Genomic DNA, 60,948 nt, shown 5'->3' with positions numbered 1-60,948 from the left:
TTAAGGAAAATGCCAGTTCTGCACATGCTTACACCTAACCCATTGGATAATCGTTTCCCTGTCTTTGCCAAATGCTTTTTCTGACACAACCACAAAGCTGTCTTGGTTAGTAAAATCAGGCACCTAAAACACTAATGCAATGTGACAAATTTTAAATAATAAAGCAACAGCACCTTTACTTTTGCAAACATTTTAATGATTATTTTTGGAGCATACACATTTGAAAATATTTTGTTTTACTTCAAACTGCAACTTGAGTTAAATAAATGTTTATAATATACAAAGAAAATACAAGGAAAAGCTTAGCTTGCTTTGTGTGCCTTGCACCTAGAACCAGTGTTTTTTTCTATAGTTTTTATTGTAAAATTACACAAATGCACTCAGGGACTTTATCTTCATAGCAGGGCATTAAAGAATCAAAACAAACTCACACTGTAACAAACAAAGGATAAAGAAAGCATGTGCATGATTGTATACCAGTAAGATGAGCAGAAAAACAAAACCTAAAACTCAAAACAGTGCAGGCACTAGTAAAAGTAAAATCCCCTTCAAGAAATGCTCTTACACTCTACAGTTACAAATCTACAGAAGCAGGCTTTAAGCCATTTTGGCTAAGGCTAGTAAAATGGGGGGTTGAATAACGATGGCAAGTGTAGTGAACCATGGTACCTAACCGTGCACAGAACTACATGGAACTTTACACAAATGCAGAGTCAGAAATGAAACCGTAAAACACTGAAAACATGAACAAACTGCCCTGGGTTCCAGTCTCACAAGCCCTTGAAGCAGCACACAGTGCTCTGTGCCATTATTTGCTGGCCGTGTGGGGTACAGGAATTTTCCCTGTATTTTTCAGCAGCAGTTAATAGAGTTAATATGTTACTTTTTTCCTAAAGCTCTGGGAAAAAAAAAAAAAAAAAAGAAAAAAGTTTTCAGAGCACAGCTTGGATTTTTTTTTTCTGCACACAAACACAACAGGCTTTTCTAGTATCAAGTTCAGTCAGCCATCCATCATCACAACAGTCTGCTCAATTAAGATGAAAGCCTTTCTCCATGGTTGCAGCAAGCAAGCGGTCTCTCATGATCTCCTCAGATGAATACTCAGGCAACTTAAGGTAGTGAACACATGTGTTTACTGATGGATAGCTTGCATCTGCTGCATCAACCTAGAAAAAAAATAAATAAATACTATTAGTACCATGAAAATTATGTATGCTGAAATGGATTTCCCCACTGCTGGGCCCCTACTCCGGCTTGATCATTTCAATTTCATATTTCAAAATTGGTTCCATGTTATAATATACCCTACTCTAGTTTCCTTCCACTCTTCTACAGTTCACCATTAAATATGTTGAATATGCTAACAGATAACTATACTATAACAAGAGTCTATGGTATACACGTATATATTATCATGTACCTTGCGCACTATGGTCAGCCGTGGGTGAAGGTTAGCCAGACCACCAGGTGGAAGGGTAGAACATCCAGTTGTGAACTGCAGGAATGCTTTCCTTTCATCTGAAGACATGCTGCAGAGCACCCTGACAAATCTCATGAATCCAGGGCTGTGAAGGCAAATTGAAAATACACACTGCAATTCCAGAATCCATAATGTGGTCAACAGAGTTAAGATGTTTGAAATTCTCCATCAGGTTCATATTAGTCATCATCCTAAACAATGGTACTTATAGGTTGTAAAATGTAACTTTCTCTAGGTACATCATCATTAATACTTCATCATGGTTAAAACATCACAATATGTGTATCTCCCCCACAATCTATCCAGAATAAACACCAATTTTAGAATCTTCATGGCCTTTATTAATTAAATCTGCAGCAAAATGTTATAGCCCCACCTAGTGTACTGCCAACAAATAATATGACAGCATCATATTTATTTTACTGTCACTCACTCATGGTAAGGAAATGCTGAATGAGAATAGTTGTATTTTAAATCCTGTACCTCTCACGGTTGTAACCCAGTTTGGGTTCAGTATAATTAATGATGTCCTCAGCTGTCCATGATGGTGACTGATTTCCACACAGAATCATCTGAACCTCCTCATGGCTGAAAGAACTCAGCTTTTCCATTGGGAAAACTCTGTTAAAGCCATCTTAGAAATAATACACAAAGTATATTTTAAATAAAACAAATTTTATAACAGACTCATTGCATACATCACAATATCAGACTTCTTACTAAAAGCAATTCTTGGGTCTACTCCAAACAAAGTAAATGTATTTTAGTGGTTAGTTTGGTAGGCTGCAAGTTTGACTCCAGTCACCTTTCTCCTCTTAAGTAACATCCAACATAATAAATAGTTAGAGTGTTCATTGCTATTTAACTTTTCTGTATAATCTTTTATTATTTTCAATAGTTTAATCTGAATAGCATACTTTCCAGCTCAAAGCTATCATTTCATATTCCGTTTTCATTACCCAAACACATCTACTGGAAATTCCCTTACCTCTAAATGATTCCATCTGTTTCTGAATAGCTGTGTGCATACAGAAGTCAAACATTAGATCAACATATTCTTCAGCATTATCGATTGTCACCATCTAAAAAGACAAGATATGAAATAAGTTAACAGTTAATGGGAATACATCTGGCATCTCGTAAATCATGGGTTACTCTATGGAAAACACATACCTCATCCTCCCCATTGGGTTTCAGATCCACTGCTGCAAATCCATGTACTTTGGATGAAGGGCAAAACTGAAAATTCAATCTAGGATTCAAAAATAAGATGTCAAATGAATCACGACTGCTTAAGATGAGTCTTGCATAAACAGTTAAGTACCACACAAATATACACTGGCTAGTTACGAGTCTTTTTGACATCACCTCTAGCAATGTAACGCCAAGTTGTTTACTATTTTTTTTATATATAAATCATTTTGAACTAATGGCAAAAAGTAAGTTGGAATTTGGTTTACTAATTCTTCTTTAAGTAGTAGGGCTTGACAACCATTTGTGCTATAGTTCAAGCTGCTGACAGTCCAGAAACTGTTTGCTTGCAGTTTGCCAACTGACATGTCGTGTTGACTGAGAACCTGTAGTAACGGTCTGAATCAGTCACTAGGTCTCACTTAGACTCTCAGGTTATTACTTAAACCTTTTGTTTAGACTATCCCCTTCAGTCTGTTTTGGGGTTTTTTTTGTACCCATGAGTGACAAGACCACATTTGTGGCCCCAGGGACTTAAAGGGATATGTAAACTTGCACTAATTACTGAGTACTACTATCAGTAATTTTTACTTCTCAAAAGTGTCTGACATTAATCCAACCCAATAGAACTCAATAAAAAAGGTTAGACAAAATCCCAATTTTCAACAGCTTGTTCTGTTTTATTCTCAAAACATAACTGCAAGTTCCATACCCTAAATCTTCAATGCTAAGTGGTGGTCCTGAACCAGATGGATTCTTTAACATGAGGTCCTGCAGTCTCGTATTCTTTTCATCCTCTGACAAGGCCTTATTACTCAGTATGAGACGCCGCTTTACTGCAAGTTCTTTAACTTTCTTCAGGAACTTGGCCCTGTGGGGGTTTACCAATTCAAAGTCTTCCCAGGTCAAGATACCATGGTACCAAGCTGGTGGCTTGGGTTTAGGTGGGTCAAGGATAAACTCAGATTTAGAGTCTTCATCAAAACTTCCAACCGAATAGGTATCGTGCCCTTCTTCAGTTGATGCCTCGGACTGGATTTCAGAAAAATGCAAATCTCCATCCCCCCTTGACTCATAAAGCAATTTGCTCATATTGCTTTTGATGTCTCCCATACACATTAACTTAAAGAAAGGTCTACTAATGGGCAAGTCCACCAATCGGTTGTCTTGTATACATTTTGCCAGGAAAACACCCAGGAAGAGGAAGAGTTTGCTAATTCTGTCCAGTTCATCGCTATCCTGTGGGAAGGGAGCAGGGAAAAGTCCACAGGATCGTTGGACATAATATCCAGGCGGTTTAAGTCCACCTCCCAGGTCAACCTGCAATGTAAGCAAAAGTAAATGAGACTGAAAACTAGCCAACCAACAAACTAAAGTAATACGTTTTGGTAAAGTTATGATTAAACAGTAAAGCACCAACATAAAAGCAGTAAACTAGAAATCTTTCAAAAAACAAAAGCATGCCAGGGACATAAAGGAGAATGGCATATCTGAATAAATGGTTTATAAAAAACTCAAAAAAAGTGAGGTCTGGAACATTGATATGACCAATGCTTTATAAAATGTGGTAGTGAATTTCTGCAAAACCTAGAATAAAGTATACAGAAGCCAAAATCTCAAAACTAAAAAAAAAAAAGTCACATAACCCCAATAGACAGTCATCTTGGGTCACAAGTCAAAGTGAAAGGTAAGAGTAAGATGAAGTAGTGGCAGCAGGTTAACAAGAACATAGAAAAAACTACTTTCAAAGGGATGCTTAAATTAACAAATACGTTTTAGTCTGATTTTAAAAATACTGTTTCCTGAATTAATGGAAAACTGAATGCCACTGAGTGTAATTGAGGGTCATGGCAAAGTGTATACTACAATGTCACTTTGCTTGCACAAGATCCCCAGGATGTCAATTTGTTTTATTGTATCGGGGAAAAATACCTGTCGAGATTCATCGTCTGGAAAATCATCATCACAAAGCCAAATTCCCAGCGATTTCCTTTGGAACTCTGCTGCTACCAATGCATAGAACTCCAATGTGGGTCCCAAACCTGTACCTTCTTCACCCAAAAACTCCACCTGTAAAGGTACAACATAAACTCACAATTTTGTAAACCAATGACATTAAAATAGTGTTTTTAAAACTAGCAAAGCAGACTAACAGCTTTACTGTTCCAAAATGGTATGATATTGGTGTGAACACTAATGTAGGGCCTTATCCACAAAGATTGAGTTATTTAAAGAATGTTATGAAAAAGAAAGTGATATTTGTGAAACTTTGGTTTACCAATCTTTATTTTTGACACACTCATGAACTGAAGCTTTGTGAATAGGGCCCAAAGAGTGATAAATCACAATATTGCAAACAGGCTTTGAAGTCCAGTTCCTAACAAATTGTCACTTTGAACCCTGCTGTCTGCATGCATAAGAAGTACACCAATATGAAACACCCCAAAAGGGGAAAAAAAACGAAAAAAAAAAAAAACTGAAGTGATTGTTTGTGTATACACACACACACACACACACACACACACACACACACCTCTAAAACAGATTTTCTGTCTGCATGAATCTGCATCACATTTTCTGCCCACTCCATCAGACTGTCTCCTCTTGGAACCTTCACTCTCTCGTGTTTCAGTCGCCCCACTCGGAACTCCCCAGGATCATCTCGCCTCACTGTGGTAGTGGGCCTTGTGCGTTCCATTGTTGCCTCACGACGATTCTGGAGCCACACTATTGCTCTGAGTAAACAAAAAGTTGTAAATGATCATTTTACCACCTATTTTCTCCCAAATGTAAAATGTCCAATTACATTCCATCACCGTAACAATTCCCCACAACAGAGAAATGAAGGTCAGAGGACACCCTCTGATCCCACAACCAAGCCAACTGAGTCTTTACACCCAGTAACTGTGGAGATGTCAGCGAGCTACCAGCCTTTGGAAAACAAAAAGGCCCATGTCTTCCTAACCTGCATAAGCACCAAAGCCAATGCAATACTCCCTCTGCAAAAAGACTGGAGACTTACCACAGCCAGGACTCGAACATGCACCCCCAACTGTATGACTCACCCATACAGCACACAAATCTATTTCAATAAAAAACTTTTGGAACCAAAGAATATCCACAGGGCAAATTATTTTTTAAAAACATGGTGACCACCAGCCCCCATACATAATGACTTTTCACATTAAGTAGCACTGAAGGAAGGCATTTATAATTCAGTTAGCAGACTTTTCGGTGAGCGTAATGATCTTGCTGAAACCTTGGTCAACTTGTCGAATAGATATTCATAATTACATATAGATGCTTACCTTGATGCCCCAAAAGCTGTGCAAGTAAAATAAAGCTGTCTTGTTTCAAAAGGTATCAAGAAAGGGCACTTGCTGGTTAACTGCTCACACCAGTCAGGCAATGCACCACTAGCTAATGCCAAAGGTTCCTGCATTCAAAAAACAAACATAATTTACATGAGATCAAATATTGTAACAGTTGTTTGGCTAAAAAAATAATAATAATAACTTAAATGTACAAACCTACAATTAAGAATGCGGAAAGAAACGTAATAAATTAAATAAATGTACCTTTTTTTCCCCACCAATTTAGCACTATTAAGTGTTTAACATTTATGGATGAAAATTGAAATTACCTCAATCTGTTGCAGGATTTTGGTTGTAACCTTTTTGCTAGCGAATTCCTCTGGTGAAACGTTGAATTGAAGCTGTTCATCTAGTTCTTTAATGAAATAGAAATATGTTATTTAGGTATGACTTATTTCATGTAAAAGATCCCACCTATAGGTTAATACACAGCTGACAAATAAGGTCCCCCAATTGTTTTTGTTTTTTTTTGTTTTAGTTTTCTACTGAGGCTACATAAGCCAGTCTATAAAAAACACCTATACAGTTTAACACAGATAGTACGTTCCCATTCTCTGGCCACTAAGCTCCACGGTACACAACAATAAAAACAAACAAAAACAAGCCTGCAAAACTAATTTGTTAAATAATAAAAAAAAAAAAAAATTTGAAAATTTCCTGCAAATACCAATTTCATATACAAAAAAAATTAACAATAATAATAATAATAATAATAATAATAATAATAATAATAATAATAATAATAATAATAATAATAATCTAGTAGGTATACCTTCCTGTGGTGTATTTGTTGAGTACGGATCACTGCCAATAATGAAAAGTATACGAAGCAACTGCAAAACATCCTCCACACCACAAGCATTCTGACCACTGCCTGCTTTGGCCTGAGCCTGCTCTCTTGTAGAACTAAGAATATCACAGATTTGAAGGGAAGAAAGGGATCCATGGCTTAGTCCAGAAGACTTTGATCCATGTTCGCAGAAATCCTGCAAAAAAAAAAAAAGTTTAAACAATTGCTATATTTGTTGTGACAGAACTGACACAGAAATAAAATCATATTGTTTTGTACTTAAATCTCTCTCATACTTCACTTACTGAGTTAATATTTGAAACAATATTCAGGAACAATCTATATGGAAACATGTTAATAGGAAAACTAATTTAAATGTCAACAAGAAGAGCTTTATTAAAATTGACAATACAAGCTAATTTAGGTTTTTTTTTTGTTTTGTTTTATACAAAATGGAATAAGCCACCCTCTAGTGGATGAACTAGTCAAGTACATGTTAGACTGTTTTTTTGCCTTAAATTTTAAATTCATACATTGCTAAAAGCTTAACTTTACTCCAACGTTTAGACATTTGGCAGCATAATTTCAAATATCAAAGCTCAGAAAATAATTAAACATGAACACTCTGTCTCTAAAAGTGCATAGCTTTAAATTAAGGAAAAAAAATATCTGATGCCGTTCTATACCTTGTATGCAGCTATGAGCTGAGAACAATTTCTGTTTTTCCTAATACTTTTATTAGTGCCGGTTAATTTCCAGCGGCGAAGGAAAGCTGAGTCTGCATTCTTCTGCAGGTAGGTTATCAAGTCATTCTTTGGTAATTCATCAGTGCCAAGGTACTGTTCCACATGCTCTACAGACCAGCAACCCTACAACAGGAAGAACCAAATGTTGGTCTTTCCTGATTGTAAAGTCTTATGGAATACACATGCATTACAACAGAATTACCACTATAGCAACATGCAGTTTTAAAAAGATACACATTTACAATGCCATAATGAAAATGTTAGTGTTTTTTCTCTACAATTTCTAACTAAAGAGCATCAACACACCTCATTTAAACAGCCAAAAATACTTAATAGTGAATGATTAGTAAGCAAAGAGTAAAGGATTACCATCTTTCCACTTTCCTTTTCTTTGTCAGAATCCTTCATTTCTCTGTACATTATCCTACAAACACATAATATTACAGATAATTGAAATTGTACCTTTGCTTTTATGTGAGTGCTTTTACAATCCTACTGGAACATTTCAAAATAGTTAGATTTATCCACAAAAAAAAAAAAAAAAAAAAAAAAACACCACTTACGTATATGTGGGCTCCCAAATCCGTCTAAGTTTATCGGATTTCACGCTGCCATTACAGGAAAGCTGCAGCAATTTTTGTACATAGTAGAAAATGGTTGATTTGTAATTTGAAAGAGGTAGTTCCACTTCTCTGGTAGTTCCAAGCCCTGCTACCTTTAGGATAAGGGACAAATGTGGAGATGGTGCACACTCCACTTCCTCAAGTACCTCTGAACGAGGAGTTCCTGTTGAAAAATAAATTGCTGGATATCAATCTCATTCAGAATATGACAAGAAGTAATAAGTAAACAAGTGTGTTCATTCTCAGTTCCCAGTTACCACAAAAACTATAACTTATTTTGTACAAAATAAATTAAATCAAGGTCTATGATACGTAAGTTCTGAGTACCTGGCGGTGGAATTTCCAGGTCCGTTGTTTGCTGAACATTTGTACGACCTGGTCGTGGGTCAAAAGCGGGAACTAAAGCCGAGAATTGACGTTTAAGAACAAAGTCATCATCCCAGGTTCTACGGCGACCACCTTTGGTTTCATATTCTTCCTCCTCCTTACAAACAAAAGGTTAAAAAAAATTTGACTTACACCTCTCTATTCATAATTACTTGCAACAATGACATTTAAATTTGCTATAAAAAGGCAGAACTCCTTTAAAAGAGGTTCATCGTGTAGTGTGGATGAAACATAATTTAGAAACCGGACACTTAGTCTTTTTCTCTAAATAATAATACAATTTTTTTTTTTTTTTTCAAAAAATAGATTGGCTACTAATACAATTTTACTTAAATCATTTTGAAACGTGTACGTTTAGGATTTCAGCATTGTATTTATTATGACTGTTGTATTATATTGCTATCTTCAGTTAAATGAACTTACAGGGGGATTTACCTTTCATAGTACTTTTTTTTTTTTTTTTTATACAAAACATTTTAAACAGATAAAAATCAATAAGGTTTTACCCTATTTATATTAATGTGGAAACCAAGGTTTACCCTGCATCGTACCAGAACTTCCTCATACTCCTGGTCCTCTTGATTGTCATCTTCATTCTCATCATCATCTTCATCTGGTTCAGGCAGATCCTCTTCATCATCAAGCTCTGCCAATAACGTATTAGCACGGCAGCTGTCCAGGAAATCTGTTGTGGTTAAAGCAACAGGAACAACATTATCAATATGAAAATTAGTAAAACAGATTAAAAACAGTACATTAAAATGAAAAGTTGAGTAGATAAAATAGAGTAAAAAGAGCACCTACAAAATAAATAGACAAGAATGGGTATGACCAGGGTGTCATTTAATTTGGTTGAAAATAAGTCAGATGAATCAAAAGATTACGGAGAAAGAAAGAAAACAGGAATTAATGTTTTTAATCCTAAATATAGCCTACCATATAAAGAAAATTCAGCTTCCTGACCTGTGTCGCTCTCACTAGAAGTTGAGGTCAAGCTGGTCGTTAGAGTATTACTGAGCGACTGGCCGACTGACAAACCTGTGGTTGCCGTGGCTACATTATTGCTGCTGGTTACTATGGAGGTTGACATTGTAACAGTAGAGGTGGTACCAGTGGTTGTGAGGTTAGGAAAACTCTGGGCACCCATGAGCGAAGAAGCTGCAAATCGAAAGCGAGAACGGACATTAGTTTACAAAAAATATTTTAAAAGCAGTTACTTGCAGCATCTAGAGTTTAAGAAAGATAATAAAAATAAAAAAGGCAGATATTTTATAACCATAGTTAGCTTAAAACATGCTTTGCAAAAACATAACATTCAATAACAAAGATGCAAGATCAAAATATGCCACACTGGTGCTGCCATTCTTACAATTGTTTTAAAAAACATGCATGGTAATTTATAATGTGTTTATAAAATTAATTGGATATCAGAACTAAATGATGATTCTCTAGAATCTGTATTTAAAAAAAAACAAAAACAAACAATACAAAAAATAAAAAGATCTCCACCTGACAACTTATTTCAAGGTAAAACTAAAAACCAAAGTCAAATACATTTCACGATCATCTCTAAGGAAAATAGTAATGAACAGAGGACCGGTATAACCTGAAGGTTACATCAGTCCTCTGCTGATTTGAAGAGATAATCACTTTACTAATAATCCACCCCACCCAATTGTCTCTCCTTCCTGTTTTCTTTTCTTTCTTTGGTATAAATTCCCTCATTTTCCACACCTGTACACAATAACACCCCCATCATTATCATACTGTATCATAATGATGAGTTCTGTTCATACCTATTCTCATAGGGAGGGGTCAGCTCTTTGAAGCTGATATGAAAACCACCAATTATCTCTGGCTGAGGGCAAGAACACTAACTAAAAAAATTCCCAAAACTGAAGAAACAAAATGCTGGCAGATTCATGTTTTCATATTCAAATTTTAAATGCACACAATATTTTATTGTTAAAATGTTGTAAATGCCTATTAAAACTGACTGTAATACTACAGTAGAACAATACTCACTGGCTGTACTCATGACATTCCTTCCTAAAGTGTTAGTGTTGTTGTCACTGCTACTGCGGCTCAGGTTCATGTTATTAGTGGCATTTGTACGTGACATGTTTGGAGCTCTCCGAACAAACGACTCCATTAGGCTGGCTTCGCGAGATGATAAGTTGGGTACACTTGCACTGGAGCTCATTGGTGCCCCAGCAGCCAGCAAGGAGCTCACAGACAGTCTTGTATTAGCTGCTGAGCACAATGGGCGCTGTGAAGTAGCTTCTTTGCTGGAGGATTCAGACACCGAACTGACATCTGGTGAGCTCACACTAACTATTCCCATAGATATTGCTCCAGATTCAGTGGTGGGGCGGTTTGCTGCATTTTCACTTCCTGTGTCTGCTGTTAAAGTGCTGGTGCTGGCACTTGAAGCTGACCCCACTTCAGCATGCGGCAGGCTGTCAGCAGTTGACAGAACAACAATGGGTTCGTGGCTTTCCATGTTTATAGCTGTACCATGTTCCATCAAACTTTCAGATCGGCGTTCGAATTTCGCCGAACTCAGACTGATATCGCTGCTACTGGCCACACTACACACAGAGCTGCTGCTTCCCTTCCTGCTGGAGGAGCTCGCCCCAGCCGTAGAAGACTTGTCCGGACAGTTATTTTTCACCAAGCTGTTCCACGTCTGCGCTGTGCCTGAAACAGTGGATGAAACAGGTTTGGGTGACGGCGCTGACTCAGGGTCGTACCCTGGCGCAAGCTTGAGGTCATATTTTCCTTCAGCACCCATACGATAAGAGTTTGAGCCACCAGCATCCCAGGTGACATCAATCCAGCCTGGAAAGGGACATGAGTTTGTGAGACCCAGAAGAGAGCAGACAGCAGCAAGTCAAGACAGCAGCTCCACTTAAAAATGGACCAGACTATTACACCTTAAACAACTCCTGCATTATTAGGTGGGAGTTACTCAACACCTAGTCTCAGGATTTGGTGTTGAACATTTAACAATGCAACAATGGATATTTGTCCTTTCAATTAATATAGTATATATTAGGGAAGCCTTTGTATTTTGCATATATGGCCACTGTGCACTTTGATGAAATTTGAGTTTTGTCCTTTATTGTAATTCAACAATTTTTAGACATTTTAGTTACCAAATGCAAGGTTCAGAAATATTTTAAAATTTAGATATTATAAAAATTACTTTTGGCTCCAATGTCTTCTCCAAAAAGGACACTTATGAAAGATGGCATCACACCAAAATCTTAAGGAATGACTACAAGCCAAAACAGCTCAGGATTACTGAAAAATCCTAATCATATAGTCTGGTCCAAGTGAAGCAATGAGACAGAAACACGAGTTACAGAAGATGAAAGCCAAGTAGAATATTGCAAACGCCAAGCTTAAAGCCACTCAAAGGAATGAGATTGAAGAATACTTCATGAAAAATATCATACTGTGATGGAAATTTATATTTCCTGTGCACAAATTATAGGACATTCACATGCATTGAGACAAAAATGAAAATAAACTGAAAATTGGAAAAACATAAAAAATGTGACTGCCAAAAAGATCTAACTGCAATGAAGAGAGTGCTTAAGTATGAAAATGTTACCTGTTTGTATTGTTAAAAAAAAAAAATCAATGTAATATTTAAAAAAATATAAAAATAAATCCATTACCATATCATAAATTAACAATTTTATATAAAGCAGCTTAAAACAATGAATAAAGAGGTCAGAGGTAAAAGTCTACGTATAAAATGTTTTTGTTTGTAAACAACTTTGTGGTGCATGTTTCACTTAGGTTACAGAGATGTACAAATGAGGTTTACGGTTTTGTATTGGTCTTTGCCATTGTACATGTTCAGGTCAACAAATATTATACTTTCATGTCCATCAGCTTTTCATTTTAATACTCATGGTTTGTAAATGTAATCTGAATACTAGTTTAATTTATTTGTGTTCGATGTATAAACTTTAATCTGTTCATATATGCTTCTTATGTGGCATGATTTATTGTTTTTAACTATGTTACTCTCCCCACCCACTGTAACAGGTACATACGGTCACTATTTTTTTAATTTTTTATATCGCTTCTTGATTTATTATAATAACCTTCCGAGTCGATGCTGGGATTTTCATTTATGATCATACAGTATTTTTATTTTTTGTTTAGGCTGGGAACTAGTAGAACGCATGATGATCTTGCATATGCATTTAAGGTCCCAGCACCAAAATTTCACACACACACACACACACCATGGCATTTGAAAACGTGCAACAATATAATACGAATATGAAATCCAAGTTGTACTTGAATATGAAAATGGTCACGTGTCGATCATGTATCTCAATACATGCTAAGCTGGTGTATAATAAACCTCCATAGTGCTGTTTAGTATTCCTTCGCAACTTCTTACAACAGCCACTATCAAAACAAGGCAGGTTTTCACATCACAGGTCAATTCAATACGAAATAGCAGGGTTATAATTTTGTCCCCAAATGAAAACGACAGCCTTAATGCATACAATCCAAAGTGTTTTATGTCAGTAAAAATCAACATTTAAAACAGAGATGAAAAAATGGAGGGGGAAACATAACAAGATAATATAAAATGTATAACTGTACAGCCCAGCCAGATGGTGAATGTCACTGGTAGGGAATCCAAAATGAGCAGTTTAATATTTCTTGTTGAAACAGAAATGTGAAAATAAGAACTGCCAACCTGGTACAATAAAGGAAATTAAAGAAAAATCTTAAGACACATTCACTGGTCATGCATTGTGAAATAAATTCAGTTTATAAATACATTTCATTTGTAGCATGTTATACACAGCAGAACTTCAACAGTTTGGTATTTTTCAATATGATACATATGTTAAATAGCAACAATAACATATTACTTCTTTAACAATCTCCATTTAAATGCAGGAAAAAAACAAGCTCCTCACCATTGTGCGCTTCTCCTGTAACAGTTCCCTCTCCTAGTGGATTCCCGTCCTGGTCCCTCCATTTCCAGTCAATACCCCTAACAACACGAGCTCCAGGCACAATGTACTTCATGACCTGAGAGCGAAACAAACGCCTCTGTCGTCGAAGATTAGCTTCTGCTTCTTTAACTGCTTTTCCTGTGTGAACATTAATGTAAATAAATAGCCTGTGTAACAAATTCTTTTTTTTTGTACCATAAAGGATACTGTATCCAACACAAAGACCATTATATATATATATATATATATATATATATATATATAATATATTATATATAATATATATAACGTGGCAAGTCATGTATGTACACCGTTCAGTACATACATGTAATTGTTTTTTTCTTAGAATCCTGCCCTTAACAAATGGCAAAATGTAGTAAATTATGTATTTTACAGTTTTAGACTTAGACCTTAGAAAAGTGTGATGCTTTACTTCTATTTTCTCCATGAGAAAAAACAGCAGACAGTTTACAGTAACAGTACCCTGGCCTGTTAAATTCTATAAAATTAACACTTAACACATATAAAAAGACTCTCCTTACCTAACTGGTCTTCACATACTCCATTAACAGTTCCATAGAGTTCAAACCCTGACAGAGAGAGATAGTGTGTCTGGCCACTAGCATTCTTTCCCATTTGCTTAATTCTAATGTGTCTCCATCCTTGCTTTTCATCCTTAGATGGATCCAAGGGCCAAGTCGCTGTAGACCTAAAAAAATAGGATTTGCAATATTTTGTTAAAAAAAAAAAACAAAAAAAAAAAACAAACACGCATTACACAAAAAACAAAACGTTTATTTTCCGTTGGTGGAATTAGGTTTTGAAATATCCATAAAGAGATGCAGAATAATATTTTCTGCAGAAGTGTTCTCCAAAAGCCATATACAGTTGTACATCTGAAGTGGATAGCAACCAGGATCTAGCGCTCAAGTCTGGATCTTACTTTTATAAAGGTTAATTTGGATGTCACATCTGGGTATACAAATTTATTAAAAAAAAAAAAAGGAATTTCCAAACTACCATTATAATTTAAAATCAATGGCCCTCCCTGCTGTATACTGTGGATGCACACAGATAAATTAAACCAAAACACTGTTGGTTTACAATTGGTGTACTGTCTACAAATGTCATTTAAAAAGTAAGTACACACATGTTGCTACAACTGTAAATAATTTACTCTAAGTTTTATTTTCATTGTTAACATCCTGACAACTTTTTACACTTATAACTTTAAAGTCTGTTTCAAAGCTATTTTCAAAACAGACACTAGTGCACAGATAGTGTGAGGATTATTGCCCACATTGTCAAACAGGTAACACAGCAATAATGATCCAGGAGATGGTAGAGAACAGAAAAACCAGAGCAATTGTATTTATTTATTATTATTATTATTATTTTTTTAAATCACTCTACCTGCAGTGATTTAAAGGACAGGTCTCAAACCCCAGTGCACTAGAGCAGGCATTTTGAAAAGAGCTTTGAAACAGAATTTAAAATTAGAAGCGTAAAAAGTTGTCAGGATGTTAACAATGAAATGACTGGTATATTAAACAGTTGTAGCAACACGTGGGGATGTGTAATACTATATTACTGTAAGGGTCAGTTTGAGAAAAAATTTACATAACACAGGAATGTGTTACATTTTATTAAATGGCTCTTTTCAAAATGTCTACTCTTAACACATGCAGTTCACTATACATTTTTGAAGGCTGATTAAGTTAAGGGCATACCCTGGCTCATTGAGACTACAGTCATCCACATGGGTATACATTGTTGTCCAGTTCTGTCCATCCTTGGAAACCTGGAAAACCCAGTTTCTCAGGGCAGACCTTCCATATCCTCTCGCGTGTCGCAAACTATAGGCAGAAGGAATCACCCAGAGTCCCAGATCTATTGCAAACCACGCATTCTTGTCATCATTGGTGTGGCAATTCAATGCTGAGCTGTCTCGACTCAAAATGTCCTCCAAACGCCCATATGGCAAATTTCTCCCCTCTGATGAAGTTACCACCACCAGGCCATAGGCTGCAGGATTGACCCATTCATATGCAGTCCTAAACAACATAGAAGAACAGTATTCAAAAATAAAAGCAAGTCAGTAAAAGTACAGATCAGTTTGGAAACCAAAGGAAACTAGAAATGGAAGCTTGTGAAACAAAACAAAGCATCCCCAAGGGCATAATCTAATGGGGAATATCAGATCAAATGGTGTGTAAAACTGAATGTGTGAAAAAGATTTGGATCACTGATGTGTCAAGAGGTTAGAAGATGAATATGGCAATGGTAATAGTTAATTTCTACTGGGCACCACTAGTGACAATTTTATTGAGAAAACATTAATTCTGAAACTTACTTTGCATTTGTCCCAATCCAATACACAATCCCATTTTCATCAAAGTCATGCTGGTGTCTGAATGTAAATGTCTGTCCTTCACGCAGTTTTTTGACAAAAACAAATGACGATCTATCAAAGTCATACCACTGTTTTGCCACCTGAAAATAAATTTAATTAAATGTAACTAACAAAAATTTCCAACTTCTATAGAGTAAAAAAATAAACCAAACCAAAACACCTCAACCTACCATTTTCAGGAGGTACTGCTCCAAAGACTCCACAGTCGCTAATGGTTCCATTTTCAGCATTCGTCCCGTCCGGTCTATTAAAGCCGTTTCTCCTGGAGCACGCTCCAATCGAAATCTCAGTCTTCTTGTGAGAATCTACAACCACCATAGAAACACACTTAAAAAAATAAATAACCTACACATGTACACAGTATTAATCTTACTTTTGCATTGATACGGTCCAAAAATCCAGGAGAACCAATCTGTCATCCACACAGGGTAAAAGTGTACATGCTATACATAAGTACCTAGGTAAGACTGTTATACACTGAATGAATATATTTAATGTAATCTATGATAATGCACTAAAAGAAAAAAAGTGAGAAATGTGAAAATCCTGGGTTATTTGGAGGGTCACCCAGTAGCTATATACTTATTTTTCTTTGTCATGCACTACACTTTCTTCACTAGTAATGAATAAAAATATTGCTAAGTGCTGAACTACAAATTTTGTAGCTGGAGAAGGAAACATAGCTTAATTACACATGTACTTTACCTGCAGGTTATACGATGATCCAGGGGTATCATATAAGTGAAGAGGTAGCCTTTCAATGGACTCCAACACTGCTATCAGCTTTCTAATTAAGGCAACTGCAGGTTGACTGAAAAAAATTTATTACACAGATCACAGAAAATGAGTACAAATATATATGGGGGAAATAAGTATGTGCAAAAAGCCTCTTACCTTTCATCATCTTCATTTTCACAAAATGCTGTTTTAAAGACATTGACTCTTTCCATTAGTGGCCTACAATCATTTTTCACATCTAAGTCCACACTCTGTAAAATTAAAAATATATATTTTTACAAAAACCACAAGTATTAGAAGCAAGATCAATGTGTTTGAGAATAAAAAAAAACAGTTAGGATAATCTTAAGACATATAATACTTACATTGTTGAGAACTGTAAAAAGTGCTTGCACTAGGCCACTGCTACACATTTCATAAGGCGAGATTGTGGTTTCATCCTTCAAAACCACAATCAGGTTCTCCAAAGCAGTCTTCATTAAATCCCTCCACATGTTTTCTCCCTCAATACACTAAAACCCAAAACAAGACATTTTTAATGTCTGTATATCATTTGTAAGAAATACGTGCATTATGTATATAACATTTACCTCACTCAAGTTTACTGAACAAATTAAAAATATTAAACTCAAGACAAAAAACCGCACATTAACTATTACTCGGAACACAATTTTACAAATTTAGTGCCCACATGTGGACACAATAAAATAACCACTTATACAGTCTCGGAGATCAAAAAGCTATACATATCCAACATCATTTACTTGCCTGTCTGTTTGTATGTAGCTCCCATGCAGACTCCAGTTGGGTTGCAATGTTCCTTAATGTAACAACTACTCCTCGAGGCATACTCTCCACAGCTTTGAAGTGATCACCATACAAATCTCTGGCCATGGTTCTCACCTTAAATAGAAAATAACAAAAAACAGACCAATAAAAGACTGTTTTCCAACACAATCTAATAAAACATTTTACTGCAACATATAAAACTACAACATTTTTTGTTAATGAATCCCCAGAGGCACAGAATACAGGGAAGGGCATCTCTTAATTTGTAAACAAAATGAATAGGCTAAAATAAGGTTAATCATTTGTCATCCACACTCATAATGGAATGTGACAAAACAATCATAGAATAAATCAATGTACCAAAAATGTATAAACCACAATCACATTTAGCATGCAAAAACACTGTAAAAACAAAGTCACTACCTCAAAAACCTAATTTTATCATCTCTTCTTTCCAACCTACCTTTTGTTTAGTTTTCTCTAACTTGGACTTCAGTTTTCTTCCTCTTTTGCCAGTCCAACCAGTTACAAACTCTGACCCTATAAAAAATGACATAATAAATACCAAGAAATGAGAAATAACTAAAAGGTTTAGAAAATAAAAATGAATTCAAAACTTTACTCGACAGCACGTTAGGTTGAGTTGTCAGGGAAGGAGTTAATCTCTCCCTGACAACTACACGTAAGAATGTGGCTGGAGTGAATACCAGAATAACTGATAATTAATTAGGTTCTAGCCAAAGGTGTATAAAAAGTCAGCTAGGATCCTTTGTGGGGAGAGGGAGATTTGGTGAGTTAACTGTGATGTATTGGGGATACGCTGTGTATTGGTCAGTGAAGACAAATGACAAGCCTGACAAGTGTTTGTTTAAACCTTTTGTTTTGGCCCTTGTGCTTTTTTCTGTTTGTTGGTAAATAAAACTGTGCAACAGACAAACTACAGCTTCTGTCTCTGGGTCTGCTTCCTGACATTCCCCAGCCTTGGCTGTGATGCTAACCTTTCACACTAAGTGTCCTCTAAATAGTATTTATACACTTACCTACAAACTTACCAAGGGATGTTTCTGCAGTGAAAGAATGCTTGGTCCCTCTGTTAGACTCGAAGACAAAGCCTGGCAGATCTTCCTTTAATATAGTTGCCTGCTGACCATCTGAGTTGTGGATAGCGATTTCCCCTTCCTTCAGGCAGGTGAGAGACCAGTTTCCCACAGTTAGTTTAGTAGGCCCAGGAGCTGACAGTATAGGCTGGCTTGCAGTGGCTGGTTTCACTTGACTGCGAGCTCTTTGTAACTTCTCCAAAAATTCACTTCTGCTTTCTGTTTGAATGAAGAATTAACATTATCATCAAATGCAAAATATTTAATGAGTGGCAATTCTTGTGATATTTTCTCAAAAAGTTACTTATTGAAGAACCTGCACACTAACGAATTTAAACTTTTTCATGACATTCAGAATTTAAAATACTGACTCAAATTCATAAGATTGTTTCAACTGTCTAAATTCCCCTCCTCTCTAAGACGGACTCCAACTATGTCCAGGTGACTTCTACATAGCAGAATCTTGTAATTCATAAAATAAAAAAGGTAAACCAAAAAATACTGTACATATCAGTTAAGTTCAATACTGAATGTTTCTTCTCACACTGAAAAAAACAAAAAAAACACTGTACCTGAACTGTCAGATCCCCCTTCAGGACTGCCACTTGAGTACATGGTAGCCAATTTGCCATCTAAAATAAATCTAAACCAGCCATTGCTGCCATTTGACAATTCCAGTGCAGCTGCATCACTCCAGATGTACAAACAGTCTCTTCCCCTGATTATGGACCAGTCTCTCCAGTGGTAAGGTTTACCCTGCTGAATCTCTTTAGCATCTTCCTGAGGTTCATCCTCCTGGAGGAACGGTAACAGCTGCTTTAATGTAATGAACAAATATGTGTGGGACAAATGGCAGCTCAACTTATACACAAGAACTTAAACCAAAACATCTCACCTTATGTGGCATCTAAGTAGTAACTTTTTTTTTCAACATCTGCTCCAAATAGTCATTTCCAAAACAGTAAATTAAGAGATACATTTTAGATTTCCTGTAAGCCAATTGTTTATCATGCATTGTACATTTTCTACATTTAATGAAATCGCTGAATTCCCTTCATTTTCTACTTACACAATTTTCACAAGATTCACATTTATAGTAAGATACAAATAACTTAAAAAGGATTGATTTGCCCAAATTGAAGTAAAACACACTGGTAGAAGTGCAGGCTGAGGAAATACAAGTTCCATTATAGCAGAGACAGGACTTCAGCCACATTTTAAACTTCTACATTAAGTTTCAACATAGTAAATTCAATGGCATTCCAAAGCACAGAGCAAAAACAACAAAACCTTCATGTATAGTAAGTAAATCTAAAACTGAAAATCACTGATCCATAAGCTTAAATTTAAGTTTTTTCAGAATCATCAATTAATTTTACCTTCTCTGGCTTGGACTCTTCTTCATTTTCATCATCTGAAGTTGGCCCTGCTAGAGTTGAAACTTTGTTAATGACCCCAAGTCTGGCTAGCTGATCAAGGAACACATCCCCTCCTTTATCCACCAAGTCTCTTATGATCTGCAAGGCCAATAAGTGTCCATCATCATCATCCTGTAAAAGAGAGAGACATTACACTTATTTCCACACAGTAACTTCCGCTGCTATCCAGGTATGGAGGACAGACTGCTTTTACTCTTTCATTAGTATCCAGCTGAGTGCATATAAAAAAGGCAGAACTCCCTCCAAGGGCCTTTTCTATTTAAATTAAAATTCTAAAGTAAAATATTAAGGAAGAAAATAATACAACAATACCATTCATTCATTAACAAAAAACTTTTGGAGTACACCAAAAACATTAAAATTGACTTACCTCCTGATCAAGAACAGTGGCTGTAATCTCAACTAATACTGTGGGCAAATTGTGACCTGCATCAGAATCACAGACCTCTTTAAGAAGAGCTTCAGAGCAGTAGTGGATCATCTTCCTGATTAAAGCTAGGCTTGCTTTTCTGTTTAAAATAAAAGACCAACATTTAAAAAAAAATTAAATTAGTCCAAGTCATTACTATATTGTACAAGCACTCCTGATGAGGGGGCAATTTAGAAACCTAACAAGACCTTAAACAGTTATACTTCAGAGTACATACCGTATTGAAGGCAGCATAGTTTGTTGGAAAGTCTGTGCAAATACTGGGAGCAATCTCTTCAAATAGATGGGTGCCATTTCAGGATCTCCTTTCGGTTCATTAGTCTCTTCCTCTTCTTTATTAACATCTTTTTTCTTTTTGTCATCTCCTTTCACTGGGCACATCCAGTCCCCTACAGGTTGGTGAATGATATACAAATCCTCAAGGAGACATTTACATAGTTGTGGGTCTCCATACAGGTGGTAGGGCAACTTTAAATGAACAATTCTCCAAAGAAATGACACATTATTAAACTATTTCAATACTACAGTAAATTAGTGAATTCATCTAATAAATTAATACATATAATCATCTTTCAGTGCATGTTTCTGTAAAGTTGCTTAGTGCTGAAAGAGTTAAACTCTTCATGTATCAAACTTAAGTCCCAGTCAGAAGGTCCTTGCTGCTGTCAGAACCTTGTCACTTGCCATTCAAACAAACTCAATTTAGCTTTTATATCGTGGTTACCCTCTCAACAACAAACATCTACTTCAGGTCAAAAGTGATAATCGCTAGTAAAGAAAAAAAGGGGAAAATACCTTAAAATGAATAAGAACTATGTTGTAAATTGTTGTTTTATGCACTTCTCTCCAAATCATTTACCAGCCCCACATAAATTTTACGCACCTGGAGACTGCAGAATTGCAACCACCTCACTGTGCCCTCTTTCTCTGGCTTTGTCTAAAGGAGTTTTGCCATCTTCGTCTCTTAAATCAGGGTTGGCTCCGTGCCGTAGCAAAGTCTGCACACACAAGGTTTATATAAACAGCTGTTCAGAGAGCAATCTTGGTGCAAATTATCAAACACATTTGAGAAACCAGTAGACCAACATTTATACCATACCTTTGCAACTTGAGGCCTCCCAAAGCAAGCTGCATAATGCAACGAAGAAGACCTCTGACCCCTATTGACATCAGCTCCTCTTTCACATAAAAATTCCACCTATAAGAAATAGTATTTTAGACTCTTTCAATTAAGACACGAATTGAAAAATAGATATCATTTGGTTGATATAGAAATACACCTCAGCAAGGTAATCAATTATTTTTCTACAATACTTAAATATGACCTCTGGTTTCTCTTCAAATGTGGATCAATGCTAATTAAACACTGCAAAGTCATAACACCAATGAAGGCATAAAGCAAAGCTGATGGTAAACAGTTGAACACAACGCTTTGTACCCTTTAGAGTTTGAGCTATTTTCACTTTTTTTTTTTACTGTTACATTTGTGGCTATAACTAACTATAAAGGTTACAGGTACGTGTCATACATGAAATTAATGTGCACACGTTAGGCTTCCATAAAAACAAATTAAATAGTCTGAAACTCACTCTGTTCAATACAGAACAAAAACTACAGAAAGAGAGAGACACTTTTTAGAAAAAAAACCATTTCGTTTGTAAAAAATATTTTAGCATGGCCAGCTCACAATGCAACGTCAACAACATGTAGGGAACATGGAATATTTTTTTGAAGAAATTGGATAAAAAAAATAAAGGATTACTGTATGGCCACATATACAAAAGGGACCAAAAGCAAAAAAATATATATATATATATATATATATATATATATATATATATATATATATATATATATAATTGAAAATGTACAAAAGAATAACAAAATACAAAAACAAAAAACAGAACAAAATTTAAATTATGTGGCACAAGATGGGGCTGTTCACTGCGTCCTGAATAGCCAGCAAGGTGGCGACTCGGGCAACATAACCCTAAACAGCTCTGGCCTCATGCAAATGATCCACAAAAGCGAAAAAAAATATATATTTATCGGAAAATGGGTCCTTGTGCCTTCAATGTTGCCATTTGTTTTATTTTGTAAAGATTGTGTGAAAATGTTTCTTTACTGTACCAAGGTAGGTCTGTCTTCAGCTCAGCAGCAACATTCCAAAACACTTGCATTTAAGGTCTAATATGGTCATCAACCAGAAATACACAAGTAGGAAGCTCCTCTTTCCAATGACATATGAAGAAGGGCTGTCTCTCACAGTGCCCGAGTAAAAACAGTTAAAGGGCCAGGTCACCGGCAGGACATTTAACATCGGGCGGACCCAAAAAGTAAAGTCACAAAAGACAACGTAGGTATGCTTACCATTTCTTGTGTACCAAATGCTGAGGCCCAGTTCAAGAGGGTTTGTCCTACATCATCCATGAAATTGACTTCAAAGGCTAAAATTTTGAAATTAAAAATAAAGTTAAATAAGTTAAAAATGAATACAACTGCATTGGAAAAGGACATTATTCAAAAAGATAGATTTTACATACATATCCCCTACCACAGCTATGAAGAACTAGATGCGTAAAAACACATGTGACATATACACCTTTAATATATCACCAGACACATTCCTCACTTGGGAAAACAAACGTATACTCCGTGTACATCCTGAACACTATGACACTAGTTGAAGGTAAAAAACACACACATCAAAAAATTACTACTAATAAATAACTTACCTCCGGTATCAATAGCATCTATTAACGCATCTGTGTCTTTACTGCGAATGCAGTCTATCAGCTGTCGATGGGAGCGTTCCCCTGAACTGTCCAGCCTTCTCAAGCCAGGGATTCTACCAGTGGATCCAACATTTGACTTTGGCAGAGCTTTCCTCCCTTCAAAAAGCAGCACCAGGAGGAGATCAACCAGTCGCATGGTGTCCAGCACACACCTTTCATCACCCTGCAGTGCGCTCTCTATTGAGTCAGGGAGTTCAGATCTCAGAAGATCCTAAGAGAAACAGAAAGAAATAGAAAGTTTAAAAACACAAGCTTTTTTTTTTTTTACATATATATATATATATATATATATAAAAAGGGGAGACTAAAATGTTAACATCTGCAAAGTAAATATACAGTAATCCCCATATGCAATGTCATTTCAAAAAGGCAATTGTCTGACTAAATACATATAATTTCTTTTGGAAGTTAATGTCAAAATCAACATAAAAATTCTTACATGTGTTACAAGAGGGGAACCCCTGCAGAGTGTTGAAAGCAGGCTGACAATAGTGGACACTTGATTGCTGAGTTTGGAATCTGCTGCTGTTGCGGTTGCTCCAGGGGCACTCCGCCCTGGTTTGCATGTTGAAGACGGCCCAGACACAGCACCTCCAGCTGCTGCCATCCGGGACAGCAGCTCCTCTGTCAATCCATGTTTAGCTAGAGGGGCTGGGTCAACCCCACGGCGGGTAAATCTGTCAGCCAACGAGGCAAAACACCGCAGAGCCCCATCGGAAACCTAAACAAATAAAATATATGAAAATAAGCAAGACTGCCATTTGCTGCACCGAAACAGTGGACAGACCAGATTTTTTGTTGTTGTTGTTATGAAACAGCTGATCAAGTTTTCTTGTTACCTGATGATCTTCATGTTTAAGCAGACTCGATAAAGACTCCACACAGGTTTCCAGTGATGAATCCTGGGGTTCCATTTTTCCACATAGCCTGGACACCACAGCCATTGCAGAATGTAAGGTGTCTTTATGAACGAGATGACCACTGTCCCGAATAAAGCTCAGAACACAGTTCAGTCCACCAGCCTCAAATACAGGACCAGATTCTCGAGTGCATATCAGTTCAAGTACCTAGAAAATTTATTTATGAACATTGCCATGAATAAGCAATCTGCAAATCCCAGTCTAACATTTAGGATGGGATCTAAAGCCACAATCTATCAAAAAAAAGGTATACATTCATTATCATTGCTTCTACTGAGGATACTAGTTTAGCAAAAATGTGTCCAAATACAAGTTCAAAATGTGTAGCTACATTTTTTAATGAAAAGGCAAATCAAATAACATTTTTTTACCTTCACACATTGTTCAGCTAGATCCCTACTGGTGCGGTTATTGAGTTCTACAACAACCAAGCGGTTACAAAGAGCTTTAATAGCTCCATCCACACCCACAATCCTCCTAGTACATTCAGCAGACACATCCAGGTAATAGGTTATGGCACGTGCTGTCACCTCCAGCACATTGTCCGGAGCACTTTCATCCAGAAAAATCTTACATAGTGCTGGTAGAAAAGTTCGTGGGGGACACCTGCATATTTTTGGGGATTAAAAAAAAAAAAAAAAAAAAAAAAAAAAAAAAGTTTAAAAGAGTTAATACCACTGCTTATCTTCACAGGACATAAAAACAGTGTGACAAATCATATGATTATTTGTCTGCAAATATGTTTGAATCAGAAGGGAAAAAGGATGAGTAATTAGGCACAAAGTAAAATTCATACCAAAAATAAAAACGTAATGTATAAAACATGGGAGAGTCAGTGTTTTGGAGCTGAAGCAAAAAGTAAAAAATGCAGATGCCAACTTATGAAAGGAGAAAACAGTAGTATAATTTTTGGTAAATTTAAACACACCGCATTCTGAAATTTAAAAACCTCAATAAAAATACTTCAACACTGATTTAAATTCTGGATTTAAATATTAGTAATGAAGACTGTTTTATGAACCTGGACTGAAAAATTCAATCTCAAAACATTATAAAAATAAATCAAAATAACACCACCAAGAAAGATTCAACATGTTTTTTATTTAAATTTATACTAGTCTGCAACTATCAAAACACAAAATGCTGTATAGTATCCAATAATTATTTAAAAGCAAGTTAAACCTCAAAACCCATTTGTACAAACGTACAGTAATGGGGGGGAGGGGGTATCAGATTTTGAATATTACTGGTGTTTCTTCATACATATGTGAGTGACGCAGTCATGATGTCCACCATGTACACACGTTTTACAGAGAAGCAGTATTCACAGTAGACCTGTGATTCAGACATTCGACTTCTTTTAATGAATGACCAGTCTGTGGTAAATTCCTCTCTATTTCTGACAAGACAACCTCGATCTTTTATACAGAGAGTGAATTTTTATTTTTTTGAACTGCGATTCCTATTTTAATAACTGAAAAGCAACCACGCAAAACGCGATTGATAATGACAGCAAGGCTATTTGTTTTTTGGGGGTTTTTTTGTTTTTTTTTACCTTTTGACCACTTTTTTTAAACTTTTAAATTGCATTCCCTGCCTCGAGATGGTTTCATATGTACCTACATGGACCTCTCAGAACTACATTTCCCATCATTCTCCTGCTCACATAAGACAGATACCAGTGAGCAGGAATCTGATGGGAAATGTAGTTCTGAGAGGTCCATGTGAAGCCATCTTAAGGCAGGGAATGCAATTTTTAAGTTTAAAAAAGTGGTCAAAAGTTTAAAAAAAAAAAAAAAAAAAAAAAAAGTAAAACAATTCATACACCTTACATAAACAGTTGTACAACACATGGGAACATGCAACACAATAAAATAAAAAGGTCCTTATGTACCCTTTAAAAACAATTAATTCATTAACAAAATTAAACAGAAACACCCACACGGTATTGAAATAATATTTCCACACATTCAGGAAGTATCCATCAGTTATTTATTTAATAAAAATTGTAGTATTATATCTGACTATATAATACCAAGGTATTATAGATGACTAAATAATTGATTTAACCATTTTTGATCTAGTTATACCTGCAGGATCTAGTTATACAACTACAGAAGGTGTTAGAGTCCTGCATTGGGTTGGGTGCCCACAGGTGACCCGCAAAAGCAGGTCGGGTCTGGGTCGGACTGTGAACTTTTTAGCGGTTCGGGTGCAGGTCAGAATATACATTTTTTGGGTTAGCCTCGGGTCTGAATTCGAATCACCAAAAACGTTTTCTGTTCTTTAAGCGTACTCGTCTGTAGCCCTTTCCCAAATAACGTATTAAATGGTCAACACACCGGTATTTCCTGCACTAAAGAAGGAGGCGATTAGGGAGGAGTCAGCTGACTAAGCAGCGTTCTCGGTTTGTATTGTCGCTTGTTTGATATGTCGCAAGATCAATTTATCTCGTTTGCTTGGTGGTGTAGCTATTGTATAAACTCAATCTGTGGAGAATGGTAGAAATAGCTGTGTGCGAATGTGAGAGCATGACAGAGGCAGTCAGTGCAGGCAACAGGTACAGGACAAACAGGTACGGGTCGAGCTGCAGGTGTTATTAAAATGGGTCAGGTCGCGGGTAACAAGACAAGACTGCAGCGGGTTGCGGGTCCGGGTCATAAAAACTTGACCCGCGCAGGACTCTTAAGGGTGTTGAGTAGATCTTTCATGGAAAACATTATCTTTTTTTTCCCCACCACAGTTCTAACTTTTTTTTTTTTATTGTATGAAAGAAAAATATCCCTTTGGTAGGTTCACTTTTATGAAAGATTCAGGAAGAACTGCAAAAAGGTGTAGTTTAAACCCAGCCCAGGATATACAGTAAACCTCCAGGGACACAAACCTGAGTTCTATCTAGTTACTTGTGACATAGAACATGACCCTTTTGTTGACATCAAAGTTTTTAATCTACCATGGATAACCTAATCATGTGATCCTCAGTCTAAACAGTTTGCTATCCAGTACACAGGCTATCTGTGTTCAAGAAGAATTCTGTCCTGAATGAATATGCCTGACCCAAATTCAGCTTACTGATTAACCTACACCATTTTGATTGTTCCACTAATCTTCAGTATGACAAATAATATGAAGGAAAGCCTCCCACAAAGTGGTGAGCCAATTAAGAAATTAAGACTGAGGTGTGTTTAAAACTTTTACTATTTTGTAGCACAGCCAGTCAATGTTGCCTGTCAAATCACATCCCCTTTCAACAACTCTAGTTTCTGACCCCAGGAATGCTGACCAGTACAGATCCATTATTTTTAACACTGTAACAATTTCACCATATGCATGTTCAGGCTGTTACATTCCTTGTTTTAGCATAGTTCTGAAATAGGAGAAAAGCAAGATGGTCCCAATTTCCTTAGACTGGTCATCAAAAAAATAAATAAAGAAAGAAAATCAATTGTTTTATTTTAGGATCTTTTGGTTCTACTGCATCAGTATTGAATCCCATTCTGTGTTGTAAATTGTCTCACCACGTAAAATTGACTAAAAATCAGATATGTTACTCCTATAATACTGACAATTATGTCACCCTTATCTGGCCCTGGAGATATTTGGTAAGTCACCAACAAACAATTAACATTGTGCATATTGAAATATGTTGTGGGACAAATTTCAACTTGCCAAGCAGGCTGAAGATTGTGGTTTTGTCTTGCCCTGTTCCAGCCCCAATGATGAACAGAAGGATGTACAAGGGCAATGATCCACCAAACCACCATCTGGTTGAAAACATTTCCCTTTTCAAACCTATTAAAGGGCTGCTGCTTGATTTTAAACAAAGTACAATATGCTACATGTGAATGCCAGCATAGCTTGTTGATATTGATAGAGGTTAAAACTATGCGACAGTTAATGTTTACTGTACACTACCTGCAACAGAACTTTTCCATAAACAATTCAAAGAGGTGGTATTCACACCTCAATTCATGTTTGTTGGCCTAGAGCCCTCAGATGTTTGCAAGACTGTAACCCAACTTCGCAGCTCAGCTCACTATATTGGGAAGGTGAGGTTCTACTACAACAGGGGGGTCATTTAATCTGTGTCATATGGGATGTTAATTTACATGTGCGTGACTGTGGGGGAGTAGTTTAAGGCATCTAGAACAATTCAGTCACCCGGTAAAACAATATTCAATAACCTCCCACCACCCCCAGTGGCTTTGTTTTACATTTATTGTTCATTAATCATAATCTGTAGGATTTGGACAAGCCCTTTATGTTATTTTTATTATAAATTGGCAACACAACAAGGCAAGGCAAATATTTACCTACGCAAATTAATTTACCACAAGCTAATGTGCAAATTACCTAATGCAAACATGGCTATATTAAAATTCACACAGCACAAAGTAGATAGTCTCTAAAGTTTAAAAGGCTTTACATACAACAAAAACATTCCACAAACACTATTAGAAAATCAAAGCTAATTTACAACAGAAAATAAATTCTAAAAGCTTACATATTTCGCAAAGTAGCATAACCCAATACTTCACCACATCCAACAAAGGGCTTAACTTTTTTCTGGTTTACTATTCATTAGTGCACCAAATTACAGACAAAGTTAGGATAAATGACCACAGCAAGGTGAAAGCAGGCAAGCTGAATTTAGGCAATTGTACAGAGACTTACGTTTCAAAACATCGATCAACATTGTCCGACATCAAAAGCAGCATGCACAGCTGTTCCAGTGCTATCAACTGCATATCCCTTTCGTCTCCCTGCCCCATCTGCAGCCATTCCAGCAGTGTGTCGGGGTCCACATCTGCCATGCTTCTTGCCAATATCCAGCCAAATCAACAGAGTTAAACTCAGTGATTAAAGCCTGGAACTGAGAGAAGCTGAAAAACAGCAACAGCAAAAAAAAAAAAAAAAAAAAATCTTCACTTCCTTTCCACCTTCAGCCTCATGCAGTCTTCACCTGTACAATTGGAAAAAATAACAATAAAATGTTATATTAGTTCAGCCAATATTGCTTTGTTTTATGTGTGCTCAACCTAAATATAATCATGCTAGCTCTAGAAACCCAGCTATTTTTACTCACCGTAATAAGCCATCTTTTCAAGGTTCAGAGTCTAAACTGTAACCATCAGGTAACAAAAAAAGCCCTCTAGTGTAAGCTGTTTAGGTTGCTGCTTAAGAAACGAGAAGCTAGGCTTCTTTGTCAGTCTGGCTGCCTAAAAGAAGGCTTCGGATACAGCCAGTGTCTTCAAACTGAATCAAATGACAGCTTTGCAGTTCCCTTTAGTGTAACTATTTATTGCCTACTAAAGCGACAGCCTGCACTTGTTGAAATATTCCTTAAGTGAACTGTGTTCACATGGTGGAACTCTGAACAATTACTATGCTATTGTGTGAACAGTTTTAAAAAGATAGCTAAACCTAACTCAACAATAATACTGGTAATCTGTACACTGTATAAAACTAAACTTTGAAAACTACAGCTTGGTATTTGTATTACAGGCAGTCCTTACTGCCCCCATCCTTCTAAACAACCTATTTAGCTGAATTATATTTTTAGACTAATTATTATATATATATATATATATATATATATATATATATAATATATAATATATATAGTACATATCATAACAATAATAAAAAATAGTACAATATCAACAATAAAAAAATAACAAAAGCTTATGTCCCCCAGAGCACATGGCTGACCCAGGATTCGGGTGTCAAAACACTGAACTGAATTCAGGTATCAAAGCAAGATTCCAAAAATGCAAGTGGTATGCAACATTGGACACACATGGGCTCCAAGCAAAGTTTTGTAGGCATGAGGCTTATTAATCAAACATTTGCAAAACAATTGTTAAGAAACTCAATTATTGTACTAGTCTTGGATTGTTTATAACTTTTAATTTGTTTAAAAAAAAAAAAAAAAATACCATAGGATTAGTCTGAGAATAGTTGTATCCATTATCAAGCAGGGCAGTTCAGTTGAGGTCTTTATTCAACCGAAAGATAAGATAGAAAACAACCAGATTTTTACACAGTAGATAATCAGGGATTAAGCTCAACATTTTTTTTTTTTTTTTTTTAAACATTTGGCGACTGACGAATTAAACTGCAAACTCAATCCAGTACTACAGTTGTCATTTTATTTCTTTACTGTCCCCAGTTAACTGAAACCACACACACTTAACCTACTTTGATTAAAAAATACTTTACCACTAAAAACAGCATGCACAGAAAGCTTATTTGTACATAGATTTGTATTTTTATTTAAGGTTTAAAGTTAAATTATCAAGGCAGTGAATATTGTACTATTAAGTGTTTCTTTAAAATGCATTCTGTACTCCCTCAGGACACCCATAAGTAGACGGAGTATTGGTTTAAAAAAAAAAAAAAAACTATTTACAGGTGTTTTAAATGCGCTGGGTTCGACCACCAACAAGTAAATAAGTACTTTGAACAAAGCTTCTGTGACATCATCATTACAGCAAATTTTTATCTAACTTTCTTTCAGTAAATAAACAAATGTTTAATCTGCATTTTATTTTATTTATTTTAAATGGCTTACATGTTCCTTAAGATTAGACTCTTATGAATATCCGGTATAATTTCCAGAACTATTGTCTTTGTTCATAATAGAACATTGTGTTTGCCATGGTATATCCTAATTACAAAACAAACCATGGCAAGTTGTTTTCTGAAGTATATAAACTTTCTACTAAGATATAAAAAGAATCTGAACCTTATTTGACATGATATATATATATTTTTTTTAAACACATTTACATTAAAACAATACTGGAACTGCGGTTAACATGTCGCATACATATACATGTCTAAATGTAATTTTAAGCAGCATTGGTAGACAGCACTATTATATTTTAAATTGAAAATTAAATCACTAATATGTTGTGGAAAAGTTTTTAAAATATTTCATGATAATGGCAACACTAACAATAACAAAACCTCAAATGCTGTGGCTAAAGTAAACGAACACACGTCATCAAAACATACTCGTATTCTTCCAAGATCGATTCATGTAAGTAATATTGTATTCCTTTGTTCGAAAATGTACACGAAGAAATGTTAAACTAGTCGTTGTTTTGGTCATTCGTCTAAATAAGGCCTAACATCTTATGTCAAACCTCGAAGCTCAAGTTACAAGCTATGCGCAGGCCTCTGCATTGAAATCGGCGTTGCGTCCCAGGAAACCGCGGTGTTATGTTTAAAACCCCGACATTCAAGATAAACTTACCCATTGACGGAAGAGAAAACAAAAATATTTACTGACAAATGTAACAATAAATAGACTATCGTTCCCCTTTTCTTTCTTAACGCAACCGTCAAAAGTGGAAGAGAGGAATATTCTTCAGACTGAAATAGAGAGTTGTTCAGGGGAAAAGTGAGTGAGGCTGAAGCTCCCCGTCCACATCACGAGTCTCTCTGCATATCATCATCACCCAGACGGTGTTGTAATACAGCAATGGGAGTGTGAGCTCGTCCGTCTGCAGGGGATGCTCTAAAAATATTGTACACTGTACTGTACTTACTGTCTTTGACTACAGACTTTTTATAGCTTTCTTGACAGTAAAAAACACTCTAAAAACCCATTAAATTTATTTATTTGTTTATTAGTAAAAACATTGATTTATGTATTTATTTGATTGTAATTGTGTTGCGTATGTATCTATTCGTGTATTTCTTTTTTTAATGTTTTTTTGTTTTTTTTTTTTTTTTTTTTTTTGTTTTTTTTTTTGTTTTTTTAACTGGGATACACCTACCTACATGATGTAAATAAAACATCAATCGAATTTGAAGAACCAAAATGTCAATGCTTATTGAAGATTTTCTTTTTTTTTTTGTTTTTTTTTTAATGAAACCTTTAGACACAGCCAATTTTTTGTTGTTATGTATTATGTTTTATTTTTCCTACAGTCCTCAGAATTGGAGGTGTTTTGCTCCTGTTTGAAAATGTATGTGTTTTTCACTCATGGAATATTACTGCTTGTGCAAAGTGATAGATGGACAGTGGTTATTGACACCTAGTCCCCTGCTCACAAATGGAAGTTATAGCCCTCCCTACAAACTGTACTATCTTTCTCCTTTCAGTTTATCCTGCCATACATTTGAGAGACTCCAGTACTCTGCTGAGGCTTTAGATCTAATGCAGGCTTTGTTGTGTGTAATTCACTTGTCTGGTAAATAAGAACTTCAGGACCACACTGTTTATTTTTTATGTTTTGTTTTTTGCCCAATGTTAAAAGCTTTTTGTAAAAGTGGTAATGCACTGACTACACAATCCCTGACTGTCTCCTATCAATTAGAATCATCACCATCAATTTACAGTATTTCACTTTTAAACACAGACAGCCTCACAAAGCTGGCCACACACACTGGAATGTAAACAAGGTTACTATAACACCAGGCTTGTTAAAAGACTGAGGTCAAGGGTGCCCTGTGTAAAACTGTTTCACGATTGAGAAAGTCACATTTATTGAGAAAGTTGTTTTTTTTTTTTTTTTTTTATTGAGAGTATGATCATTTGAAATGGCCACTAAATTTCCGTCTGTCCCCCTTTCCTGAAATCTCAATACAGTAGCAGTTTCTCTTTTTAAGAATCACGATGGTAGCTGTATTTTTCAGTAAGACTACTCTATTAACAGTGTGTCATTTTGTAACACTGTCTCAGTGATCCATTTATAGGCATGCTCAAAAGGTCCTCAGATTGCTTGCTTTACTTTCAGGAAGTCTGTTGTTTGGTCATTTCTTCACTGCAGTGACTTTAAAGCAGGGCACTGGCAGCAAAGCATGACAGTCAAATTACAGTCAGAGGCTGTTGTTCTACAGTACAGCATTACTGCTTACTTGCATTTGCACTGTTTGTCTGGTTTATTGTCTGACTGAGTTCATATGTTGGATTGCAAGATTAGGATTTACTATTAACATTATCAATTTGCTATTATTATGTACTTTGCTATCATCTCCAATACTGGAATATTCAAAAAATATTTGTTGGTTAATGCAGTGGTTTGATGATGCAGTGCTTTGAAATCTGAGACAAATGCTGCCTGATTTTGGCCAATACTCATTGTGAGCTCAGAATTAGTAATTTTAGAAGTCTTAGAATTTGAGTGACACAAGATGGTTACCATCCAATAATTAGAAAGGGTCGCTATAGGCCGCTCTGAGCTCATAATCCCTTGCATACAATGTTTCTTTTCTATGCTTAATTCATTCCATTTGAGTTCAACTGTAAATAACCAGAGCAATGTGTTAAAAAATAATTTCCTGCAAAGTGCCTTACCTACTGAAAAGAGCCTGCTCATTCTGTCTTAAGCCAAACACACCTGTATAATCTAATATCTAATTGATTTTGTTTATGCCCTGTTCAATAGCTATCTTATTAAATAAATTGTTTTTGGTAGCACTGTAGGCTGAAGTTACCTCCATTTATGAAGCTGGAGTAACAATCTGAACCTCCCCACATCCCCCCCCCCCCCCACACACACACACATGGTTCAAGCCTATCCCGGGGTGCTACACTATCCAGGATAGTTGGGTCACTGTGTCATTGTAACACTGCAACACTTTTCCAGGTTGTCTAATTGACTGCTGATCACAGAAGACTACATTGAGATGTGTAAAGTCAGATCTCGTAAATCCTACATGACTGTAAAATGCACCAGTGTGAAACGTAAAAAAATCACGGGCGAGTCTCTGCAAAAGCTTTTCTCAAATAATTTAATCAAATATGGGATTGCACAACAATGTATTAAGCACGTGCTTCTTGTATGATGCCATAAAGGTTAAGAAAAACTTGGAAAACATGCTTGATTGAATCTGCTGTTTATACTCCTTCCTTAGATCCTTTCAGTCTGTTTAACTCTGCAGTGGAAGCCCCTGCAGTCAAACTGGGCAAGTAACTGAATGTTTCATTGTGCTGAAACATTGTTTATACATTATATGGTAGCTTTATCTCCTCAGGCAAGGTGACTTCACTTCCATTGTGAGGCACCTTGACTAAATGACAAAAACAATCCTGTCTTATAATACAAATCGAATGTGTCTCTCATCTGGACGATTAAGGTATGTAGCGCAGGTGAAAGTGAATACTGAAGACATGTACAACACTTTGTTATATGGTTAGAATACCTGTTCTATGAAGGTCTCGCAGCGCTGTTAGAACTGTCCCAAAAGCACTCAACAAATTCTCCTACTGGTGGTTCATTTGGGCAGCTAAACATGTGGGCAATTGAAAGACGCAGTAGTTTGGAAAGGAGAATGGGATAGGAAGCATTTCCCTTCTAATTTGTCAGGGTTATAGCAAGGGTGTCTAACACTACATTTATCTGTAAAACAACTGTCTCAATTATGATGAAACTTGGTATTAACATTATTTAGCATTCATTATTAAGGGTATCAGATTGTGGGGATATACAGAGGTGTCTCTTTTTTACATTTATAGTATCTTGAGAACAAAATAATTTATTCCTCATACTTTAAATCATTTTAATATACTTAACAACACTAACTCTTCATTTGCTTACCTGATGACAGACATAGCTCTTAAATACTGCTTACGTAATTTTCATTGAAATATTCATTGCCATTTTCTATTCTTATACTACTCTGAATATACAGTCATGGTATAAAGTCATGGTCATCAACCTTTTCATCATACTGATTTAATTTTGAATATTCATCAAGTGCAGGGGATGGATGTTACTGGCATATTTAATTTCCATAACCCTTTTAACTCACAAGGGATATACATGTCCCACAAATACAAATTATGCTAACGTTATTATTTTTTAAATTAGATTATTGTAAAATGTGTTTCTTTTTAGTTTGCCAAGGGTGTGACTGATTAACACAAACTGTGTTGTTCTTAAAATTAAACATACCCGGGAATGGCTTGAAAACATCCAATCCTTAATAAGCTCACATGCCTCCCTATACGTATGCTAACCCATCCAGGAAAATGGATATTTGCTCCCAGATCAAAAGGAATTTGCAACAAAAATAACATCTGTTCTTGATTTAACAAAATGGCAGTCAGATTCCTCTATAATCTTATTTAGCTCAGACTTTTCATGCATTAACGGTGATCTTACAAAAGATTTATAGTAGAGAAGAAAATAAAAGAAAAACCAACACGCCAGCAATGAAAAAAAAAAAGCGGCTTTATTTGTCAATCATATTAGAAAACGACATCATGTGTTAGGGTTTAAGTCGAATTGTTAAATCTGTACAATTTACAATGCTATGTACAAAATATGTTTAACCTACAAATACAGTATGTTACATCCTTCTTGCCTCAGCCATAAGTGCTTCAGGTGGTCTGGTAGGAAAACAGCTGTTCAGACTAGGACACACTTAAACACAGGGTTTGATTTGTCAGGAGTAACAGGGACATAAAAGGAACAGGCACAAACAGCCACAAATAAAAACAGGTTAATACTTTTTTTTTTTATTATTCAATTGCACTCATTTTCAATAAAATGTTAGAAAATGTCAGATAAACATTTTCTTTTTGTTGCCCCCAAGTATCGCCTAATTTTTCATATCATATACACAGCAATGATCAACACACACACAATAATTGTGCAGCAACATAAATCACACAAATTAAGTTTTTCAGTTAACAATATGCCTGAAACACATTCAGTAATGTGGCTGCCTAAAGCAGTTTGTACGACTGTATTTTTATTCAATGGATTGTGAAGACAAGTTTCATAATCAGGAAGCCCTATGAGCACCAGTGCAGTGACTAGAAACATACATTTAAAACATGCTTGTGCAGCTCCAGTAGTATCATTGTATTGTTTTGCACTAGAGTTCTACTCTTACCAAATAATACAAAAAAACAAAATCAATATAATATATAAAGAAAATTAGCCAGGGGTTAAATCTAGATGTTTAATACCTCATGGATAGATAAACAGTCTTGGTAGGAGCTTCAATTACCTAGGACATGTGAATGGATGTCAGAAAATAAAGAGGTACTCGAATACTTGAAAACATTGAGAACTGAGACAATATGTAAACGTAGCTCTTAGTTGAATAGTTTGAATCACAGTGCCCCTTTTTAAAAACTCTATCCTACATCTGAATTACAATGACAGTCACAAAGAAACCAACACAGTCCCTACAAAACATGACATTTGATATTTAAACTGTGCCTCAATGCAAATGAGAGCATGGTTTATTATTCTAGGCCCCTTTTTTTGAATAATGAACAATGGTTCTAAATAGTGTTATTGTAGAATTACAGTACATTATCTCTAAAAATGTACATATATGAAGTAATAGTGCAATTATATCAGGGATCTGCAGTTATTTTTGGTTAATACTTGCATGTTCAGAAAACTGGCCTGAAAGTGACTCCTTAAGCAAACTAACTGAGCAGGGTCTGTGGTATCCGCTATGTTTACTTACTCTATATTATAACTTTTTAGAGCATGACATCTTATCCCATTAAAAAGTGCAATAAAAGACAAGCACATTGTGTTCTTCTGCTTCACTGGCTGCGATATTCACCTATGCCAGATCAGCCCTGTGGTAGAGAGACAGTAATTTCCTTCACAGAGTTCACTCCACATCTAAACAAGGTAACAAATGGACAGGAAAAAAAAAAACTCTCCTTTTGGCAAATTAATCTGAAGAATTACAAAACCATGTTAACCATACGGTACTGACCTTAATTAATAATTAAACTACCCCCTTGTCAAGTCAAAACCTAGCAGATTCTATTCAGTGTAATGCAAGGAAAAGGTAAAAGGATTTTTTTAGCCCTATCTGAAACCACAGTGTATTCTGAGGGAATCACAGGAAATTGGTCTTAAGTTGAATGCTGGGAGAATTCTTTTCTGGAGGTTTGGACTGTAGGGCAGAACTCTTGGCCTTGACGCTCTCCTGATTGCCTTTGACTGCCGCTTCCAGCCGTGCCTTCATAGACGGAGAACTGGCCATGAGGGTTTTGAAGACAGAAGAGTACTGAGGGCTGATTCGTATCAGGTTCTGGAGAGCAAACTCATGCAGATTTCGTGCTGGGCTTTGTGCAGAGGCCAGAGCGTTCTCATCCAGCAAGAAGGAAATAAGAAGGGGCAGTAGAATAGCCATGAGCTGAGATCCTAGGGGAAAGAAAAAAAGTTATTTACCATACAAACTAGCATTCTGAGCATAAGCAGACATGACTCATATTTTGACAGGATGCCAGGGTCCAGCTTTTCTCTTCAGCAAATTATTTCTTGTTCTAATAAAAATGCACACACAGAAGGTTGGTTAAACCCAAATGTTGACACTTGCAGCACTACAGCTTTCCCCAGCATTAAAAAACAAGGGTGTTGGCCGACAAGTTCTTGGAACAAACAGCAGCCAAAATATAATTGGGTTGCATTTTTCTTGTGAAATGGCTCACTTTGAACTCATGGCTTGCAAAACATTTCAAGGCTATCTAGAGCTACTGCATATGCACAATAAACAGAAGTACAGACTATGCCAGTTCATATATGTTTACAGTACAGTTACTTATCTATTTGGCAGCTGACATAATTACTCTATTTGGTTTCCTTGAGGGTGTATCCTCATGAGTTCCTACGTGAATGTCTTAAACTGACAGTGTGTCTGTAGATTCTTCACATAACGAGGCTGCAGCTGTGACAACTTACGATGTTCCTCATCAGCCATAGACACAAGGACCTCAAGAGCTTTAACCCCTTCCTGGATAGCCTGCAGCTCAGCAGAACTCTCTGGTTTTCTCTTCTCCACTCTCTGGAGCCTGTTTACGATCACTGACCCCAGGGACTGGATGTAGGGGACAGACACAGCCTGGCTGGGGTTCTGAAAGATGGACAGTAGCAGCTGGTAGCACCTGGTCAGTATCTACGAAAGATAAACAACAACAAAAAAAAGTGTTGTTATACAAGTTGGATTTCAATTAAAACTAATACATGCACAAACGCTCTTGAGTAGTTTCAACGCCATGGCAACCTTATTTAGAAGAGAAATATAAGTATTAACCCCTTAAGGTACACAAGAAATTGATCTGCTGTTAGAACAGTTCCTTCTTAAAGCCCTAACGTCTAGGAAGACAAATGCAACATAAATAATTAGTTTTGTACGTAAAATAAAGAAATAAAACGTGTGTGCTGCAGCAACAAAACAGAGAAAATGCTTTGTCTTTACCAGGGGATCCTTCGAATCCAGGCTTCTTTTAAACTTGTCGATGCACCGACTCTGAAGGCACTGGACAGCTGTAACATCAGGACTAGCAGACATGATGAATATAGTGATTGCTGTAAGCAGGCTGATGTCATTGAACTCTGGGTGCATCTCATCTAAGGAGAAAGGATTTTGATTTTTTTTCAAGTTTTCTATTGATTCTTATATTCAACTCACTCAAAATGGTACCATTAAAACACTACATTTTGTTATAATCTATTTAAAGTGAGAGTTTCTAGGCATAGAAGTTCAACAAAACAGAGCTCACCTTTGCTTTGTTTAATATTCCTATTACTCTGATTAATCCCTTTAGGCAAGTATGTGCAATTTCAGCAGTAGAGTATTTAGTATATAGAACAATAAGTTAATTTACAAACACAAAAATTTTGGAACTATAGCTAATAATCTGTGTTTCTATAAGTTTACCTTACACCTTTGATAAAAGACTCTTGTCAGCCACATTTATGACTAACTCTGAGCACATTTTTTCTTTGGTTTGAAGCAGTGACAGAATGCATGAAATGTATATAAAAATCACATCTCTGGTTCAGACTTACCAGTGTTCCAGAAGTCCAGCAGGGTAGCAAGAGCACAGCGGAGCAGACGGGTCCAGGCGGCACTGCTCTTTTCTGCCCTGGCCATAGGGGAGGAGACCACAGCTTTGAGAGCCTGCAGAGCCGCTGAGACCGGCAGGGAGATCTGACCACTGGGCATCTTCACTGCCATCTCTCTGAGGACACCAGTGATCAAGAACAGAATGGTGGGCAGGACTGAAACACTGCCTGCGGACAAGAGGGTTTACAGATTAAAAAAAAAAGAACAAATACAGGGCAAGACAAAAATCTGAGCATTTACACTTTAATGCACATCTTTTTCAAATACAAAACAAATTAAATAAATAATATTTGACTTCAGGACGGTTTTACTTTGAACTGTCCTGTACTGTATGCAAAACATATTTCCTGAAACTCACTCCCCTGAAAATAGTTTCCTGGGTTGACTTTGGCCTTCCTTGTGTAGAAACATATTTGAAAACAGATGCCGATTCTCATTTGGGATTTCTCTTGACCAACAGCATCTTGTATCCCAGTCCTACCTTCAGGTGAGCAGATGCAGGGAAGGTCAGACAGGACTCCCAAGGCTGCCGATACCAGCTTGCAGTCATTCTCCGTCAGGGTTTGTGGTTTGCCTCCATGGTTGCTGGGGCTGCCCACAAGCTTGGGGTTCAGCTGTGGTAGCTGCCGTACAAGAATACAAAGGGACAGTTCCAGCGTTGCAAAGACCAGCGATTTCCCAGGCACCAGGCCTCCAGTATCTTTTCCCTCTCCGAACTCTGGCAGAGTTTCCTTCTCTTCAGCACCGTCATCAACTGAGAACAATTAAACAATGTCAATAGCACCTCTAACAAGTACAAAGACCACAGTTAAACAGCCTATCTTCAGGCATTCAGATTACTGGGAGTACAACAAACTGAAGTTCTGCAGGATTTACATGCCAGTAGTATTTTACCAGTCATTTCTCAACACCACCACTGTATTTTGGCATGCTTCTTGTGACCTACAAATAACGAATTGCAACAAGTTAACTGTTGGGGTTCTCTTAAAGCAAAAAACGAAATGGAAACGTACAGATGCATCTACTAAAATAATAACAATAAAAATAAATCAGCATGTGAACAGATGCACACAAGCCTGGCAATGTTTGGATTTTGGAGGTTTGTAGCAAAATAATTTCCATTATCTGGTTAAATGTAGTTGTTTTTATTCCAAGTTTCTGGGACTAAACTGCCTAGGCATTACCCAGTGCACCACCTCATGCAATCAACATCTGGCACAGGCTGGGAGGAATGATTCAAAAGACACCAACCCTCTGCACTCCTTCGCTTCTCCTTCACATGCTCCTTTGCTGCACAGATGATCTGACTGACCAGCTCCAGAACAGCCAGCTGGATGGCTGGAGACTCCCTGGTCAGTATCAGTCTATGGAGAACATTCAGCAATTCAACACTCAGAGCCTGCAGAAAAGGAGAACACACGCTACTCATTACCAATGAAGTCCATTTGTTTGCGCAGATCTGAGCCCTATAATAGATACACATGAACACTCACACACACACAGCTAGCAAATGAATATCAGAAAAAAAACCGAAGCCTGGTAAAAGCTACCTGATCATTACCAATCTTCGACCGTGGCCATGGAACATCCAGCAAAGCCTGCAGTGAGTGCAAACAGGCCGGTATACTTTCCATTGGAGCATCCGAGCGAGGAGAGCATAGAAACTCTACACTTATACCTGCAATTAATAAAAGCAATCAGTCAAACATTATACCAACTCCTTCAGGCTGCAGTACTGGTATTAGCCACTTAGGCCCTGTCCACACTGCCTTATAAACCGCTTAAAAGTGCTAAATACGGTTATCGTCTACACAAGTGTTTTTCAAACTTTTCATCTCAAGTACCAGTGTTTCCAACAGCGACCACCAGCTTAACCAGTAACTATGTGCAATCTTAAACTGGTGTTGTAAAACCGAGACCTACCCCATTACAACCAGGTTAGTTGTGTCTGTACTTGCATGTTTGTTGCCTCATTCTGCTGAATGGTTAAACGGTGCAGTTGACGACTGCAATGAACTCAGCATGTTTATATTTTGCAAGTGTTGTGTATTGAATTGCTGACCGCACCTTTAATTGTGTACAGTTGTAATATAGGGAATAGCATGCTGCAGCTCGCATGCTCAGTGTTGGTGAAGTCCTGATCTGACAGCATGCAACAGGGGCAGCTCTTATGATTTACATACCATTTATTTGTCAGTAAAAACAAGTTTAAATTGCAGTGAGTTTGTTCTGCTATATCTACATATTAAATACACCACAGCAAGCACATTGAAAATGTATAACAATCTGAGAGTTAAATTAAATAAATGGCTTTGGTTTTTGTTTTTTTGTTTACTGCAATAAAAGTATGCTGCAGTACATAGTACACTTCCTAATTACAGTCCCAAGTACTTCTGTGTGTTCTGCTTTCACATTTTTTAAATGGTCAGTTTGAGAAATAAACAGCTGCACCTCTGACCCTGCTTTAGTACAAAACTCACGCTACATATTGTTTTACATAATGGTAACGGTGCTCTTAGTGTGCCTGTTTAGAGGTATTACCAGCTCTTCATCTAATTATGGAATCTTGGGCAATTAAATCATACTTATAATGCCTGACGGTAAACAATGTAACTAAATCTATAATACCGTACTCGAGCCCACCTCAGGGGATAGTCTTGAGTTCTAAATTAGTTCTAAAGTGTGGATGCCGTAAACCGAGCTACATTTTCTGTGTACCCTCCAGTATCCCAAAATGCTTTGCACATGTGGACATATACAGTACTCAGAAAAGGCGCCTGAAGGAGTTGAGAATGACTATCAGTGCTGCTGTACTTGTTGTAAAATGGTGGATAATAGAGCAACATGATCAGATATCAATGTGCCTTAATTTCGGCATCTGCAGCGATTAAATTGGTAAAGAACTTCAGAGTACAAAACGACAACGCACACATTATGATAAAATATACCTCATGTTTTTAAGAAACAAAGCCATAACGTTTTTTTAAGAAACAAAGCCATAAGACGTGCTACTTGCATGGTGGGATAATATCATATTAAGTACCTGTGACAGAAATAGAATGATTTCCCTCCCAACCTGTGAAGGCGTTAAGTAACGGGAAGAGAGTACCCTGGACTGGTTGGCCTGACAATTCATTCCCAGCGTTAAAAGGAAGTAGGTCATCTAGAAAGGGGGCGGAACTCCGATGCACTCTCGTCGACCCGGAAGGGAAATGATGTGGCAGCCACAAACTGGAGGAGTGGCTGCACTCATTTACCAAGGGGTCATGTGTAACGGTACAAATAGGGAACGGAGAGATGTGATCTGTTTCTTTGTTTATGGTTACGAAAACAACCCGGAAGGACCATTGTTGTGATATTGTACGTGAGTGTTTTGTTTGTTTTGTCTCGTCTCTAATTGTTGATTGTTATTATTATTATTAGTAGAAGGGTAACGTGTGCTGGAGCTGTCGCCAGAGGCCAGCACAAACCCGGATATCACTACACCTGTGTCACGATAATTATTGTATTAGCACCATGAGCACTGCAGCACGCACCCATGACTGGTGACCGTGTTTGTATCTTATGTTTGTAACTGGACTGTGTTTATTATTGGACTGCAAACCCTTTGTTTTGAACAGTACAATACACATTGCTGTGTATTGTCTGGGACTACTGTTTTGGTCACTAGACCTGGATTATAAATTAAACCAATTTTCTGATTGGATTATCACTGTCTGTCTCTTCATTGCGCACCCCAACACTCCTACACCTGTACCATGCAAACACCTTTGCCACAGTCTCATATAGTCCATTGCGCTGCTAGGAACCGTAACCAAACTATTTTAGTGTTGGTAAGCATTAAGCCAGACTAAATATGAAACGGTACTTCAGTCTAGGCGCTTTGAGCTGGATTAATTAAAGCCTTTTTGAGTATGGTTCTCAAGATCGGTTATGTAGTCTAGACTGGGCCCGAAAAGCACATTTTAAAACACATAACTTTCAAGCATTCATAATTTAAGAGTACTGGCTTCAGAATTCACTTATAGTACTGTTAGCAGATCTGGCTCAATAAGCAATCAATTTAATATTTATTTATTGATTGATTTAATTTTATTTTAACTGGGAACCTTTCCATTCATCTCATTTACAAGGAGGAATAAAAGCTCCCATTCCTACTGCCTGACAAGGACTCTTCTTGTTGCCTTGGCACTGTAAAGCAATGCACGCTTCACTTAAAAATAATGCTTGTTTTCAACAAGACAATAAAATAAATTATTCCAACAATTCTGTATTCTGCATCCGAGTACCCAGATTGTTACGTACACGCTTTATACACAACCAAAAAAAAACAACTGTTCAATCCCAATGATAAAGGGCTGGTTTCAAAGGCTGTGATTTACTGTGAAACTTTGGTAGAAGTTGCTGCAACCCATAAGTTTGGTTTAGTTCTTTTTTTTTTTTTTTTTTTTTTTTTTTTTTTTACATTGAAGTACTTCTAAAGTCAACACAATGAAGTTTGTTAAGTAATGGTGTGCTTTTCCTACTTTTTTGTGTCAATTTTGCTGTTTTACATTCCTGAGTTGAAAATAACTGAGAGTACAGTGTAAAACTGAACATAACTGAGACACTGACCCAATATTAGATAGAATCTCTCTGTGTTAATATCCTCAGGAGACTTGACACTGGCCAGCGAGGCTGACTGCCCCATTGTGGTGGGAGTCACGGGTCGGGACAGGTTAGGAGGCTCCTCGTCCACCACGATGAAGCCTGTACTGTTGAGCCACACTGCTGTAGCGTGAAGAATGGGAGCCCAGGAACTAACATAGTGGGATCTAGCATGTTCTACTGTTTCTGCTGTGTAAAATGCACCGCCTGGGGAAATAGAGGGAAAATACACATTCAGAAAGTATGCCGGTGAATCTTAAAAGAACCTTCTTTTGAAAACCTGCAGGCACAGTAGAAAAGAAAATCCCTTTGAGCCATATTCAGAAACAATATGCGTGCTAATGCTCACAAACTCAATGAAACAATCTGAATGTAAAACAAAACAAAAAAAATATTAACTTGGCACACTAAAAGTAAACTATGTCTAAGTTTCTCTTAGCATAAGATAAAACAGATCTTGTCTAGTTTGCGATTTGTGTTTGATGTATTGCAAGCCAGCAATTAGACTTAATTATGCAAAGTAAAGAAGCTTTAGACTTAAAACACCACAATTCTCTATCATTCAAAGACTGCCAAGATGTACATATCTTTTCGTATTTCCCATTAACTATGCTCTAACTTCATGCGTCTCAAATTTTATGACATTCCAACCAGTTTACCTGGACACATACATAATGCTATGTAACATAAACCCTACCTCCAGCAGGGAGCTGTGCAGTGTACTCTTGTGGTAAAGTCAGGAGGGCGTAATCCTGCAGAGCTGCCAGCCACAGCTTACTAAGGGTTGTTAAGTCTGCCTGAACCAGGTTGAGAAGCCCTTCTGCTGATGGACTGCTATAGTCTTCACAATAAATCTTCAGAAGCTGGTTTGGAGGACTGTCGCACAGCTTCTGGCACTTTATTGCAACAATATAGACCTAGAACAGTTACAAATATATTATTATGATTATTATTGCGCAAAGGGACAACACAAAAAGCTGGGTTCAATCCAGTTACTGAAATTCCACCTGGTGCTCCTACCTCAGCCCAAGCCTTGAGCACTGCCAGAGTCTCCATGGTGGATGTGCTCTCATTGTACAGCTGGTTCTGAGCCTCCTTCCCAGCCTGCACCTTCACTAGCGATGATACCAGCAGCTGGTGGACTCTCCGCAGGTCGCCAAGGTCACTTACAACTCCACTGGCTACCCATGCACTGCAAACCTGGAAATGGAAAACAAGACCCAGGTTTCATTTCAGCTTAACAGTGATAATACAAAAAGCTAGTTTATTCATTTTCATAGATTTACCAGTTTTGTTTATCTTGGCCCATTGGTTACTGTACATTACTAGTACTTTATAAAAAGATACATGAGGCATCTGTTACACCTCTTATATAAAGCACTATATTAAAGCAAATTGAAATGCTGCTTAGATTACATTGCCTCTGCTGAAATAAACCAGTTCTCTCTCAATGTTTTTCCTTTTATATAGAGAGCTGCTCTGGGAAGGTCAGGTTTATTTTCTTACCTGGCATGCTTTTGCAGTCACATCCGGAGGGGTATCAGGAGTGAAGGCTGGTCGAAGTGCTGCACCCACCTAAAAGAAGGATCGAACCAAAACCATGTGGGAAAAAACTCAAAATCAGGAGGTGGCATGGATTCCAAAAAGAGGATTTATTTTGATCAATAAGTTAAGATACAATCATTTCTGCCATTTCCTCTTCATTTTCCTACCATTGGACCACAGCTATTGCAGCTTCAGACTGGAAAATGAAGAAGAATGCTTACGCTGGCTTGATACTGCTCCAGGATGACATGCCCTGGAAACTCTGGTTCTGGAACTGCTGCAAATTTTCTGATGATAACCAGCAGGGTCTGCAGACCAGAGAGGCGCAGCTGGTCACTGTGGTCAGTGGCAGCCATGAAAGCCATTCGGATCAGGTCTGCCAGGTGCAACACCAGGAAATCACCTGGAGGGAAGGCAAGTTCATCAGCATCTATCAGCATCACAGAAAGGCAGTGCCAAGCTGTGGAAATGTACATGTACATGTTTGATAAGGACAAGCATGCTTCTAGCATCTTTGCCTGCAACACGCCTTTCATCTTGTGTGCAGCAACAAAGTTCATGACAAGATGGTGAAATTTAGTAGGTACCAGTAGATAGGAAGCTATCATAGGAGGGCATAGGGGACGATGCATTTGATTCATCTTACAGGCACCACCTAAACTGATGTGCTGCAATTCTTATTTGCTCAAAACACTACTGTGCCGTGCTGGCACGAATACCTTTGATACTAGAGCTTTCTGAATCGCCCCACCCTACTTTTAAATCACTCTCTAGATCATACATTAGTGCCATGTTTCTCTTCTGTATGAGAATAACCAGTAGCTAATAATATACTCTGGGATAAAAATAAAATAGAATGGGAGATTCAAGCTAGAAAAGACAAGAACACATTGAGAACAGTCATAGTCCTACTAAATTTCAACACTTTTAACCAATCCAAAATCCCATCCAGACTTACTGGAGGGGTCCCGCAGCCTCCTCTCCTGGGCGAGGGCCATGTTGAAATGCGCCTCGTCTTCGTTCTCACACTGGCTGATGATCCGGCAGACGCACTCGGCTGCGAACACGCGGGTGGCCCAGCGAGGGTTGGTGAACGGGCAGGATTTCTCGGGTATGGAAGTGAACGTGGAGGCGTCATCCACACGATCCCCATCCTCCTCCTCCTCCTCTTGGGTCGTCTCTACTGGGGCAGCATTAGCAAAATCTGCAAGAGGATATCAAATACATTAAGCCACATCCCCACAGGAATTACTGCCTGGTTTTACTGAATATTTTATTAAGCGCAGAATCTGTAGCTAGCTTTGGCTCTGCAGTGATCAACAAATGGGAGTTCATAAAAGGCAGTTTTTACTCATACGGTATAGTAATGAAACAGTAAATGTGACCTCTGAGAAGTTTTTTCAAGAGCAGAGCTCTGCTACTCATAGGCAACTTTATTCATAGGAAACTTTATTCTTACCAGCAGAGGCAGAAAGCACATCTTTGCACAGCTTTAACCATCGCGAGAGCTTCCCCACAGCCATGGATGTCAGCATGTGATCCAACGTCTCCTTGATGTCTCTGCAGAGGCGAAGATCGGTCTCCCTATCCAAAAGGCTGAACAAGGCCCCCTCCAGGCCAGTCTCTTTGATAGTACCATCTGCAGACAGAAAAGTTACATCTTCCAGTTAAATATGTGTTAATCCTCAACTGGTAAGACATCCTAAACTTTTAAACTTGAACTAGCTTCTTGTAGCTTTTCCTTATGTTCAGAATTTAATGACCTTACCAGTAAAGGGGTATCTAAATATTTCTATGAGAGAAAGTGTCTTGCAGGTGTAACTAATGCTCAACTCCTATTGAAGGATCTTACCCAGGAGTGTGTGTTCTCTGTTTGAAAGGTCTTTCACGAGGGTGACAGCATGTTCAGACACCTCAGTCGCTTCCCTCTGTGCAAGCTGACGCAGGCAGGCCACCACAGCTCTCCTCAGTGACAGATAAGAACTGCACAAATTCACCTGCAAACACAGTTCACCAGGGCAGATCAGCACCTGCAACACACACTGCAGGGTTTCTTTCACAGTCACTTCCCCTTGTAATTCATTTGAACGTGTACGGTTCTTTTGAGATTCATTTGAGTTTCTGATTTTTATTTAACAGAACAGTGGAAGCTAATGGGCACCATTCTTTTTCAGAAAGGAGAAAACATGAAACAATGGAAGAATAATTAAGCAAAATAAATAATATATATTTTATATGCTTTTATTTCTAGTTTGGCTACAGTCGCAGTTTTGCCATTTCACATTATTGGGATTTACACTTTTAAGCACTGAATATAGCCTTACATATCCTGCGGCACCATATTTTACCTCCCGTCCTCCCTTACTTGTATCATATGCAAAAGATTAATAAGTTGATCGGTACTCTTTGGATTTCCTTGGTTGTGATAAAGGAAGATAAATGGAGTAAGCCAATGGTCAGGATGGGTGATAATCAGGAATCCTAGGAATCCGTCTGCTGTGGAATAACAAGGATTTTCAATGCCGTCTGAGAATTTTAAGTTTTACACTTGGGGCGGGGCAAAAAACACTTTTGTTTGTTTGATAACCAAATCAATACACACTTATCATACATAATCATGACATTTATGTAAACATACTTGTTCAATAAAACTGCTTCTGGAGTACAGAGGTGAAGGTAGAACGAGGCGCACTGTCATAATTGTGTTGAAACGTAGCTGCAGTTTACTTCAGTATCTAGTGCATTACTACTGAACAAGCGGTTTATGAGATTCCGAAAATGATTTAAAAAAAAATAAATAAAAAAATCACCCCTAAGATCAAGTCAAGGAGTTGGCAATAGCTATACAGACATAAATACTATTTGTAATGTTTAAAGTAAAATGGTAATATTATTGCTTGATGGCGTCTGTGAGGTTGTAACCTTAGAATTTAATTTAAATATTTCCTGTGTCAATTTTAGCCTTTTATTTTAATTGCGGAATAACGCAGATTTTTATATTGGAGATATAAAAGATTATTTTTTATTGAGGAAAACTAGGATCCATGTTAATAATGCATCACAAACCTCACTTATAAAAATGCAGTGGAATTATTACTGGAAAAAGAGCTGTAATACAGTACAGTGGCTTATCACACTGGTGTTATAGTTAGCTGGCCCCTCCCGCTGCTTAAAGTTTAGCTGTGCCTCCTGATCTCAGTTTCACATGGCTCAGACATCTAATGGTACAGAACTTGTAAAGCTTTATATTTATAGACCATTTTATTTTAGTGCTTCAGCCTTTCCTGTCTCACCCAGAGACTCACTCCTTCAGCCCACAAACATGCTCAGATTACAACGATAAGACACCATTACCTGTCATTACACCAGAACACAAGATTTTAAAAAGATGCAAAAACACAAAAATAAAATCGCACACACAGCAAATATTTGTCATCCATGTTGGAAAGACAATTGTTAAAACTAGAAAAAAAAAAAAAGGAGGATAGCCCACACACACGCAAACAGAAATCACAACCAGAAGCATTATTGTTGCAGGCTTTTGCCGCAATGGCCATTTGTCTGTTAAAACCTGCAGTTTTGCGATGAGAAAAGCATTAAAACGTGTCCTGTTCCAGCCAAAAAAAAAAAGTTGAGAAGGGGTTTATCTGAGGCTGGGATAGTGTTAAGGTTTTTCTTTATTAAAATGACATTGCTTCAAAACTGAAGAATTAATATTAACATACTATTTCCCTGACTTTGTTGTCTCTTATAAATGCAATAGGATGGATAGCCAAAGAACACTCTATACTAGATACACAGCAGTATCATTGGGACTACCTGCAGGGAGTTCTATTGAGAAACTTCTGCTATTAGTTTGAGTGTGTGCGAGCTGGTTAAAAGGGACTGATGGCACAATACATGGGAACATCTAAAAAAACATGTTTAAATATAAATAAAAATGATGTGTCACTGACAGTGAAGATAATAGTCTAAATCCTAGCTATGCTGCCAAACCTGTGTATCTTTACCTGACTTTTCTTTATGGTTATTTTTGTTTCTCAAAAGTGACCTGCATACAAACCTATTTTTGTTTACTGGGTATGTGGGAGTATCGTCATTATCTAAAATGAACTAGAGAACGATGTACAATGCTACCCCGGGACACTGCATAGTGTCTCATTTGTGAAGTATCCTCAATAGAACAACATTAGAAAAGTTCCAGTGATCCTGCAGTATAAGTTTCCAATAGAAATATGAAGCACAGCCTTAACACTACCCCAGATTGAGGTACAAAGGAACAGTGATGCCTGGTCATGCTCCCTTTTCTATGGATCAGGTTAGTTAAAGAAAATGAACGAATAGAAAAACAAAACAGATTCAACAGCGGATGCAAGGGAAATGCGACACAGCAAACCTGCTAGGGATAGGGACCTACCAACACAGAATTATCCAACAAGATTTCCTGTATGAGAGAGCAAATTACATAGCAGTTATAACACCACTGTGAGAACAGAAACATTGTCATTTACAGTATATTTGTTTTACAGTTCTTTTTATTTAATGAACTATGAAAATTGGAATACCCAGGAGATGGTGGCTAAATCTAGACCAAGGGGTGGAATGTGGCCCTCAAGGCATGTGTCTACTTGACCGTTGTAGTTGAAAACTCAGAAGCCACTTCTCAAACATTTGTTCACTTGATAAAGCAGAATCATATCAGGGAGTCAAAGTACTTTTATAAATTAAAATGCATGAAAAAACAAAACAAAAAAAGAACATGTAACAAAATATTACAAAGAAATGGTACTAGTCTGTGAATTACCAGTGTAGATACAGCAACAGTACTGTAATATTTCTCTAATACTGACAGGATTCTGATGTAACACATTACATGTGAGGTATAGACGAGATGGATGCCAGAAGAATGACACGGTACATTGCACTGGAAATAAAGCATACATGATCGGTCACTGGTCTCTTTATAAAAAAATCAGCGGCTTTGCTATTGCATACCCATCCTCTCAGAACACAGCTGAGACTAGCACAATTGAGTACATTAGACAGCAACGAGTTAAGTTGCACTGCTACCCAAACTTAATTGTAAATCCACCAACTCAACCCATGTGCCATTATAAAATAAATTGGTGACACCAAGGTTCCAGGTACCAGGTTCAAGTATTTTACAAAATGTGGGCTTACTTAATAGTAACCCTAGCTTATAGGAATACTTGCATCTCAGGCGAAAATGGAATTAAATTTTGGAGTCTGGAATTTACCAAAAAACAGTAAATATTCTTCTCCAAGAAAAACTAATGTTGTCAGACCAAGAAATAAAATAAATATATATATATATATATATATATATATATATATATATATATATATATACACACACACACATTGGTGACTTTTTGTGTGATAATATTATTACTTTAAAACAGACACGTGTGTGGGTGACACACATATATATAATATATATATTATATATATATATATTATAGATATATATATATATATATATATACCCGCTTTATCCTGATACAATGCAGAAATGGATAACTAGATGATATTTAGCTGTGTCCCAATATCTTATATAAGACACATATACCCACACACATTCTCTACATGCTTTATGACATGTATGGTTATGTGTGACTTACACAGAGGCTGGGGACGAGGCTGGTCAGGTTAACGTGCCGCGGTGCAAACATGTGAAGCTGCTGCAGGCAGGAGATGGCCTGAGCCTGGACCAAACAGTCAGGGTTATCCTGCATCACAGCACAGCCAACCAGGCACGAGGTCCTCAGGGCAGAGACAGAGGAGCCACTCCCTGGCAAGAGGGAGACGACAGGATAGGAGACACATTCACTGCCATAGCTTTTCATCAGGTCAGCGTGACAGAATACACCAATCGCTGGACATAGCTTTGAGACTAAATTAAACTGCAGCATCATGTTTTAAAATGACAGCTTGAGACATAAATAGTGAATGAAGTGCACGACAAATGCAATAAATGAAATACAATACAATAAATTGAATATTTATTTTTTTACATTTAGATAAGCTTTTTAATCCAAAAACACACTAACATGCTTCTTTATAATGAAAGTCATAATTTACAGTGCATACATTAAAATAAGGCGCCAAGACACCTTTGTATAAATGGAATACCTTGCAGCTCAGGACCAAGGGTTGTAATAAGTGCATTTAAACAGCGGCCAAGGCTCTGATGAACTTCCACATAAGCAGGAGGCACGGTCAGTAGCAGCATCAGAACCAGTGAAAAGGAGGGCTCCACGTGGACATGGTACAATGGTCCTGCAGAGTCTATCACCAGTGACAGGGAATGCAACGCCCACATCTATAAAACAAGGAAACACATCTGAGATCAAACTGACTTGAGACAAAATATTTTAAACTTAAAATCTAGATGGTCACAGAAAGTGCAATCAAACTAGTTCAGTAATGATCTGTTATTGGGGACCCCCTCCCTGACTCCAATAAATGTAAGCCAATTGAATTTACACCTAAACAAGCTTTGAATCCATTTTACTGTAATTTTGTATCATTTTAAAAACTTTCACTATTCCACTACTTAATATATTTTACAACAGCCTTTCAAGACGGCACATATTGAGTAAAGTCCTAAATGTTATTACTGAAGGCCCTACCTGAACTTCTGGTGAGGTGTTGTCCTGAGAAAGGGCACATAGGATTCCCACACAGGCGTTGAGGTGCTGACTTGAGCCAATTCCACCCAAATAGCGGTACAGAGATCCCAGAGCCAGGGAATGTCCCGTCCGTGATACCACATCCCTGGCTGACTTTAGCCTAAAGAACAGCGGAGAAGAGATTACTTATATTAAAAGTGAATCTTTAAAGAGCTTGGGAGGGTTAGAATTTGATATGGGTAAAAGGCAGGTGTAGCTGTTTAAAATGCAAACTGTACAATGCATTTGCTTAAGTAGCATAGCATGACAAGGATTAGAAGGAAAGTGATCGCAGAAGATGTAGTTTAGACAACAACCTTTCTAAATAAAGGAATGGAAATAAGACTCATGCAGCATAGCAGTCTGATCCATTCCAGGTTTTACTACGACACACACAAGCTTGTTACCTATACACTGGAGCTAATCAAGCTCGGAGTACAACCTGGAATTCTCTTATTTCCATCTCTGAAATATTAACATGCACAAAGAGAAGTCTGCAATTTCTACTTACTTATCAAAACTGATTTGTGCTATTCCAACAGTAAAGGCCCCGTCATTTGCAACTTGTGCCAGTCGAGACAAAGCCTCTGCTGCAGCACATCTCAACAGAGGGTTGGCACTTTCCAAGGCTCCCATAACCAGTGCCAGGGCAGGCCTCCTCACCTCCTCCGGGCCCAAACTCACACGACTGTTACCAAGACACTGGACAAACAAACTTTACTGCTTAGAAAGTTCAGAACAGTTTAAGGCATAAACAATGTTAGACTTGTGTGTATTAAAGTGAGAGTTTCATTTAGTCTTTTAAAGATCAGTTATAAATGTATTCTACATTCTACATTTAGTTTTGAGCAATAATCAAAAGCCTTACTTTTAAAGCACTGCAGAATGCAGAAACCACATGTATCTGGGCAGTCTGCTGCCGACACCCTTTGACTTGCTTGATAGATTCGGAGCACTGCTCCAGGATTTGGGCCCTAAAAAAAAAAAAAAAAACACACTCACCAGTGAGAGACATACACTACTGACACACACACTTCATACTGTTATATTTCCATAAACTACAGCAGCCAGTTACCTCTGTTGTGCTGAAATGTGGGGGAACACAACTCCAAAGAGGCCGACTGCTGCTATGATGACTGACGGAGCTGGGGACAGCGGCATAGGCACAATATCCACCTCCGATACCTTCTCACAGATAGCAAAGGGGTCGTACTCGAGGCTTCCTCCCCCCGCATTGCCACCCTGCTGCAGCTGGTAGAATTACAAAGCATACCCTTATAATTCCGCACACAAGAGTACTTAAAAAATAGGAACGATGCATACTAAAGAAAGCACACCTGCTCCTCAATGAACCTGTGGTCAGTTTCCTGTAGTGCTGGCCCCAGTAAGAGGACATCATCAGGGTGGCAGAGAGCCGGAAGCAGGAAAGATGCAGTACAAACCAGGTTTTCAGGGCTAGTCAAATCAGCGACCAGCTGTTTGAGGATTTGGTTGAAACCTCCTGCAAGTATTGACAAACAAGCAATATTTATTTATTTATTTATTTATTTTTACTACCAACAAGAGCAAAGCAATACCATGGCTAAAGTGTAAGTGAAATGACCCCTCTCATGGAACGGTTTTATTGAAGTAAAATGAATCTTTGGAATAATGAATACCAAGGAAAAGGTATACTATATGAGATGGGATGCATGTTTTTATTTTATGCATAAACCACCAGACCAAAAGCAATACAAAATTGAACTTAGCTACCCAGTTTCAAAATGCAAAAGTTGTACTGGGTCTTGTTCTCCCAAAATGTACAGCCACAGTACATTCAATTTTTTACTTCCACAATATCCACCTTTAAAACATGCAAACATCATCTTGACTCAAAAAGCGATCCAGGAACTTTGCCAAAAGACAGTCCTGAGACTGTCTAATCTGTAGGCAGTTGTAATTAATGAACAGCTGTCTGTTCAATACATAATGTACGCTTAGTACTGCCTTCCAGATCGATAAACATCAATGATGCAGTCAATGTCAAAATAATGGAGGCAGCTGCCAACAGTGAAAACCAGCATCCAATTAGTAGATTAGCAAGCTGGTTTTTGGCAGGTTATCAAGACAATGCCTTTGCTTCTGGAAACCTGCGGATTCATTATTATATCGGCCTAATCCTTCTCTAATGTGTTTTATTATTTTTGCCGCAACAGTAAATGGTATGACTGTTGCCTCACCTCTGCAACTCACTTACCAAAGGAGGACAGAAGATTGACGCTCAATTTGTATTTTAACCTGCAGGCTGTGGCACCCAAGTGTAATGCATTTGATACAAAGCATTTGCAAAATCCTAAAAAGGTAGACAGGCAGCTGATATCAAGCTTAATCTTAAGGAAGTACATTTCCAGGTCTATTTTGTAGATGCCACAATTCCATTTATTAATGTCTTATAAGTTCTCTGGCATGAAATCAGTCAGGATCAAATTCACTCAAATCGACCCCTTACAGGAATTTACTGATAGAATGTCATCCACATTTCCAAATAACGATTCTCCAAAGGTCTTAAGTGAACTGTGCAATATCTATACATTACTGACAAGCTGCGCAATGTGCTTGATTTATGTACTTACCTTCATAGGTCTTTGGGGGCAGCAAAGCAAGGATCTCATAAAGTCTTTGCCTAAAGAGCATCACTACAATTTTCATGGGATTCCCATATGCTTTGATCAGTAAAGGCAACCTAAGACAAGATATAATGTGCTCATTACATGCTAAAGCACACACTTGTACTAACACAGCAGAGATAGAGTTATCTATTAATTAAAATCTTGGCGTCAGCTAGAAAATGTAGGACGGGAGCATTTTGTGATTTTCCCCAAAGTTTTTATTCAGGGTTGGTTTGACAGCTAGAAAACCCCCACATTCTCATCCCCAGTGGAAGTTCTGATCTACACAACATAGGAGAGAGATAGAGCAGAGCACTGAAATGGATTTAGCCACTGTTCCAGACCCAGTAATGCATTTTTTTTTAAATACTTTGTGCCGGAAACCCATGATTTTTTTAATGGGTTTCAAGGGCACCAGAAGACAAAGGCTTTCAAAAGAAATTGGCAGTGCTGCTTAAAATGACTCGGATGTCTGTTTCAAGAAATAAACCCTCTTCCAATCAGCACTGTATGAGCTTTTATCCAGTAAAATTGTGAGATAAAGTAGGATATATTTTTTTTTTTTTTTTTTAAATCATTTTAAAATGGTTTTAATAAAATTATTTTGCAGAGCATCATGCCAGCCATTTTTATTTTCTCATAATTTGTCTGGAAAAAAAGTGAGTACTTTGGCTAATTTCAACCCTTAAGCCAGAAATGGAAGTTAAATGATTTTCTATCTAATTGACGTGCATCAAAAAACACAAATAGTCATCCCTCCCCAATGGCAATAAAATACTGAGGCTTGTTCAGTTAAACAATAACGACTTGGAAGTAAGCAGGGGAGGTCAAATATTTCCCACAAGGGCAATTTCCAGAGGGTAGCCCTGTGGAAGTGAATCAAATACCACCAAACAGACACAGCAATTGTAAATACAATGCCTAAGCACATATGCTTGGGTGTGTCTTGGGGGCAGGGGGTGGCGAATGTCATGATCAAAAGGATCATCTAAAACATACAAGCTTGGCAACCACCTCCCCCAGGAGATTCCATCTATCCAAAGACTGGAGGAGGGAAACCACAGGCTCCTGCGCTTGCCCATCCCTGCTTAACAAACTGTGGACTCACTGTGTTAATAACGCTACAGCGCAAGAAAGTGGTGGCAGAAGTCTCTGGATGACATCATCAGTAAGAAGATCTCCACAGTGTGAAACAAAGCTTTTCATTGCTGGGGAAAACATGAGAAACAACAACATTTGAACAACACTTTGCAGGCTCTCCCCTATGGGGACTGGTAGTAGTGGAGCAACAGGATTAAAGGAATCTCCTTTTTTCTCAGCACATGAGCCATAGCATACCCATCAGTTGAATATTCATTTCTACAAAACTTTATTATTTAAAAGAGCTGCTTTGTCAAATTTCTACATGGTCACTTAGAAGCTCAGATTGCTGTAACTTAACGTTGCAGTCATGTTCATGTCATGCTTGGTATAAAACCAGCTATTATATTTTTAGATAGTTGAATGTTTATTATGTGCTTATGTACACTCAATAGAATTTTCTTTTCACAGAATTGAAGATTCTGGGAGGGATATACACTATATGTTAGGAAATTCACCCTGACCTAGATTCTGTTAACTACCCAACTGGTTATTGCAATTCCCATACCTAGCAAACACAATTGCATGAGAGGTTGTCATGACATGGTTAAAAATGTATAAAAACACACTTGTTATCCTGACAGACCCCTTGCCAATTACACAGGGAATTGTACTGTACATATAAGCTCTCGTTATATCGGCAAACAATGTTCACTAAATTAAAATAGTATTACACTATCCATACCCTATGAGCAGATGTAACATTTGCTTTTTTATTAGAATGTGTGTGCCGGGCTGGCCATATCAGCATTTTTATACAGCTTGGAACACAGTGGTATAACAAGAGCATACTTTACCCTATTCTGTCTCATTAAAGGTACTCTGCTTACCACACAGTGCTCCAGCACGGCCTTCCAAAGTCACCAGCCATGTAAAGGAATCTCCCCGGCTCCTCTCCGTGTCCAGGTCCTTCGGGGATTGGGGAAAGGCACACTTCCACAGCAGCAGCATTCTCGGAAGATGATGATGAACAACCGCAGGGCCTGCAAGTCCCACAGGCTGGTATTCCACACGAACCACAAACTCCCAATATCAACATGCTAACTGTATTACACATTGGCCAAAAACTGCACACAGTAATTCCACAATTATTTACAAAACAAATTATTTACATATAACGCACCACATTGTAATTTTTTTATTTTGAAAGAGCGGAAGGATCCTCCACCCTGTTTACGAAAAATCGGTTAATAATAATAATAACAATAATAATAATGGGTTACTACATAAAAGTAAAAATCAGTATTTTACTGTCTGGGGAGCAACATAATGGGCACAGCAATTAAGCATTCAGATGAGACAACTTGCATATAGCCCATAACTTACAGTACATAAAACTACAGATGCATGAAATAACTTAACACATACTAAGAGGCAAGAAAATCTAGTTTATGTATATCATTTATTGACTTACCTAATGTCATCAGTGCAGACAACAGAAGCCAACCAGCTTGTACCCGATGTACTGAAATGCGGCTGTTTTGAGCTGCAGATCGAAGCATGTCCTCTGCCAGCCTAATCACCATCTAAAGACAATGTTATAGTCACAAATAAAAAACATCAATTGAAATGTAAACAGCAGTTACCTCTTTGGAGGACATGTTTAAGGGGACAAGGGGGTCATAAATAAGTGACTGGAAAACAGATTAATATATGTCACCAAAAGTCTATTATTAATAATCCCCCCCCCCCCCGTAAAAATATCGAGTACAGCATCAAAGACCCCTTACCTTGCCCTTCCCGTGTGGTATTCCCAGGGGACACTGCTGCACCGCTCCCAGCAGAGCTGCAATGGTAGCGCTGTAACCTGACACTGCTTCAGGAGAGGATTTGAGAGCGCCGAGTCTCTCCAAGCAGCGATCCAGCAGCACAGAGACATGAGAGGGCAAGGCCAAAGCAAGGCAGCGCAAACACCAAGCTGCTGACAGTCGGGCCGAGGCACTGGGGTGGAGGAGCACAGAAACTACTGTGTCCAGGACACCTTGAAGAGAAAAACAAATGTTTGTAGCCATCGGTATGATCAAACAGTAAAAACACTATTATCCACATCCACAGTAAGTACATGTGGCTATGTAAGGGTGACAAATGCACAAGGGTACAGACATGTACCTCCAGATTGAGACACGAGAGATTTCAACGATGTATATTAAACTCTTGAATAACATATTTAAGTAGAGACAGGTGATTTCAGTATATCTTTGTCGCCACAGGCATAAAAAACCTTAACTGTACCATTTCACAAAAATGAATACCTACAGAGCTTTTGAAATGCTTATTACTGTAACAATCAATATTTGTTTAATTACAGGTCTAAACTGCTTTGGGTAAAGTGATCCAGTGTCACTACGTAGATGTGCAGTGTATATATGCGATGTAGCCACACTGTCTGTAGTGGAATTAACAGGCATCAACTGTGGAAGACGTTAAGAGATTGATATTAAGGCTCCTGCTGAAACAGTGCAGTGCCGAGTATTGACTAGAGTTCCCAGAACCCAAATGATAAATGGAAGCCGGCTACTGGCCACCACTGATGCAGAGCCTGCCTGCCAATGCACAGCCCAATACAAGCACAGCACAGAACTCACAACTAAGCAACAAAGCCAAAACATCAGCTCTAAAAACAATTAATCAATCAATATTATAGAGCATCGCTGCACCAAGTACTTTATAACTTCTAAACGAAAGACCAAAAAGTTTGAAAAGGCAGTCATATAACTTGAGATACATGACCAGAAGTTAATTTCATGCTAAAAAAATCAAGCATTCCTCCTTTTGAAAAGGTTTCAGTTCCAATGTAATATAGATACCTTTTGCAAGACACAAAATCTGAACGTATCTGGTAATGGCTATGCCTAGTTGCTCCCCATTATTTATTTGTAACTATTAACAGTTTGATTCTTGACTGAAGGTTGATACTGTGGAGTTTTTAACGGGATTTTTATATGGCAGAATGTCAGCAAACCTCCTGATTGTCTCATGAGTTTTTCTGAACAGGCTGTAGAATTTGCAGCAAAACATTTGACGTACCATTGCTGTCTGCTGCGTTACATGCGTTCCTGAAAAGATCGCAACATAACCATGGTTGTTTTAATATTTTTATTCCCACATCCTTATTCATAAGTACGTTTTGATGCATCGTGAAAACACCTACTATCATTGGAGACCCCATCTGGTCTGGTGATCCCATGTACAGACGGCATGTCTTCAATTTACATACCTGTGTTAGTATCCTGCAGAAGAGGTGCAGCAGTGGTGCCCAGACCCAGGATGAGGCTGCCCAGCTCCTGCAGCGCACACACAAGAACATGCTGGCTCGCAGATACATCTGTCGTTCCCACTCTTGTCTCTATGTTGCTGTCGCTCATGGCTGCATCTACCATTTAAAAAGACAAGATAATGCAATGATCACTCAAAATGTTACTAGGGAAAATCTATCTTTCAGATGCCCTAGTTAACAGAGAGAAAGACTACAAATGCACCTCAGGTAATAAAAAACAGGTATGTATGTAGAGAAACTACTGAAATGTTTTAATCAATGCGTCCATTTGGATAACCATCACAAAAAGGCTTCAAAACGTATATATTTGAGTGGGGATTTTTTTGTAAATCTTGGAATACCTTACCCAAGATGGGTATTTTAGGTATTTCTGGGATATTACTAAAGATTCTGAAAACACTGCCTTGTGTTAGATTTCAACCTGTGTCCAAGTGTTGAAAGAAAGGAACTTGAATGCATTCCTGTTTCTCAGGCTCTGGCATTCATGCCGACACAATGATGATCAATGAAAACCAAAACAGCCTTTTTCCCGTACCTACAGCTTTCTTTTGTTTTCCTACTGCCTGGCAAATCTCTTTGGCAGCTGTGATTTGTGCTTTCTCTCCGAGCAGGGTGCCCACAGTGGCTCGCATGATAAATGAGATACAGCGTCGACAGCAGATTGCATCCATCTGGGTCTGCGTTGCTTTGGGATTGGAAACCAGCTCCAGGATGTGCTCGAGTAAAGCAGAGAAATTCCTTTCCAGCCACTGGCCCCCGAGTGTGGAGACGAACACAACACAGGCCTACAAGGAGTTGAAATATAGTCAAACCCTCAAGGCAATTAAATATGCAACATGTTTGTAGTTAAACTAACAATATCACATTAAGTTTGAGTTAAGTAACTTGGTGAAAATTCCTCATCTTGCAAACATCACATTTCACCAAAGGGCCTAATTTTAACATTTACCTTGGAAAAAGGGTGTTTAGGATAATACAAATCAAGTAAAATTAACAGAAAGCATGTAAATCCATTTCAATTTTGCTAATGGCGTTTTAATTTGCTTTTTCCAAAAATGCCTTTCCTCCAGATTACATTTTATTGAATTTACCCCTTAATAGCTTTAAAAAAGAATGGTCAGAAAATGGGGTTACACAACCTTTCAGAACAGCTACATAAAGTAGAAAGGCTTCATTGCAAGCACACTGCTGTGTGTAGGTTACAGCTACAACCAAGAGAACCCTTTATTGTTTTAAAGAAATGGTTATACAGTATAACATGCACTCAGATACTAAAATCAGTCGTTTTGTATGCCTACTGGTTTTGAAGTAGTGAAGGTACAGTGTAGTAAAGCAAACACACTGTAGATTTGAAACGTGTTGACAAAATCAAGACAAAAATACTGGCACTTTGTACAAACCACCCAGCAAGTTATTGGTTAAGACTGAGACTGAACACCCACACATTCTAAAAATATCTCCCCATTGGATGCCTGCATTTGCTTTGAAAGCGCCTGCTCTGCAGGCAAGTTCATAAACAAATGGCAGTCCTTCGGCACCACAAAAGCTCAGAAACCAACCTGAGTTACGCCGACTTTGACGTCCCTGCTGACAGAGCTGGTCCCCTTTAGTATATCTCCGCTGGCTCGCAGGAACCCAGAACCCCCGCGGAGAAAACCTGTGGTCAGGAGGTCCATGACATCCCCCAGGGAGCTCTTACGAAAACTTTGCCTTGGGCCTGGAGGGGGGAAGACCATGAGAAAACCATGGGAGAGGGGAGTGAAGTGATGTGGCCGATATCACACCCGCACATTAAAATCACAGTATTAAATGACAACAGCCACAAAAAAAGATACAGCATTTTTCTTCTTATTGGTAGTACCCCCAATAGACGCAATCAACTGTACTTCCATACATTCAAAGTAAAGTACAATTACCATAAATAGAATTCTGAATATGAGACAAAT

At 37.6% G+C, this 60,948-nt stretch overlaps 2 protein-coding genes across 14 annotated transcripts in view; both read right to left on the bottom strand.

Annotated features, from left to right (window-relative positions):
• Nucleotides 1-466: 466 nt before the first annotated feature.
• On the bottom strand, nt 467-31,656 carry LOC121324638 (E3 ubiquitin-protein ligase HECTD1-like). 11 transcript variants are annotated; one of them, XM_041266734.1, is made up of 42 exons: nt 31,471-31,656; nt 28,884-29,172; nt 24,581-24,815; nt 24,129-24,356; nt 23,729-24,010; nt 23,230-23,500; nt 22,865-22,941; nt 21,594-21,692; nt 21,378-21,492; nt 20,712-20,883; nt 20,435-20,573; nt 20,005-20,175; nt 19,198-19,441; nt 18,569-18,844; nt 17,992-18,068; nt 17,508-17,642; nt 17,105-17,251; nt 16,896-16,990; nt 16,707-16,812; nt 16,172-16,306; nt 15,942-16,081; nt 15,319-15,642; nt 14,131-14,297; nt 13,550-13,726; nt 10,617-11,432; nt 9,528-9,749; nt 9,098-9,276; nt 8,532-8,688; nt 8,145-8,367; nt 7,951-8,005; nt 7,522-7,704; nt 6,818-7,031; nt 6,315-6,400; nt 5,980-6,107; nt 5,205-5,406; nt 4,604-4,741; nt 3,384-3,991; nt 2,654-2,732; nt 2,469-2,562; nt 1,964-2,114; nt 1,421-1,565; nt 467-1,166 (listed from the first exon to the last, which is right to left on the bottom strand). In XM_041266734.1, exons 2-42 carry the CDS (start codon nt 29,021-29,023, stop codon nt 1,029-1,031), a joined length of 7,770 nt encoding a protein of 2,589 aa, XP_041122668.1. In that variant the 5' UTR covers nt 29,024-29,172; nt 31,471-31,656; the 3' UTR covers nt 467-1,028. The 11 variants fall into 11 exon arrangements, with proteins under 11 accessions (XP_041122668.1, XP_041122673.1, XP_041122674.1 ...); XM_041266739.1 differs by having other exon boundaries at nt 9,131-9,276; XM_041266740.1 differs by having other exon boundaries at nt 9,143-9,276.
• A 3,724-nt stretch (nt 31,657-35,380) lies between these two features.
• The window catches only part of LOC121324232 (HEAT repeat-containing protein 5A-like), a 33,070-nt gene continuing 7,502 nt past the window's right edge, over nt 35,381-60,948 (bottom strand). For 2 of the 3 annotated variants that reach the window (XM_041265888.1, XM_041265890.1), the window contains 31 exons: nt 60,562-60,719; nt 59,538-59,787; nt 58,943-59,098; nt 57,456-57,706; nt 57,140-57,251; nt 56,556-56,708; nt 55,694-55,793; nt 54,550-54,659; nt 53,275-53,438; nt 53,013-53,188; nt 52,806-52,911; nt 52,449-52,639; nt 51,899-52,058; nt 51,399-51,588; nt 50,888-51,057; nt 49,663-49,689; nt 47,098-47,242; nt 46,705-46,884; nt 46,204-46,449; nt 45,467-45,648; nt 45,207-45,275; nt 44,721-44,900; nt 44,398-44,617; nt 43,668-43,907; nt 40,604-40,731; nt 40,305-40,452; nt 39,535-39,807; nt 38,996-39,220; nt 38,403-38,554; nt 37,886-38,099; nt 35,381-37,348 (listed from right to left, as the gene is read on the bottom strand). In XM_041265888.1, the coding sequence (XP_041121822.1) occupies nt 37,041-37,348; nt 37,886-38,099; nt 38,403-38,554; nt 38,996-39,220; nt 39,535-39,807; nt 40,305-40,452; nt 40,604-40,731; nt 43,668-43,907; nt 44,398-44,617; nt 44,721-44,900; nt 45,207-45,275; nt 45,467-45,648; nt 46,204-46,449; nt 46,705-46,884; nt 47,098-47,242; nt 49,663-49,689; nt 50,888-51,057; nt 51,399-51,588; nt 51,899-52,058; nt 52,449-52,639; nt 52,806-52,911; nt 53,013-53,188; nt 53,275-53,438; nt 54,550-54,659; nt 55,694-55,793; nt 56,556-56,708; nt 57,140-57,251; nt 57,456-57,706; nt 58,943-59,098; nt 59,538-59,787; nt 60,562-60,719 (5,384 nt within the window). In that variant the 3' untranslated portion in view covers nt 35,381-37,040. The remainder of the gene's footprint in view (nt 37,349-37,885; nt 38,100-38,402; nt 38,555-38,995; nt 39,221-39,534; nt 39,808-40,304; nt 40,453-40,603; nt 40,732-43,667; nt 43,908-44,397; nt 44,618-44,720; nt 44,901-45,206; nt 45,276-45,466; nt 45,649-46,203; nt 46,450-46,704; nt 46,885-47,097; nt 47,243-49,662; nt 49,690-50,887; nt 51,058-51,398; nt 51,589-51,898; nt 52,059-52,448; nt 52,640-52,805; nt 52,912-53,012; nt 53,189-53,274; nt 53,439-54,549; nt 54,660-55,693; nt 55,794-56,555; nt 56,709-57,139; nt 57,252-57,455; nt 57,707-58,942; nt 59,099-59,537; nt 59,788-60,561; nt 60,720-60,948) is intronic. The other variant, XM_041265889.1, reaches the window with a different exon arrangement.

This window comes from Polyodon spathula, chromosome 12 (assembly GCF_017654505.1).
Source record: "Polyodon spathula isolate WHYD16114869_AA chromosome 12, ASM1765450v1, whole genome shotgun sequence".
Taxonomy (NCBI): Eukaryota; Metazoa; Chordata; class Actinopteri; order Acipenseriformes; family Polyodontidae; genus Polyodon; species Polyodon spathula.
Note: the sequence above shows the minus strand (reverse complement) of the source record. Positions and strands in the feature narration are given on the sequence as shown.

Excerpts from the sequence above, each read along its gene's own strand:
- LOC121324638 (XM_041266734.1), bottom strand. The coding sequence starts at position 29,023 with ATGGCAGATGTGGACCCCGACACACTGCTGGAATGGCTGCAGATGGGG. Across the intron at positions 22,942-23,229 it reads AGATGCTATTGATACCGGAG|CCTTTGAAGTCAATTTCATG; the intron begins GTAAGTTATTTA and ends TCAAAATTTTAG. Across the intron at positions 3,992-4,603 it reads CAGACGATGAATCTCGACAG|GTTGACCTGGGAGGTGGACT; the intron begins GTATTTTTCCCC and ends CTTACATTGCAG.